The sequence below is a fragment of the Marmota monax genome, unplaced genomic scaffold (genome assembly GCF_021218885.2).
Source record: "Marmota monax isolate L192 unplaced genomic scaffold, Marmota_monax_Labrador192_F-V1.1 WCK01_AAM20220418_F8-fsc00041, whole genome shotgun sequence".
Classification (NCBI taxonomy): domain Eukaryota; kingdom Metazoa; phylum Chordata; class Mammalia; order Rodentia; family Sciuridae; genus Marmota; species Marmota monax.
Genome location: NW_026695238.1, coordinates 13211155 through 13282034, shown reverse-complemented (window position 1 = coordinate 13282034; position 70880 = coordinate 13211155). Strand labels below are relative to the sequence as shown.

At 46.4% G+C, this 70880-nt stretch overlaps 1 protein-coding gene and 1 long non-coding RNA gene across 7 annotated transcripts; one reads left to right on the top strand and one right to left on the bottom strand.

Annotated features, from left to right (window-relative positions):
• Positions 1–32129: 32129 nt before the first annotated feature.
• LOC124089683 (uncharacterized) lies at positions 32130–33462 on the bottom strand. The gene is made up of 2 exons (XR_006850831.2): positions 32595–33462; positions 32130–32484 (listed from the first exon to the last, which is right to left on the bottom strand). It is a non-coding gene; the product is annotated as an uncharacterized LOC124089683 (long non-coding RNA).
• An 11110-nt stretch (positions 33463–44572) lies between these two features.
• Positions 44573–70461, top strand: LOC124089616 (nuclear autoantigen Sp-100). Of its 6 annotated transcripts, none has more exons than XM_046439782.2 (10): positions 44580–44730; positions 58548–58653; positions 58762–58918; positions 59803–59971; positions 60769–60852; positions 62243–62311; positions 62580–62735; positions 63378–63461; positions 66781–66885; positions 67492–70461. In XM_046439782.2, exons 3-10 carry the CDS (start codon positions 58763–58765, stop codon positions 67752–67754), a joined length of 1086 nt encoding a protein of 361 aa, XP_046295738.1. In that variant the 5' UTR covers positions 44580–44730; positions 58548–58653; position 58762; the 3' UTR covers positions 67755–70461. The 6 variants fall into 6 exon arrangements, with proteins under 6 accessions (XP_046295737.1, XP_046295738.1, XP_046295736.1 ...); XM_046439783.2 differs by having other exon boundaries at positions 44582–44715; XM_046439779.2 differs by lacking the exons at positions 44580–44730; positions 58548–58653 and adding an exon at positions 51406–51508 and having other exon boundaries at positions 67492–67794; positions 67882–70461.
• Positions 70462–70880: the final 419 nt, after the last annotated feature.

Here is a 70880-nt window from a genome sequence, read left to right as displayed (position 1 = left end):
CCAATACCCACAGCCCACTCCTGCCTTCCTACGAGGACTCTGACTTGGCCCCATGCAGCAGTGTGCCCAGCTCCAGGTGGGGACTTCCTCTCCCACGACAGACGTATTCCTGGTTCTCTCAGTTCTCTTGCTTCCAGGAAGGGCCAAGTGTGTGGATTCTCTTGAGTCCTAGGAGGACTCTGCTGGGGTGGGGAGGAGTGTTTCCTAGAAAGACTTTTGCTTTTCTGTTACGGGGGGAACTGAACAGCTGGCATCACCTCTCTTCCTTCTTTTTTCCTTGACTGCAGATGTGATGACTAGAGAGCGGCAGCCATTTCTCAACCATGAGGACGTGGATAGCAGGAAAAAACTTTTAAAAGGTAGAAAACAACCAAGCCAAACAAGACAAAAAAGCTATAGAATTATCACCAGTGTCTGTCTACTTCCGGGCTTCTTATGTTTACCTCATTTCAAACCCTGTAGCCATAATTCTGTTGCTTGCAGCTCACATTTGTTTGAGCTTCTAAGTCCTAGGCACCCTTACCTTTGCTCCACTTCAGAACCAGACCACATCCAAAGGTTGGACCTCATCATCGTCTAGAGCTGCTCCATTCCTGAACTACTGACAACAAAGAGCCCATTTCTGATCCAATCTCTGATTCTCCCTTATTGTCGTAAGAGGTGACTGCAAGAGGGTGGTATTCTTTTGGAATTGGAAGGCTATTCTGGACTCTGTCCCCTCTTAACCTTTATCTATATACACGCTCAGGTCTCCCCCGTGAAACACCTTCCTTTGATGCTGAACAGTCCTCTTATTCTCTCTCTTTCCTTTCCTTTTGCCCTGACATTATTAAGAGAGCCATCTTCACTGGGTAATTCCATCCCTCACCAGTCAATCACTCCCCACCACATGGCACTTGGTCTTTCCCTTCTGGGCCACTGTAACTATTTTCCAAAGTCTCCAGTGACTTCCAGATTATCAAGCTCACTGGATACATTTCATAGCTTATCTTCCTGGGCCTCTCCGTTGCATGTGACTTGGCTGCCGCACTCTCATTCTATTTCCTTGGCTTCCAAGACAGCCTCTCACCTGGCACTTCCTACCTTTCAGCAAGTTCTTACGAGACATTTTGATGGAGGCCCAGGGTCTTGCTCCATGGGCCTCTGTGCTCAGCCCATTGCTCTTCTCTCTCTCTCTCTCTCTCTCTCTCTCTCTCTCTCTCTCTCTCTCTCTCTCTTCTCTCTCTCTCTCATACACACTCTGCCTGTCATTTCCTATCCGCGTTAGAATTTCTATCGCCTCTATTCTGCCAACCCTTTAATATCTATCTTTGGTCCTGCTATTGCATCTAAGGTTTATCCCTGTTCTGTAACCTACGAACTGCATCTCTAGCTGCCCCATGAACACAGCCATGGGGCAGACAACCACGTCCAAGCTCCTCAGGATGACACGTTCGCCTCCGGTCTCCGTCTTGCTCCTGTCTGGTCACCCCAGATCCACAGGATGTGCTTTGGGGCCTCATGACTCTAAGTTCTGACCCACTCGGCCTGAACCCGCCTCTGCTCCTTTCCTCTCCGCCTCCTCCTGACTCAGGCTTGGTTCCCACAGGGCGTCACCTCTGCCAGGAAGCTTTCCCTGCCTGGGGTCCTCAGGCGAGCCACGTGCCCTCTTCTGGACGTCCTTGAGGATAGGAACCATGTGTGGGCGTCTCTGTCCCTTGTGCAGTAGGTGGAGCAGAAGACTCTTGGAGTCAGGATGCATCTGCTTGTGTGGAGCCAGTTTGGGGAAAGTTTTCTGTTGTTCACAACTAGAAGCATCCTAACTGATGCATTTAATAAAGGTGTTTAAGCCAAATTGAGCCTCCATCATCTAAGAGATTTGGGGATTTCTGGCTTTCTGGGTTTCCATTCCTCCATGTTGAAATCCCCATCCACCCCCTTCTTTTGCACCTTTTTTTTTTATTCACCTAAACAGATGAATGTTGGCCAAGTGGTTTTGATTCTGTAGGTGTTTTTAGAATCATCTGGGTGCTTTTGAAAGTGCAGGTGTCCCTGGTCCAAGCCTCTGGGACCAGGCCCAGCACTCGGCGTTTTCACGAGAGCTGCAGAGACTCTAGGGACACTCGGGTCTGAGAACCATTTGTGGAAGGAAGTAAGGATGAAGCCCACGCATCTCTGACTTGCTGTGCCCTGGGGGCTCCCCTGACCTCATATCAAATCATAGCATACCGTGATCATAACACTGGGAGTGTCTGCGTCTGCGGTTCAAGCGGGATAACATGAAGGCCCTTTACAAGGCACCAACTCAGCTCTGCATGACTTCTGTTGCTATCAGTCTAGGGTGAGCCCTGTTGATACTGGGCTATTTTTGTCTACTCATGTACTGACCAAGAGCTTCCAGCTCTTTCTATATGATAGGTGCTCAATAAATATTTGTTGATTGAATTCCTCCTTCTCATGCATTCCCAGCACTTAAAACAATGTCAGGCCCACGGTAGGAATGGAAAAGTGTCTGTGGAATGGCTGCCTCTCAGGCCAATGCATCGGCTGTAATCCCCCTAACACTTGTGACTAAGGACTGATACTTTGCTCGGTACATCATGGGCTAAACTGTTTCTCTTGCCATTTAGATTCTAGGTTACTTTGAGGTTGTATTTGCAGGACAAATGGTAGCCTTAGTGTATCTGCTGGGAGGAAATAATGTGTTTCCTCAGAACTTGTCGTTATAGCAGAAGAAAATGGTTGTTAAGAGCGACTTTCAGCTTATCTGCATTCTCTCTCTGGCTCTTCTCACATGCTTACTCTGATAAAGCAAGGGCTAGAGGGCTATGTGACAAAGAACTGGGGTCCTCGGTCCAACAGCCGGGTCAACAACCGTGTGACAGACGTGGGTGTGGCTCCTTTTCAGCTGTCTTCAGATGACTCTCAGCCCCAGCAGATACCTTGGTTCCAGTTCTTGTGAAAGACCCTGGAGCCACAGACCAGCTAAGCTCGGTGTGGTCTTCTGACCCACAGAGATTGTGAGATAAAAACCGTGTGTTGCTTCAAGTTGCTAAATTTTGGGGTGATTTGTCGTTATGGTTTGAATATGTGGTGTCCCACAAAAGTTCATGTGGGAGACGATGCAAGAACATCCAGAAGTGAAAAGAGAAGATCATGAAATACACCTGACTGGTGTATTAATCCACTGATGTGGATTAACTGGCAGGTAATTGAAGGCAGGTAGGGTGTGTTTGGAGCCAGCCGGACACTGGGGGCATGCCTTTGGGGTATGTATTTTGTCCCTGGGGAACAGAGCTCTCTGCTTCCTGAGTGCCATGTCCTGAGCTGCTGTTCTCCTCCATGCCTTCTCCATGAGGTGCTGCCTTACCTCAGGCCCAGAACCATGGAGTTGGCTGCCTATGGACTGAGCCCTCCGAAACGATGACCCCAAATAAGCTTTTCCTCCTCGTATGTGGTTCTTGTCAGTTTTTTTTTTTTTTTTGTCACAGCTGCAAAAAGCTGACCAAAACATTTGTTATACAACAGAAGGTAACCAATTCAAAAGGTCACCAACCTGCTGTGGGCAGATACTAGTATTTTACAGAGACAGGAGACCCGGAGTGATTTTGGCCTGAGGAGGTCCCCCTGGGAGATACGCTTCAAGTGGCAACTTTTACAGCAAGGAAAGTTATGGCTGCATCCATTTGGAACATGGTGGCTTTTATTTTTGGCTGCAGGAAAAAGGCAGGGGAAGTTTCTGTGCACGGATGAGAAAAAGGGAAGTGAAAGTTGACAGGGCCTGGACTGAGCCTCCTTAGATGGAGTGTTCTCAGGCATAAGCTGAAGGGACCATTTTTTTTGAGGGGGGGGGATTTTGTGGGATAAAGTCTACTTTGCAACATTTTGGGGGATTTGGTGGCTTTGGTGTGTGCTAGGAGACAGCACTGTTCTAGGTGAGGGTCTATGTATATGGGTCTCTCTCTCTGTCTCTGTCTCTGGGCCTCAGCATCACAGCCCCTCTGTGCACCAGCTGCTCTCTCTCCTTGACTGGCAGGGAGATTTGTTCTGCAGTGGTGATGACATCCACTCCCTGTCACCATCCAACTGCACTCCTGGGACTCCATGCCCAGGAAGAAGTGGCTGGCCCAGCTTGGGTCAGGGTGTACCCCAGACAGATGGGGAGTGGGTGTAAGGGAGGGATCTTCTGGGACACTAAGTTGCCTGACTGAACTATGATTCCTATCTCTAATATAATGATCAAAAAATGAAACTTGAAAACACTTTCAGGAAGCAGCACTACGCTGACCCCTCCTGCCCGAGCCCAGAACTGGCCTTCTTGGGTGGACTGTGGCTCCTAGGTGACTGTCTGGGCTGAGATGTCTTTTGGCACACCTGTCACCAAGGCTGCAGTGCAATTCATGTGCTTGTTGGAGATCAGGACTCTATGCATGGACTCTTTGTCTGCGGTGGACTTCTGCAGGACTCAAGGCCCTACGGATGATAGTGGCTTGTCCCTCAGAGTCAGTTTTAAGAAGCCTGAGCTGCTTGGGCAGTTGTGGTGGGAGTCTGTTGAAGTTCTGGTTTAGCTTTCTTGGCCCCCGCTCCTTGGTGATAGGCTGGGTGCTCTGGAGAAGGGTGGGTGCAGACACCCAAGGGACTCCTGAACTCTAACAGGGCAAGTGGTCATGCATGTGGAGCTCTGTAATGAGGACTGCTCGGTAGGCCACTTTGTTAAGTCTGGAGGCCCAAAGAGAGACACAGTTGCACACCTGTCCCCTAGGAGCACACCCCCAAACGGTCTCCCCATCATCCGTCAGGTCTCACCCCCTTGGCTGCCTTGCTTGTCTTCTCAGACATTTGAGTGTGAAATTCCAAGTCTTTTATTTCATTTATCATTGGTCTCCCTCCTACACGCTTTAGGATGTAAATTCCATAAAAATAGGGCTTTTTTTCTTTTCTTGGTCTCTCTTGTTCACAGCTGCATCTGTGGGCAGGTGCATCGTGGGCATTAAAGTATTTGTTGAATGAAAGAATGAAATACAAGGAGCCAGGTCTGTACAAGGCACTGGAGAAGTTCAGCCCTTGTTGGAGGGTAGAGATGGCTTCCTAAAGCCAGAGTCTTCAGCCCCATCCCTGAGGATCAGCCAGGTGAATCCAGGTGGGCCGGGGAAAGAGCACACCAGGTGGGTGCTTAGAAGGAGCATCCTGCTGGTCCTGGCTGCTGCCCTCAGCGCAGCAAGGCCTCAGGGTGTGGTGCAGTTTCAGTGGGCAGGGGCAGCCGTAACTGGGCAGACACAGCCCCTGGCCTGTTTGGGGGCGTAGTGTAGGACTCAGCCATGGAGGGAGGCCATGGTATACAGTGTCCTCTTCCTTCCACTGGACAGTCAAGCCACTCTTCAGTCAATCACACTGGATGGCAGAACCTAGGTGGCATTTGGGGACTCAGTCTGGAATAGGAGAGAGGCTTAGGATCTTGGTTAGCAGCAGGCCAATCAGGGACAGGACCCATGACAAGCGCTGTAGATGGAACAGCATTGCAAATTCTAGGGGACAACGAGTGGGTGGAGACTTAACTTCAGCTGCTTCTTTGGCTGCCTTGGCTCCTGTGTCCCCACAGGAAGCCGCGTGGGGAAGGGCTGCTTGTTCTCTGTTGGGAGGGTGCCCTGGCTGCTCTGTGTTGGCACAGTCTGCAGAGGTGCCTGCCCTGCCTTCCTGAGGTGTGAATGCTGCAGTCCCTGAAGGCCAGTCCCTGGGGACCTGGGTCCGTCCACAGGCATTCTGAGCCTCAGTGTTGAACCTCGACCCTGAGTGCCACCACTACCTTTCCCCAGAGTCCCTCCTGCCACCAGTCCTCACCTGGAACAGTCCCCGTTCCTCAGCGAAGGTCTTATGATGCTGGAAGGGCCAGGGTCTAGGTTGCTTTTGTTTTCAGAGGTTTCTAGGTCCCTCTGCCAAAGTGCCACCTTTCCCCCAGGACCAGCAGAGTAAGGGTAAGGGAGGTGACATTGAACTCTGCTGCTACTGGGCCCTCAGAATCCACTCTGTGGCCCTGACGATGTGCAGTGGGGGACCTCACACCCCTGAGCTCAGCCATGGGAAGTGTCCTTCTTAACCTAGATGTGGTGACAGGGGCTGCAAGCCAGGCACGCAGAGAAGTCTCTAGGCAGCCTTGCCCTGAGGCTGGAGTAGGGGTGGGGCAGGGTGGGGTGAGGGCAGGAGGGTCCCCTGCCCCCTTGCTCTGGTTTAGGTCCTATCTGCCACACACACCCTCTGACCTGCGCGGGCTGCCTTGCTTTCCCTCCGCTCTCTCTGTCTGGCTTCTTGCTGTTTCCTGGGCTGGAGAGGCCAGCTCTGCTCTTGTTTGGACGTGGGACGGAGAGAGGCTGACCTAGGGGGCTGGGTAAAGTGATCTAGTCTATGACCTGCCTGCAAGCCTCTTTATTCCTCCAGAGGAGCTGAATAGCACCCGGGTTTTGTCCCCCTTAATTCAACATCTGTAACAGATCCCTAAAATTTCCCCAGGCTCGTGGTGCAGAGATGAAGGTGGAAGTTCAAGTTCTCATTAGTATTTTTCACACTTTTCTACTCATCCGTTCCTCATGTACAATCACAAAGATCTTGCAAAAAGGAAAAAGACTTTCCTTTGGTTGTTTGAGGAAAAGAACCGAGATCCCCTTTTTGCTTCCTTCTTTTGTATTTTCTGGGTAGAGAACGTTCAGATGAAGTGATGGGTTGAGGGCAGCCTTCGCTTTCTTTCCCGGTCTCAAGTTCCAGCATTCCCTTGCCATTCCTGGCCTCCCCTGTAACCCACGCAGCTGTCCCACATATTATGGAAGAATGTGGGGTATCTCACTCTGTCACCTGCTGTGGAAAAAATGTCCCCCCAGGAGACACTGCGGGGATGTCAGGATACCACCACCTGAGCAGCCAAGGGCTCTCTCCGTCACTGTCAGCGCAGTTGCTCCCGGGTTGGCTGCAGAAAGGTCAACGGATGCAAATGGTGGCATCCCCAGACTCTGCCATCTGGGTGTTTGCACAGTGGGACGGACGAAAGAGAAATAAATTACATTTCTTCAGACCTGCTGGGGCTCACTGAGTATTTATGGGGCACCTGTTGGGTGAAATCCAAGGAGAGGGCTAGAGGAGAAAATAGAATCCCTTGCTCTGTGGGACTCTCTGCAGGAGGACACAAAGGTCCTAGAGGGAACAGCAGAACCCTAGCAATGCTGACACCACCCGATGGGTGCAGAGGGACCTTCATCATCTTCTCCCTGACCCTCACCACCCCAGTTGGCATGGGAACCTGCACAGGCCTCCTTTGCCCCACAGACCACGTGGGGCACCCAAGAGGGTTCAAACCTGGGTCTTGGCTTCTGGACATCCAGTTCAAGCCTCTGCTATTCCCTACTTGTGTGACTGCAGGTGATCTCTCTGAGCCTCAGTTTCCTCTTCTGAGTCAGGGGTCACACGAGTACTCACATCCTGGGGATCTGTGATTATTAAGTGAGATTGTGTTTGAAAAGTGCTTAGCTTAGTACCCAACATGCGAAGGTTGGGGATTCTGAGAAGATCTGGATCTTCAACAGGCTGGAGCCAAGCATCTCATTCTGCTGTGCGCTCTGTGGTTAGGAGAATGAGAGACACCTATGGGGGACCCAGAGGACAACACAGGAGCTAAGTTATGACACTGGCTACTCTGGTCTGGAAATGGCTTAGTGTGGCCTCCAAAGGGTCACATGCTGGAAAGCTGGGTCCCCAGTGTGGCAATGATGATGTGGGATATGGTGGAATCTTCAAGAGGTGTAGCCTGGTGGGAGATGGTCACTGGAAGTTGCAAGGTGTTAATGTAGTTCTCCTGGATTCCCATGGGATCCTGGTTAGTTCCCATAGAATCCTGGTTAGTTCCCAAGGAACCCTGGTTAGTTCCAGTGAGAGTGACTTGTCTCAAAAAGGGTAAGTCTGGCTCTCAAATCCCTCTTGCTTCATTTCTTGCCACTGACTTCTGATTACTCTCGGCCTCTAGCAAGTGCTCCCACCTTGATGCCGTCCACCATGTTGTGATGTAGCCTGAAGGCCCTCATAATAGCCAGGCAGAAGCTGCTGCTCTGCTCTTAGACCTTCAAAACTGTGAGTTAAATAAACCTCTTTTCCTTATAAAGTACCTAGTCTCAGATATTTCATTTTAGCATCAGAAAATAGATTAATACACTGGCCCCAAATAAATGAGGGATTTATAAAAGAAGGAAAGCCAGGAGGATGGGCCAAGGAGATCTTCTCAGAGGAGCTAGAGCTGGGGCCTGATAGGACCAGAGGGATTATCTTATGGGTAGCTACAGTCATTCTGAGTTAGGGCAGATCCAGGCTGAGCCAGGCAGTCCCAAGCAGGCCCAGATGGCGGGCTTTGTAGACAGACTTTCTACTGCCCCAAAGGCAAAGTTTGCATTTGGATTTATTAAGTGCCTACTGTGTGATAATCCTGCATTTATAGAATAGCCCCAGGTATACAAAGCATCACTGTGGAGAGTGTGAATGTGCGACTTGCAGATTCGCCGTTAATATGCACCCTCAGGAGATGTCTGGCCGAGCTAAAAGCTCACTTGTTTTTCTGTGATGAGAACCCAATTTAGAAGTTTTTCAGAACAAATCTAGGTTTGGTTTGGTATGGTTTTCCTCTGCAATCCCTGACCCTCCCATATTTTTCTAGTCATGTAAAACTTCTTTATTTAGGAAAAAAAAAAAACAAAACCCATTACTTACAAGTTTTTAAAAAATATTTAGATACCCATTAAACTTGGTTTTGTGGGTTATGTAGGAGAATGGATGATTCTCGGATTTGCAGCTGAACTATTTGGGGTTGATAAGTCATGATTTCTACAGCTCACTCTTAAGATATCCGTGGAGCTAGATAGAAAACAAAGCAAACTACTAACCGTTGCTGAATACAATTGCGAGTGTTGTTCTCTTCTTTCCATTTTTATATGTTAAATAAAAAGGTGGGGAAAACTGATTGAGCTGTGGGGGGCTGGTCTTTCTGGCCTCAGCTTGGGGCACTTCCCCTCTATGCCTGGACCTGATGCTCTTCCCCCTCCACATTGAGGGGAACCTGAGCCTTCCGGCTGCCCACTAAGGGCCCCCAGTTTCTGCTGTCTGCTTTGGGGTGCCCACTACCTCTCACTGACTTCATCCTCAGCTCTCTGGACTTCGGGGGTTGCACTCCACGCTGTCCTAGCTGGCAGAGCGACCGAGGGGCAGCCCTGGAGGAGGCCGGAGGGGTGAAGGGCCTCTTACACTCAAGACTTCTGGATGAGGGTTCTCGTGGGGGTCTCTTGCAATAGCCTCGAGAGTTTCTGAGGGCAAGCACCTGTCAGTCCCTTGGACAGAGGGCTGGGGGCATGGGACAGCGGACCAGGTCCCTCTCTGCAGGCTGGGGGTCCAGGGAGGCAGGAGGTCTGGTGGAGGAATACGGTTGTCCTGGGCTTGTTGAGAGAATCCGCGTTAGTTCTGCTGAGCTGCTTCCTGGTGGCGTTTCAAGGGTGGCTTCAGCTCTGAGCTCTTTTGACCTTACAGTATTTGCTAACTTTAGACTTCACCTCCACGTAGCACCCAGGGCCCGTAATACAGTGCGTCTCCATTCATTCATCCCACCCATACTCCCTTAGTGCTTATTTTGGGCCTAGCGCTGTGCCAGGGGTGGGGACACAGGGCTTCTCCGTGGCTTCCGACCTCAGTTGCCCCCTGGGCCGGGGAAGGAGAACTCTGTTTGTGAGGTGGTGGTCAGGGCAGGTTTCCTGGGAGGGCTGGGCTGGGCAGGGTAAAGAGATTCAAATTGAACAGAGGGAGGTACGTTTTGGGGGGTCGAGGCAGGGGACCCCCTGAGTGAAGACACTGATGAGTGGATCCACGTGCATTTTCCGGGATGAAGGAGATTAGAGAGCCTCGGACAGGCTGTGAAAAACCTAAAATTAGCCCGACCAGCTGGCCTGGGCTGCATGAGCCTCTCCCTCACTCCTTTTGCCTCCTCGGGTTTCAGAAAGCACGCGTGTGTGCAGGAACGTGCTCTGCCCAGGTCACGGCAGGCAGGACAGGGCACTCAGGGCCAGGCCAGGACGGGTGCAGCTCCCAGCAGGGACCTGGTTTCCCCGCCCTGCAGTGCCTGGCCGGAGGGAAGCAGGAGCCCCTGCTCTTGCCCTCTCCTTCGGGACCCATCTTCAGGACACCATCTCCTCTTGGGCTTCCTCTTTCCCCTTCAGCTCTGCAGGGCATGGCTTCCTGGGAGGGAGGCTGCAGGCCCCAGCAGAGTGGGAGCAAGGCCAGCTGGTGGGCAGAGGCCGCTTCCAGGTGCAGGGTGGGGGGAGCAACGGGAAAGACTGTCTTCCCCCATCTTGCCCTGGGCCAGCCCCTTTCCTACCCTGCCGGAAATTCCCTTTGTTAGTCACAGCAGCAAAACCTCAGAGTGGGTGCTGTCCTGGAGACTTTCAGGTTGCTGAGAAACAGGGTGTGGTGGTGACACCTATGATCTGGAAGCTGGGGTAGGAGGATCGAAAGTTGGAGGACAGCCTCAGCAACTGGGTGACAACTTGTCTCAAATTACAAAATAAAAAGGGCAAGAGATGCAGCTTGGGGGCAGAGCACCCCTGGTTCAATCCCCGGTTCTCTCCCTTCTCAAAAAATGTTGCCTAAGAAGCTAGTCTTAGCTTAGAAAGTGCCAGAGCTGGTCTGTGCGGGGAAGGAGCAGGGGTAGGCACACTGTGCAGTTGGAGGAGGGGGTGAAAGAGAGCTGTCCCAGCCGGTGGTGCTGGCAGTCAGGGGGCCAGGTACAGGCTTCAGTGTCTGTCCCCATACTGGACATCACAGTTTGCTCTTTCTCCAAGAATGCTGCGCGGTTTGTCCCTCCCAAACTCATGTGCAGGGTTGGTCCCCAATCTTCGGGTGTTGAGAGGCTGTGGGCCTTTAAGGGGTGATCAGCTCATCAGGAGGAGGAAGGCCTTCCTCCCTCTCCCTGGTGGGATGGGATTAGTGCAGGTGGATACATAGGCTGTGGCGTCTTGCCTCTTCCACGTGTGCCCACTTGCTCTTCTGCTTTCCACCATGAGCTGAAGTAGCACAAGTCCTACCCCAGAAAGCAAGCAGATGCCGCCAGTGCCATGTTTTTGGACACCCCATCCTCCAGAATCATGAACCCAAATAAACCTCTTCTTTCTATAAATACCTGAGTCTCAGGTATTCTGTTATAGCAGCAGAAAGCAGATTAAGTCAAATACCCTGCCTGGTACTCTCCGCCTTCTCATCATCCTCCTTCCAGGGTCCTTTCTCCTGGGTCACCAACTCTAAGACAATTTGTAAACGTCACCCCTGGCCATGAAGCCTCCCTGTCTGCAGCAGGGGCCCAGGAAGTCGACCTGAAAAGCTGTGAGTGAAGCCGGGCCTTGTAATGAGCTGTCACGGCCACTATCTGCAGAGTCCTACCCTCCGCCCTGCCCCGTGGAAGGCATCCCGTAGGCACGGCAGCAAAATTCACTGAACTGTGAATACCCCTGCGTGTCCTCGCCCACTTCAACACAACGCCATGCTTTGTCTACCCGGTTCTTGTGAATGGAGTGGAACCCAGAATGACCTCTCTTGGGTCTATCTTCTGTTGATGACAGACTGGCTGTTCCCAGCCTAGACACATTCAGGTGGGGCCATACAGGATTTTTAAGTTTGTTGAATTCATTGCACATTTTAAAATTGGGAGATTTCACACAAAGTCAGAATTTCTGACTTCTCTCAAAACATTTGAAGTGGGGGCTCCATTGGGAGTGACGAGTCATCCTGTTTCCTGAGACCCTCCCCGTGTTGGCATGAGAGCCCCTTCTCCAGGAGACCCCAGGCAGGCTCCAGAGTCCTGCATGGCACAGTGGCCTGCAGCAGGTCGGGGCTGTCCCCCAGCTGGGCTCCCTGTCCAGGCTCATGGGCTCTATTGTGGGCTGCACTGTGTCCTCTTCTAAACTACTGGGCTGAGCTTCTGGTCCCCACTATCTCAGAAGGTGACCTTATTTGGAAATAGGGTCATTGCAGATGTAATCAGTTAAGATGAGGTCAGCCTGGAATAGGGAGGGCCCTGACTTAACTTCTGTCCTTGAAAAAAGGGGAACTGTGGGCAGAGACACAGCACGGGGAGAAGGCTGGTGACAGTGACGACAGGGACTGGAAGCCAAGGAAGAGCAAAGGTGGCCGGCCAACCTCTAGAAGCTGGGAGGGAGGCCGGGGTCCTGCCCAGCCCCCTCAGAGGCAGCAGGTCCTGCAGATGCCTTGATTCTGACGTGTCACCTCCAGAACTCCGACACAGTCCAGCGTGTGGTACTTTGTCATGGCACCTCAGGAAACTAGAACAGGGCCCCTCCCACGCCCTGGCTTGGCCTGGAGTATTTGCATTCTCACCTGCCCTCAGTTCCTTTGAGCCAGGTGTTGATAACCACACTCCCGCAGTCCTGGGAGAGGCGTGGAGATGGGTCTGGAAAACATGGACCCCACCCCAGGGAGACAGTGCCTTGACCCTGAGCTCCAAGGACTCCAGTGCCCCTCAGCACCCTGGAGGTGAGCAGAGACCCCAGAGGAGGTACAAGGCAGGGCACCTGGACTGTCAGAGACCCCCTAAGTTACCAGGGACACTGAGGAACCACCCCCAGTGAGCCTGGACAGCAAAAGAGCTGGGTGGACCTTGATGTACAAGAGCTTGGGGCCCTTCCAGGTGCTGAGGGCCTGTAAGCCCCCATGGTTCTGGTGGAGGAAGAGGGGCCCCAGCAAGGTGGAAAGGAGTGGACGTTAGGCCAGTCTGAGTTCAGGGTTCACGGCGATGATCAAAGTGTTATTTACCCCATTATCCAGCTGAGATGGAGGCACAGGGCCGCCAGGCTCCCAGGAGAAGTCTGAGCGACTCTCCCGTGGCCTGGGGCTCCAGGAGCAGCCTGTTTCAGCAAGGCCAACCCCTCCCCAGCGCAGCCCCAGGGCTCAGCTGGGGACCCCCTGGGGGCCCTTCTCAGGCAGTGCATCCGTGGGAAGGTTCCACTCTGGGTGTCTCTGGGCCTCCCAGGGTGTTCTAAGAGAGCACATGGCATGTCATTGTGTGCTAAGGATTAGTAAGACCGAGGTTGCTCTGCCCCGTCCGGTGGGCTCCTCGGGGTCAAGAGACCTTCTCATGCTTCATTTGTTCATTCATTCAGTCATTTATTCGGTACATGTGGATGGGTCCTTGAGGCAGAGTTCTAGGTCCTGAGGGTCTAACGGGGAACAAAGTGGACCTGTCCTTCCCCCAGGAGCTCAGAACCCTTGGGTCTGGTGATGACACGTACTGTGGGGAATGGAAAGCCAGCACTGTTGGGGTGTGACCGGGAGGAGAGCCACTGCTATGGACACAGGGAGGTAAGAGAAAGCCTCGGATAGATGCCAGCCAAGGTCTGCAGGGTGAGGAGTTGGCCCCGTGTCCTGGGGCAGGAGTTCCCTTCGCCGGTGGCTAGAAGGGTTCTGAGTTGGACAGGAGTCACATGGGGTCCTGTGAGTCATCACAAAAATTGGGAGACACTCCTTCAGCCAGGAAGGAGCTGGCCTCTTCGGGCTGCTGTGTTGAGGCTGAGCACACAAGGAGGGAGACCAGCTAGGTCGCTCTTCCAATGTCCAGGCGAAACACCTGGACCAGGGTGGCCATTGCGGAAGCAGGACGAGGAGTCAGACTCTGAAGGTTTGTCTGAGGAAGATGATGGGCTGGCTGGGAAGAGGGGTACTCTTAGGATTTTGGCCTGAGCATGGGGCAGGAGGAAGCTCCTGCTGGCTGAGAGGACAAGGTTCCCATTTGGGGATTCAAGAGTTTAGGTTTGGACGTGTTAAATTCAAGAGGCCTGTTAGACACCCAGTGGAAGATTCCAGGGGAGCAGGGTACACCGTGCCCGCTGCCAGGCCCGCCCTTGGGCTCCTCCCCACCGTGGTGACAGGGGAGGGCGGGCTTCTGGCTTTGGCCCACAGGCTCTGGACCCAGGTGCCCACCATGGCCCTGCCCTGCGGACCCCAGGTGGAGAGGGGCAGCGGGAGCTGGAAGGGGTCCTCCTGGGCACACAGCCCGGCCCCCCAGCTGCATGTCCTCCTTTGGAAGAGTGAGGGGCACCCTCCAGGAGCAGTGGTGGGGCTGTCTCCCATCCCCTGTCCCTCCACACCCTGCCTGACGTGGGCCCCCAGGAGGTGAGGCAGGACCTCACCCGAGCCCTGAGCAGAGGGGAAAGTTCTCGGCCACCGCCTGCCCCTCCCTGCAGGCTCCGCCCCACAGCCCCAGGTGCTGCCCTCTCAGCTCTTTTATGGTTTGCATCCTAAAGGTCACCAAAGGTCACGCGTTGAGGGCTTGGTCACCGGCCTCTGGGGCTGCTGGGAGGTGGCAGAATCTTTAGTAGGAGGGGCTCAGAGGAGGGAGCTGGGCTTGCGGGGTCAGCCTCAGAAGGCCACGTTAGGACCCCACCCCTCCTCCTCTCTCCTCTCCTGTCCCTTCACAGCCCAAAGCAGCCTGGCCGACCGACCAGGGACTGAAGCTTCCGAAACTGTGTGCCAAATAAAAATGGCCTCCTTTTAAGATGGTTTTCCTCAGGTCTGTTATCCAGTGCAGGAGAGCTGACTGACAGGGCTCTGGACTCGCCTGCCAGCCCTGGCCCTCGCTGCTGGTGGGGCATCCTGGGCCCACCTGGCCAGGGCTCTGAGGTACCATCTACCCTCCTGCCCTTGAGCTCTGTGGAGACCAGTGTGCTGGGCATCTGCCCAATGTCTAGCTTCCCTTCTTCCTCACCCATGGGACTGTGGCTTAAGTGGGGTCACAATGTGCTCAGTTAAAACACTTCCTGGGATCCTTTGTAGCTAGCACTGGCCATGCTGACCCAGCTCCGCCTGTGGGGTAAGAGGGGAAGTCAGTGGTAGATATTTAAAAACACGCTTACTTCACTGGCAGATCCTTTATCTTTGATCGTCATTGGCTTTCTCTTACCTCCTGCTATTTCCTGGAAGATAGTTTGGATGTCTGCTGGAGGTGCAGCAGCCATCTTCAACCATGAGGATAAAAGCCAGGGGCTAGGTGTGGTGGAGGAGGAAGAGGGGAGTCCAGATCCTGCTGACACCCCTCAGTGGCAACCCCAGTCCTTGACTGACAGCTCTGAATTTTGTTTTCTACATGAGACAAAAATTCCTTTTTGTTTGAACCCCTGCTCTTCTAACTAGAAGAAAACTAGAAGTTTTTAGTTATTTGGCAGCTGACAGTCCTACTACACAACCAATCCTGTGCCAAATCTGCCCTGTGCCAAATCTGACTGTGAGAGGCACAGGTGACGATGGCCACCTGCGAGCCCAAGGAAACAACCCTGTTGACATCTTGATCTCAGACCTCCAGCCTCCAGAATCACAAGAAAACAGATGTTTGTTGTTTGGGCACCCGGCTCGTGGTACTTGGTCATGGCAGCTCTAGCAGACGGATGCACCCACTTTGTCAGGCTCTGCTCAGACGGTTTGCATAGGCTGTCTCCTTTGTCCCTAACTGTGACTCAAAGACACAGGCACTCATGTCTTGCATGCAGAAACAGATCCAGGAAGTGATGATGTGGGGAACTGGGGGAGCCAGATCTTGGAGTACAAGTTCTCATGTGGCAGAGGAGGGCTGCTGGGGCTGCCTGACCTGTCAGGCCCCTTCTTTATCTGGAGCCAGTGGACAAGCAGGCCTGTCCTTCATCTTTCTCCCATTTCACCCCTAATTAGGCCTAGTCTGGACCCTCTGCATCCAGGGACAGCCCACTGTACCTGCATCTCTATGCAGAGTCCAAAGAACTAATCTCTAATTTCAGACGAGACCAATGGGGATGAGAAAAGGGCATACGATGGCCCTGGGCAGCCTTATTGTCCCTCAAAGCATTTAGGCCTCATGCACCAACTTGCCAGCCTGCTGGAGAGGCAGATTCTCTAAGATGGGAGGAGCCTGTTGGTTCTCCAGCTGCTGTTCCTAGGCAAGGCTGTGGTCTCAGCTATCTTTATTGAGGCTCTACTGTTGCCAGGCCTTGTCCTAAGAGTACTCCACAGTTCCTCATTTGATAATCCTCTTAGCAGCCCTGCAAGGTGGTCACGGGTATCATCACTATTTAACAAATGAGGAAACTGAGCCTCTGTGCACGCAAGTGTGGGGCCAGGGCTGCGTATCGCTCCAGGGCTGGCCCACTCAACCAGGAACAGACGTTGGCTGGACACGCTTCTCTGAGCTGCCTTAGGCTGTGACTGGCTGGCACATCCCCCAAACCCCTTGTGCTGGGCAGAGAATCAGGAAGGAAGTTTGGGGGTAAGAGGACGGAAACTGCCAACCAACGTGACAAAGATCTGCACCCCTGCACAGTGGTCTGTGATCTCTCCTGCCTGCACTTCCCCCGCACCGGCGGCCTCTGCCTGGAGCTGACAGTGCCTCCTTGGAGGTCAGAGATTTATTTTAGCTAGTTTCACAAGGGCACATGCATGGGGAGGTGCCCTGCGTCACCAGCCCTGTCATCACTTCAGAGGAGGGAAAAGGACTTTCCCTGGGGCTGGGATTGCCAAGCCCTTCCTAGAGGAACAGCCTAGAGACGAACCTGCCTGGGAGCACAGGCCTGGGAGCCGCCTGCTGGGAATCGTCTCCCTGCAGACAGAGGGCAGGGTCCCAGCCTAAACTGTGGGTGACTGTGCAGGGCTGTGGCCTTTTTGCTCTGGGAAAGGCAAACTCTGCTTCTGGAGCCTGCCTGGGCTTCTTCCTCCTCTGCTGGCTTCACACACCAGGGAGCTCTGTGCTCCGAACCTGAATCTGGCCCTTCTCCATGGCCCTCCTCAGGCCAGTGGGCCGCTGAGTCTGCAGCCAAGTGTGCTGGGGCGGGGGGGGGTGTCGCCCTCCGTGTTTGATGTGCCCTCTATGTTGGGGGCAGGGGATGGAGTACAGGTGCCCAGTTGCATGGCCCAGGTCTGGTAGGGGCCTGCTCCCCACCTCTGTCCCTGGGCAGCACACTGGAACTGTCTGACAGCATGAGGGCAATGGTGTGTCAACGGCTGGAACCCAAAGTCTCCTCCTTGACAGGAGTCCCCAGGGCAGGATGAAGCCACTTAAGGCCATGCCTGATTCCCCAGCACTGAGGTGCCTCCAACCCACACAGCCCTGCAAAGGCTGCTGACTGCACCTCTGGGACGCTGAGGCCCTGGGGGCTGGGCTTGGCACGGGCTGACGGAAGCCGGGCACCACACAGGGGACGTTCTTGTGCAGCCCAGCGGGGCTTTGATGCCGCAACCACACCCTTTCCTTCTGTTGGGGTTGTTTCTAGGCTCTTGTTTAGAAACCCTAGCAAACTGACTTCCGTTCCAGTTCCCCATGATCTGCACCCTGCCCAAGTGCTGCCCTCACTTATCAGAGGCCAGGGTCCTCTTCTCATTTTCTGGATGGCTCCATAGTTCTAGAAGTTAGAACCAGCTATGTTCTGGAAAGCTGATCTCTGTGTCCACCAGGCAGACCTGCGTGCTCTGAGCCGCAGCCTGGGGCCTCTGGCTGCTCACAGCTGGCAGAATGAGAGGAGTCGGGCCCCGAATGGACTCACTAGGACCGAGCTGCTGCTCAGGTGCCGCTGAGGAGCCGGCCAGAGGGCGACGTGGGGCAGGGTGGGGTCCAGGTGGGAGCACTGGCACGTCATGTGTCGTCCTGGCAGAGACCTGGGGAACCAAGGAGCAGGTGGGCCAGGAGTCCAGTGATGGCAGCAGAGGCCAAGGCTGCCAGGGACAAGCCAAGGCAGGCAGAGGAGTGCTCCACAGGAACGGAAGCCCCAGCCCTGTCCCAGGGGATGTGGTCACTGGGCCTGTGGCCGAGGGTCCTGGCCATGGCTGAGAGGGTCTGGCTCGTGAAGAAGGAAAGGCAGGCATTGCTTTTCCTTCTTCAAAACAGTTCCAGGGGTCCCCCAAGGCCTGGAAGGAAACAGGTGGCCTGTGTGCCGGTCAGGTGGGGCCAGGGACAAGAGAGTAGGACACTTTTTTTTTTAGAAAGAGGCTGAAGAGGTCATTGCTGACACAGGGACTCGAGGCTGTGAAGGGGCATGACCCTGGAGGGGCCGCTGGCTGGAGGAGGGAGCATGTCCAGGAAAGGGTCTTTTTTGGATTATCCAACCATCTGGACAACTCAGGGCTGTGCTGGGGACTTGCGGAAACTCAATGGCTACTGGGGGATCAGCTGCCCAGTTTAGGGAGCAGAGGCTGCCGTTCCTCCAGAGATGAGGGGTCCCCCAAGGAGAGCTCCACACTGCTGCAGGCTTGGTGTCTACTCTCCGTGAAGCAGTTCCTCTCAGCTGCCCAAGAGGACTGTGACGTGTGCAGGGAGACCTCGGAAAGAAAGGCAGGGCCAGGGCCAACCAGCACAACGCAGGAAGGCCCACACACCCCAGAATGGAGGGTCCAGGCGAGGAACTGTCACAGGGGTCTGGGGGTGTGGAGCCAGGCCCTGACCTGAGCCTTGAGGCCCCCTGGGCAGGGGAGGTTATGGGAGGGTAAGGGACAACTGGGGCAGAGTCACAGTACAGATGACAACAGCTAATAGTAATCCGAGGTTGGATTGTGCCTTCTTCCCTGTGAGCATAACATGAGATGCTCAGAAATGCTGGCACGAGGCCCAGCCCCAGCGACCTCCCCAAACGGCAGCTGCTGTTATCGCTCGGAGAGAGGATCCAGCACACTGGGAGTTTGGACTGCCAGCCTCTTTTGGGGCCGAGCCCAGTGCCCGTTGGCGCTCCTTTTGCCCTTCCCTGTGTCTTGTCGGGGCAGGACCTGGGTGGACCATCTTCCTCGCCTGTCCCCCAGTGATGGGACCCTGTGACCGTGTGGCTGCTGTACTCCTTGTGCAGTCTGTCTTTGATTCCCCTACACCCACCCCAGAGTGGACAGAGATGCCCTGTCCTTTCACATCTGCCATTTCTACAGGGGACAACTACTGACTTCTGTACTGTCCCGTGATACCAGCAGAAGGTCAGAGAGGACAGGCTCCCCGGGAAGCAGGGGGTCCGCAGAATCTCTGGAGAGTTCCAAAAGGGGTTCCCGGGTGTTCTTTCCACTGCTTTTGGACAACCCAGAGATTCTTTGGAGAATGTACCAGAACACAGAGGAGTAAACTCCACCCAGCCACAACCCTGGGAAGGCAAGAAGGCAAGGGCAGGGTTCAAGTGAACTCTTGTGCCTCAAAACCTGCTCCAGATCCAGAGACATGCCTGTCACCTGCCCAGTTATCAATCTCACCCCCTTTGTCACTCCTCACCCCAAGGTATCCACCTGACCGTGGTTCAGACTCCCCCAAATCTTCCCTCCCTTCCCTTCGCTCGCTGGCTCTCATCTTCTCCCACCTGCTCCTGCCTTAGCCTCTCCAGGCAGCCCCCTCCCAGGCCATTCTTGCAGAGCTTCTGCTAGAGAAGTTGTGGAAAGGCTGATCCCCCACCCTTTTAATGGCTTTCAGTTACCTTCTGGGTACAACTCAAATTCCTCAGTGGAGCCAACCGGCCCTCTTCCTCCCTGGGAGCCCTTCCCAGAAGTCCACCTCTCAGACCTGGGGGACAGGCCCATCAAAGTCTGCCTGAAGCCCTCCACCTCGGCACCTGCTCCTTCTGCCGGGAGTACCTTCCCCAAACCCTGTTCCTTTCCTTGACTCCTGCTCCTCTTGAGTTTTGTTTTCAGTGCTTACACCACTCTCTCATTTCTAGACCTTTACATTTTGAATAAAAGCATCTGTTGTATTTGCTATCTTACAGGGTCACTCATGATTCCTCAGGTCAGGGGTCCTCGCCTCTGGGTGCCTCCTTGACAGGCCCCCTCTGGGGGGGGACATGGAAACATGTTCCAGGACATCTTCCACAGGGGACCCTGTGCTCCTGGGTGGTGGGTTCTTCAACATTTTGTCCTCAGTACCCAGAATAGTTCCTGAATTATGTGAAGTGCTTAATATACAGATAGCAGGAAATTCTGTTTCACAGCTATGGATTCAAGTGTTCAAATACCAAAAGAGCTTAATTATTCCACAGCTCAGTCTCTCTGGGGCCCTTTCTGCCTCATGGCCTCGTACGTCAGTCGATCCCTTTAGCTCATCATACTTGATTTATTCCTTTTTCCTACTCTTCAGGTTTGCAGCAGAACCCACGCTGGGGTGCCTCTGAGGTGTGCAGCCACTGGCGGGAGGTCTTGGGTCCTTGCGCGGGGTGAGGGGTTGGGGGTGGGGTTCTTATGCCTTGCTGTCATCTGTCATCCGCTCTGTTCTTTGTCTGCAGTTGGCATCTGTCCCTGAGCCTTTGCTGAGATGCATTTTTGTCCCAAAAGATGGAAGGGGACACCACTGGGGCTGATGACTTCATTCACATAAAGAGCCTTTTTCTCCCAAATCCCAAGCCTCCAGATTCTACTTCAAGAAGCAGAACCCTAGAGAAGGAGGTGCCAGACAGGCAGTGGCATCCACCTCCCATTTTCTTCCCCCTGACGGGAGGAGCCGGAGGAGCTGGGAGATAACCTCCATAAGTCTTTGAATATGCGGGGACCTTTTGCTCATCCTGCCTCCCTGGTCCCTGGCCTTTGCATATTCAAAGTTAGGGGCCCCTCTGCAGAATGCCATGGGAGGCCTGTTTCTGGAGTTGGGGTTGGGGGGTGCAGGCACCAGCCAAGGCCTGTGGGGTGCTGGCAGAATGGACAAGGGACTTAGTAAGAACAGCCATGTCTATTTTGCCTTGTAGTGGGGTGGGCCCCGTTTATCTAATAATTATGAATAATTATTAATGGACACATAACAGTAATTTTACATATTTGTGGTGAGTAGTGTGGTATTTCAGCACGTGTCTACAATGTGCGATGCTCAGATCAGGACAATTAGCACATCTGCTACTTCAAACATTTCTCGTTTTTTTGTGTTGAGACCATTCAAATCTCTCTGTAGCTGTTTGAAATACACACCGGAGTTGGAGTGCTCGTTCACCCAGATCTGAGCTCCCTTCCATCCCCTTGCCCTTGGGGAGGCCCTGGGGAGTGCAGCGTTACTTTCCCAGGAGACTTTGGTCCTGGGGTGACCAGCAGCAAAACGATCAGTGGGGTTCTCTAAAGCTGGGGAATGGAGGAGGCACCTCCCCCACCCTCCTCTTGACACAGGTGATTTTGATGTATGTCAACCACCCGTAAAAGAAAAATTGTCCCCAAACTGGTCTGGGACAAAATTTTTCCTGTGTGATGTAAGTGACCAGCTCTTCTTTGGGAGTGGGGGCTTCAACATTAGCAATTTTCTGATAAACTTCAATGGTATTAAGGCTTATTCTTGGAAACCAGTGCCTGACCCACCCAGCTGTCTTGAAGGAGGGTTGATAGGATGTGCCTGTGTGTGTGCAGACACAGGAATAGCTCTTTGTCACCTTCCACATGAGGCTGTAATACGGACATGTGCCTGAAGCAGCAGTATAATAGATGGTATATAATAGGTGCAAGAGATTAAGTTGAGACTCACACAGAAAGGGACGTGTGGTGACCTCTCTGCTTGGGGGGGTTCTGGGGGAAACACCACATCTTGAGGGGTGGAGAGCTGGACACCATGAGCATGACTCTTGGTCTTTCTGTTTTACAGGTGAGAGTTGCCTGGCCTCCCCGCAGGCTGTGAAAATTAAATGAGGTAAGGATTAGACAGGGAGGAACCCACATGGGAAACCAGAGGGCAGCTTTGCAAGTTGGAGATTACTGTTGTCTTCATTTGATTCAGAGATGATCTGCCCCATGCCAGAGTCAAGGGGACTTCTGGGTTTGTGTCCCCAAGCTGCAAGATTCTTGTGTCCTTGTGTTTGTAGCAGCATTACTTTTAGTAGCTAAAATGTTGAAGCAACCCAGGTGCCCTTGGTGGAGGGATGAGCAAAAGGTGGCATATCTATACTTTGGAATATTATTCAGCCATAAAATGAAGGGAATTCTGATATGTCTAGGGGAGTTTCCCTCTTTCACTGAAGATTTGAAAATTTGAGTCTCTGGCATAAACTGACAGTAGACAGATGAATAAGAGAGAAATATATGAATTTTGTAAATATGCACAGGAGTCTTACAAAATATGAGACTCAAAGGAGGGTCAGAAAATTGAAAAACTTCAACTAAACATATAGTATTTTGGGCTCTAAACTGAAATAGGAGGCTGGAGCCATGGGTGCTGGCACACACATATAATTCCAGCTACTTGGGAGGCTGAGGTGGAAGGATTGCAAGTTCGAGGCCAGTCTGGGCAACCGAGCAAGACTCAAAAATTTTTAAAAAAGAGAATACTTGCCTAGCATGTGTGAAGTCCTGGGTTCCACCCCCAGCATTGAAAAAGAGAGAAGAAAAGAAAAATAGAAATATGGGCTTGGAGATGTGATGACTGGTTATTGGAGGAGGAGGCCTGCGAACAGAAATTGTCTTGTAGTGCAGATAAGATCTCAGGTAGCAGCCTCAGAAGAAGAGGTGACAGGCTGTGACAAAGTCTCTCTGGTGAGACCTTGACCTTTTGTCTCTTTTATGAGTCAGTCTCCTCCAGTCAATGAGTTATCTGGGGAAGGGAGTTAGACCTCAGATAGGTAAAGGAATTGGGGGTATCTGTTTTCCCGAGCCTCACGGGGTATGCCATGACATAGATGAACCTTAAGAACATCTTGCTAAGTGAAGTAAGCCAGTCGCGAAAAGACAAACACTATAAAAACTGCTGTCATTTCCATTGACGGGAGGTCTCATCAATAGTCAAAATCATAGAGAAAGTCGAATGGGGAGAGCAGAATGTGGTCACAGGGGCTGGGGAGCCATAGTTTAATGGGGTACAGTTTCTGTTCCACAAGATGAAAAGCTTCCTGGAGTCGGATGGTGGTGATGGTTTCCCAACAATATGAATGGATTTTAATACCACTAAACTGTTTACTCAACAATGATTAAGGTGGTAACTTTTATCATGTGTATTTTACCACAATCAAAAGTATATATTTTTTAAAGAAAGGAAAACTCAGAACGCAGGTTCCATGCTGATCTCCTCCAAGATGCACCTCATGTTCTGCATTCTCTGTTAACTGTGTCTGTCCCAGCTTTGGAGCCCCCTGAAGCACCCAGGCTTGCACTTGGCAATGTCTTCCTGGCTCTCCTCCACTCAGGCCAACGCTTCATTGACCAGCAAAGCCAAGGCTGCCATCACGGAGGGGGAGAAAGACCGTCCCTTTCCTGGCCCTTTGCCGGCTCTCCCCAGCCCTCCCCACCCCCAGCACAGGCAGGACGTCTGTCTCTCTGCTGATTATGAGATAGCTCATGGCTGTCAGGTCTGCTTGAATAAACTCTTTTGTCCCTGAGAATTTTCCCATGTCAAACATTTAGTCTGTTGTGTTATGGGTCAGTGAGCAAGGAGACAAGTCTGAATTCTTGAACAACCTTGTGATCGCGAGACATCTGTCTGCGAGGCAATCGAGCCACATCTGTTGCACTGTTCCCAACTTTTGAGACTCTTACTTAAAAAACAGATCATTATTTTATGTTTTAGATCTTAAAGAAATATATTTTCTTTTAAAAATGTAAATATTGCAGTAACACATACTTAGAAGATGGAAGTTCCTCATAAATCGCTTTACGCCCCACCACCAAGTACCTAAATATTGTTCATAGTTTCATGTGTATGGCTCAGATTTTTTGCTCTCTGCACCTACTAATGTAGATATTATCATCATCATTATGTTTATTCTCACATTACCAGTGACATTGTCTGGCAACTCCCTTTTTGACAATTCTTGTACGTCATTCAATATTAGGACCCTATACTTCAGATAGTTATAAAATATTCCATTGCATTTCTGAATAATCATTAGTTTAATGAGCTTTTTAGTGATAAGCATTGGGAATCCCATCTCTCCCCAGTTTTTCCTTTATTACTTCATTACTGACATAACTGCAGTGGGTATCCTCAGACATACATTTGTATCTTTGAAAGCATGTTTCCTGAGAGTAGAGGATGCATTTCTCGAGGCAGAAATGCTGGGTCAAAGGTATCCATATTTAAAATTTACTGGGCATTGCCAAATCCACAAACATAGTTTTGTTTCAGTTTGTGGATTTGTGGTTGAAAATGCCTCTCTGGGCACCGAGGGGAGGGGCCGGTACCAGCAACGAGAAGAAATGGTGATGGTTTGTTTTGGGCATGCCTGTGAGTGTCTCCGCAGCTACCTGCGAGACTACACGCGAGGACCAACCTGGGACAGGACAAAGGCACAGACTGTTGGTCTTGGAAGGACAGAAGGTATCAGCTGAATGAATTCCAGGGTAGCTGGGGCCCAAATGGTGTGGATTCTGAGGTGGTCTGTTTAGCACCCATTCGTATAAAACAGAGAGACCTCTTTGGGGAAACCTCTTCCCTGCTGACTCCATCCACAGGGGTCTAGTGGGAGCTGCTTTTCCTACTGTTTTCTACACTAGTCGGCATCAGTATGCATGATCTCTGGCTAATTCGAAACCTTCCCTAGAATTTTTTGAAAATCAGTTGCCCATGAGTGGAAAAATACAGTAGAAACCCACAGATCACCCCAAACACAGAAACCCCTTTCTTTCTCAAGTGCCAGCTTCTGCCTCTTGAGCCCTAGGCTCGAGTCCAGCTATAGATGTCTTACTCTCTGCTCTGGGAGGAGAGTGCTGGATACGGAGTGTGTGGACAGGAACCAATCGAATCCTTATATACTAGAAACAAACTAGTAGAAATAAACTTTTGAGGGATGCATCCTGTAGAACAGCCAGGGCTGGGACTAGCAGCAGGTGAGAGAGGCATTCACCCTCCTCCTCCTCCTTGCTTCACCCTAGGCCTGGCCTTGAGACATCATCAGAAAATGCCCGATAGTTCAGAATAAATAGAGTGCAAGGTGATCAAGATTTCTCTAGGGTAAACATTAAACATTACTGAGAGAATTTAAAGGAGACCACAGGGACCCTGCCTATACTTTGATATGAAGTGGAAGACTATGTATTGTTAAGATATCAATTCTTCCTAAATTTACCTATAGATTCAGTCTTAGCTGGTTGCTTTGTAATGAATTGTGATGATGATTCTGAAATGTATATGGAAATTCAAATGATTTAGAATAGGCCAAGGAAATCCTAATAAAGACAAAGTCAGAGAACCTATATGGCTGACTTATAATAAAGCTGTAATTAAGACAGTCTGGGGTGGGGCAAGAAGAGACAGATAACTGATGGAATAGGAAAGAAAGATAAAAAACTGTTTTCACATTTGTGGTCACCTGAACTTTTGGCAAGGACTTCATGGCAAGTCAGTGAGGAAAGGGTACCCCTCCCCGACATTAATCAATGCTGGATCAATTGAACATCCATGGGGGGAAAATTAATCTTGATCTCTACCTCACAGAATGCATGGGCAGTTGTGCAGAAGTGTGCTCAGACAGAAAGGGAGGATGACCTAATGGTAATAAACTGGGGGGAATTTAGCCAGGCTAGTTTGTTCACTCTTGGCTTCCAGGTATAGGGCAGGACACCTGTCACATAAAGGTTTTATGACCTACTTTCAGGAGAGGTAGGTCAGAGAATTTCCTTATGGCCATGCTTCAGAGAAGGAAGGCTACAGGAGATCAGATAGTGGTCTTCTTGCTTCTGGGTTTTCCTCAATTTCCTTTAGTTTAGAATACTCAGTACACCAAGGCACCGCGTTTTGGATAGCCTTTCCAGCACCCCATCAGAATTATATCTTGATTATAATTTTGGTGGTAATATGGCTGCATTAACTTGTTAAAAGCTTATCTACTTGGTGACCGTTCATCCAGGTATATATTTATGCTTTAGGATCTTTTTTGGCAGGGAGGGTCATTCGGGGATTGAACTCAGGGGCACTCAACCTCTGAGCCACATCCCCAGCCCTATTTTATTTAGAGACAGGGTCTCACTGAGTTGCTTATGCTCTTTTACTCCACAAATTATACTTCACAAAAAAATGCCTGGTGTGGAAGTGCACGCCTATAATCCCAGCTACTAGGGAGGCAGGAGGATCACAAGTTGGAGGTCAGCCTGGGCAACTTAGTGGGACCATGTCTCAAAACAAAAGAAAAAGGGTTGGGGGTATAGCTCAACGGTAGAGTGCTTGCCTGGCATGCGTGAGGCCCTGGGTTAATCCTCAGGACAGAAAACAGATAAATAAAACCCCCTAAAGTGTGAGAGCTAAGCATATGCCTGAATTTTAACTGTACCTAAACTACACTTTAATAAAAAATGGAAAGTGAGTAATCAAGGCCTCAGCACTGCTGTAAGCTAGGTACCTGGTGTAGATCAGACACACCTCCGACCTGGTGAACTGGGCATCGAGTGAGCACTGGCCCCTGTGTGCAGTTCGTCCCCTTCCTGGTATCATGGGAGGAAGAGGAAAGTTCAAGAGGCAGGAAGAAGTCAGAGGTGTGTGATGAATATCTGACTCTATTTAGCTTCAGCTTCAAAATGCGGTGAACATGCGGAAGGAAATAGGCACCTCCTGCCCCTGCCACCTCCTGTCCCCAAGTTTTAGGCAGGAAACTCAATTATGAGTACGACCAGAACTCCGGTGTGATTGACTTATTCACTGGACCAGCTGCAAGAAACATCCCGACGCCCTCGGTCCCTCTCCAATGCCCACTCAAACCCGCACTTTGAAATCATCTTCTCTCTTCCAGGCGATGTCTTGCTTTTGGTCTTCTCAGAGTCAGAGCGTGAGACATGATTTTGAATGCAAGTACTGAGGAAGTGAGATAGGAAAGGGACAGTTTCAGACCCAAGGTCACAGCCTTCTCCCCACTGAGGGGCCAAGGAGCTGTGGTACTTACAGGAGGCACCCCACAGGTACCCTACAGCCTCCTGCCTCTCCTTGGGTGAAGAGAAGTTCTGGGTACTTGAAAGCTCCAGCATGCTGCCTTGCTTCAGACTCGATCACCCTGTCCAGCCAGATGAACCCCTACAGGCAGGATAGTAGGTATTGGCCAGGCACAGCCTTCCTGCACAGGGGCCAGCCTAGGGACAGGGGCACTGCCGCGCCTGCTAGACTGGGTCAAAGTCTAGGGCAGGGCCAGAGTTTTCCCAGGCCCTTTGAGTGGTAAGAAAATAACTCCTTTTAATAATCAAACAGTCCCATCTGCTGTCACCTTCAATGTTTCATCCTACTAACACCCCCCACCTACTGTAGTTGGGCCTGCCTTGGTCTGGGGCCAGCGGGGAAGGAGTCTGACAGCTTTCCCTTCACACTCAACCTCTTCCCTCTTTGGCAGCTGGCTCTTTTGGTCTCTGCAGGACTGGAGTGGAAACAGGAGAAGAGGTGAGGGCAGGAAACACTGCTCTTGACCTGCGCCATTGTAGTCTGGCCCTCTGGATGGGGCAGATGCCAGCTGTGGAATCATTTTCTGGGGGAACATTTTTGGGGGCTCTTTGGGAATTCCACCCCTGCTGGGTGTCCTGCAATCAAACCATTCCCTTGAGGTGGTGGATGACTCCTTCTGCTGGCCAGCCGACTTCCAAGCAAGGCTTCTCCTGTGTTTGGATTCATTCCCCTTCTGTGCTTCCAGGCCCTTCTTCAGGACAGAGTCTCCCTCAAGTAGAGCTGCTCCTGCCCCTTGGGCCAGCCCACCTCTGGCCTCTGGGAGATGCACACCCTTCCTAGTCCCACCAGGCTCTGGAAGTGCAAGCCATTCCCAACAGGGTCATGACTTTTCATGTGGCTACCAGGCAGGGGGAGATCTGGCCACAGCTTCCAGGCCTAGGACTCTGGGTGTGGTTCCAGCCCTGTATCCTCCATGTCTAGGTCTCCAGGGGGTCTCTTAAACATCCCACTCTCCCTTGGCTGGCATTTGGTGTCCTATGAGGCCACTCTGTTATCCAGGAAGCTTTGGGTGACAAGGAACGCAAAATCCAAGTCAAGTGGTCTTAAACCCTGAAGGCTTTAACTGCAAGGTTGATCTCTCAGGGCAGATGGACCTAGTGGTTTAAGGATGTTCCAAGGCCCCGGGCCTCTGTGTGTCTCTGCTGTGTTGCCTGCCCTATTGGCTGCGTCTGAAAATGACTGTCGCCAGATGCAACCCAGGCTTTCTGCTTTCTACTTCACGTCTAGAGGATCATGTTCTTCTCTGTTGGTCTCTCTGTTTGCCATTCTAAGTGAGAGTCCTAAGAGTCACTCTGAATGGCCCAGTTTAAGGTACAATCCATCCCTGAGCCAATGACAATGATGCTGATTGGCTAAGGCAGTCAGAGTCCAACCTGGCCACGGGGGAAGGCACTTTCTGTATAGTGTGCAGGAGGGAGAAACACACACGGGAATCTGAGTACTGGGTGACAGAAATGGGTGATGTGTAGGAAACTATATTAGCTTCCCCGGGCTCCTGTAACCGCACCAACAACTGGTGAAGCTGCAGATATGTGTTGTACCACAGTTCCCGAAGCTGGAGCCTGAAACTACCATGTCAGCAGGGCTGTGCTCTCAGGATCCTTCCTTGTCTCGTCTGCTGGGGATCCTCGGCTTGCAGCTGTGTCACTACAGTCCCAGTGTCATGCTGCTTTCTCTCTGTCTACCTCTGGGTTCACAGCTCTTGTCTTCTATTATTAGGACACGAGTCACATTGGGTTAGCAGCCCACCTAGTATGACCTGCTCTTCAGTCATCTGCAATGATCCTATGTCCAAATGAGGTTTGTATTCTGAGGTCCTGGGGGCTAGGGATTCCCCATCTTTTTGGGGAACACAGTTCAACCCACAGCAGCAACAAACATCTTCTTAAAACTATTCTCACGGCTTACTTTGCAGAAAATTGTTTAATTTGATCATGAAACCTACATGTCACACTTGAATCAGAATTAAATTGTCTTATTTCTTACAAGCAGTTTCCCTCAAAAGAAAAATAAAAGGAATAGGAACCCCCTCTGAAGTTATTTAAAGGTATGTAATTGATCCTAAAGAAAAATTCCAGAGAATATTTGAATCTTGACAGCATGACTGACTACAGGCAAAGCCTAGCATTGTGGCACTCACTCAGGGACAAGACCAGCTGGTAAATCATCAAGCCAGGCGTAGTGGCACATGCCTGTAATCTCAGCAGCTCGGGAGGCTGAGGCAGGAGGATTGGGAGTTCAAAGCCAGCCTCAGCAATGGCGAGGCTTGCTAGGCAACTCAATGAGACCTGTCTCTAAATAAAATACAAAATAGGGCTGGGGATGTGGCTCCTTGGCCAAATGCCCCTGAGTTGAGTCTCCAGTACCCCCCCCCCAAAAAAAAAAAAGCATCAAGAACAATCAGCTGTAGACTGATAACTCCAAAAGTGTGAGCAAAACAAACCTTTTCTGTTTATAAGTTGATTATCTCAGGTATTTGATACAGTAGTGGAAAGTTGATTAACATAATTATACATTAGTTATAGCCATTTATCCACCTACCCATCCATCCATTATCATCATTTGTCTAGTCCTCTACCTATTAATCATCTATGTTAATGTCTAATCTATACATATTTAACTTTTTCATTACGTAAGCAATTCATATTCACTGTAGATCTGAGGTTGGAGGAGTGTGATCTTGTACCTTTGGAGACTTTGGTCGTGTCTATTATACCTGCTCACCTACTGACGCACAATTGGCTCTTTCCATAGGTTTGCTGTCAGTCATCGATGCGTGGACATTTCCACACCACCTCTCTGCATATGTGTATGAGTGTACCCCTAAGAATTGGCCTTGGGGAATCAAAGGCTATATACTTGCCTTTTGGTAGCTATTTCAAAATTACTCACTAAAGAGTCTGCCTCATTTATTTTTCCCTCGGCCTTTTCCCCCACAGCCTCACCAATCAAATATTTAACTTTTGCAAATCTGATTTAATAAAAATGGTATCTAGTTGTTTTGATCTGAATTGCTTTAATTATTGGTAAAGCTGTACATTTCTCATGTTTAATGTCTATTTTTATTAATTATTATTATTATTACTATTTATTATTATTATTTTATGGTGCTGGGGATTGAACCCAGGGCCTTGTGCATGCAAGGCAAGCACTCTACCAACTGAATTATATCTCCAGTCCCTATTTTTATTTTTTTTAAATCAACTGTTTATTTCCTTCACACATTTTCTTTCTATTGGATCATCTTAATGACTTCATCGGATTTAAGAAGAGTAGCCACACATCTCTAAATCCTTTCTCTTGGTTTTTTTTTTTCCCCTTGAGTTTTTATCTAGATGATTAAACTATCCCCCTCCCTTTTAAAATAATGGTATTTTATTTTTATATAAATAAATGTTTCTTTTATGGTGTTATATCATGCTATCAAGTTCTTCTTTAGGTCAATAACATAACTAAATTCACATTTTATTGTTTCACGGCTTAGTGTTTTCATTACATTAAAAATCTATCTTTTTTTTTTTTTGAGAGTAAAGACAAAAGTTATCTAGTCTCTCTGAGACCATATATCAAATTATTTATACTGTTCTGCTAATCCAAATTGAAACCTAAGTGTATGTATGTTGTTTACATATATACATATATGTATATATGTATATATACATTTTTTTTTTTTTGGTACCGGGGAATTGAACTCAGGGGCACTTAACCACTGAGCCGTATCCTCAGCCCATTTTTGTATTTAGAGACAGGGTCTCATTGAGTTGCTTAGTGCCTTGCTAAGATGCTGAGGTTGGCTTTGAACTCATGATCCTCCTGCCTCACCCTCCTGAGTGGCTGGGATTATAGCATGCACCACTGCGCCCAGCAATATATTTTTTTATTTCATATGTTTGGTGGTTATTTCTGGAATTTATGCTCTATTTTATGGTCTGGTCTATAAATGCACTAGTGATAAACTTTTAATTATTGATGCTTTATTACACGGTTTTATAAAAATAAGTCTAATCTCCCATTACTCTTGTTTTTAAAAATTTGTCTGGATAATTTATATATTCATTTAAAAATAATTAATTCAAATAACTCAAGCTATAAAATGTATAAAGAAAAATATAATGAACAATTAATAAAAATAAATATTACTAATGCTCTCTAGACCATACCTCCTACCTTATCTTCCAGTGGCAAATTTAGTATCAGAACAGTAGCTCTGAATCTAGTGTTCAGCATTCCCATGAATGTTTTTATACTTTTAACTTCTATCTGTATTTAACCCTAAAACTCTATGCAGTTTTACTGTGCATTTTTAAAATGTGCTTTTTATTCTTTGAAGAAAACATGTATATCTTAAACAAACCAACCAATCCACTCTCTGCCCACAGTGTGGTGGCTTATAATGTGTCAGTTGGCTGGACCACAGTGTCCAGATAACAGGCTAACATTATTCCAGATGTTTCTGTGGGGGTGGTTTTGGAAGACTGACATTTGAAATGGTGGATTTTGAGTAAAAGAGATTTCCATCCATAATTTGGGTGGGTCTCATCCAATCATTTTAAGTCCTTAATAGAACAAAACAAAACAAAACAAAACAAAAAACCCCAACCTTCCTCGAGCAGGAAGGAATTGTGCCAGCAGGGACCTCTGGACTTCATCTGCACCATCAGCTCTTCCCTGGGTCCCCAGCCTCTTGACCCACCCTGCAGATTTGGGACTTACCATAATCATATGAGGAATTCCTTGAAATAAATCTGTCTCTGGGTATGCACATTCTGTGGGTTCTAACCAATAATACTAGGTCTCTAACCTCTGCCATACCAAGAGCCGGAGGAAAGTTTAAAGAATATTTCCTTTCATATGATCAAAATCTAAGGAAAGGCTCTCCTTCACCAAGGAAGCAGAAAGGCCTCTTGGTCAAGCCTCCAAGAGTACCTAGGAGTAGAGAGCACTTTTCCGTTGACCAAATGGTGCTTTGGCACAGGGTCTCCATCTGTAGTTGGCAATGAAAGACTCTTCTAGAAGGTACATCATCACACAGAGGTGTGGCTTTTGCCACACTGTCAATGACACTTTCCATGATCACAGTCAGCTTTATATCCCCACAGTTTCATAACTATCCCCCTCCCTTTTAAAATAATGGTATTTTATTTTTATATAAATAAATGTTCTGAGAAATCTCAGAATTTAGTGCATTGTTGTAAAAATTAATAACTTGCCCCTTTTTATAAGTGTGTAATTAGAGAGATGTGTTCTTTCCCATTTCTGCCATCACAGATAACCACTATTTAACAGCTCAAAAAATACAGTTTATTACCCCACAATTCTGTTGGTCAGAAGTTCCAGCTGGGCTCCTGAGTCCTTTGCTTAGGGTCTCACAAGGCCAGAATGAAGATGTCATCAGTCTGGGTTTTTGGGAGACGCGGGGAAGAACCTGCTTCTGGTTCTCCCTGTGGTTGTAGGATGGAGGTTCCTGCTCCCTCACTGACTGACAGCCGGAGGTGTTCTCCACTTCCAGAAGCTGTCTGTGATCCTTGGTTTGTAGCCCCTCCATCTTCAAAGCCAACAATGGTGTGTTTTGCTCGCTACAGGGATCCAGGTTGATGTGATTACGGTCATCTTGGTATCGAGCTTTTCAGACCCTTTAGGATAAGTTAAGTACTGTCAAGGTAGAGCATGTCGTTGGACAGTTTCTTAACTGCATTTTGACATGTAAACAGAGAAAGCCCAGGTACATTCTGTCAAGGCCTACCTTTGTGAACCCTTTCCTCCTGCTTTGGGGTTGCGGATCTTCCTGCCTTGCTGTGGCCCAAGATGTGCTTCTGTCTCTAAGTCCCTAACAAATGGCACCTTGTACAATCCTAGATTTGTCAGCCTTTCTTCAGTCTGTTGACACCTTCCTTCTGTCTTTGATGGCTGGTTCTTGTACCCTGTACACCAGAATTTGTTAAAACACTCATACTGAAAATCTCTCTGCCTTTCTTTTCTGTTTTTAGGATTTGTGCAATTATATTGGGCACATCTGGATAATCCAGGATGATTTGTTTTACGTTCAGCTGATTAGTAGCCTCACTGATATCGGCAAAGTCCCTTTTGCCATGTAAGTTGACATCACTGCAGGCATAGTACCAGAGAGAAGGTCACAGGGCTCCTCTCTGAGGCCATCTGCCTACCCCAAGGACCACAGAGGTAAGTTTTCCCCAAACCAAAGGACCAGCCTGGTCAAGGATGTTCAGATTTCCCCTTCAGGGAGACCGAAAACTGCTTCTAGCTCTCAGCAGACCATTTTCCCATCTTGGAGAGCTCAAAGACTGCACACTTGGTGTTTCCTTTGTCTGCAGCAACTTCTTCAAGAAGCTTCTTCCTGGTTAGAACCCTGGACAGGCTCAGTGTGATCACGTCAGAGAACTTCCCTCCCCCATCCTTCCCGCGGGGCCCTTGCTTTCCCCCTGTGCCCTGATTCCTAGGCTCATGCTAATGACATGGCTTCAATTGGCAAAGTGTATGAGATACTTAACACACTTGGCACGAAGAGTTTCTGTCTGGCATTCTCTTTATAGTCAATATATTTTAAACCCAAAATGTGTGTGTGTGTGTGTGTGTGTGTATGAGAGAGAGAGAGAGAGAGAGAGAGAGAGAGAGAGAGAGAGAGAGAGAGAGAGAAAAGAAGAAGAAGAAGAAGAAGAAGAAGAAGAAGAAGAAGAAGAAGAAGAAAAAGAAGTTGATAATGATGATGGAGGAGGAGGAGGAGGAGGAGGAGGAGGAGGAGGAGGAGGAGGAGGAGGAGGAGGAGGTCATAGCAGTAATGTTTTCAAAGGCTCAGCTGCTGTGTCAGCTGAGGGACATGGTTTGGAGCCTCTCTGTGGTGAGCAGGGCTGTGGAGAATAGCAATAGTGTTGGTTGAGGGCCTTGGGCACCCCAGAGAAGATAGAGAAACAAAGAGATGGCAGTGGTGTCCTGTAGAGGGACTACAGGGCTTTTAGCTGCAGAAAGTCCCTTGGGAGAGAGAGAAAGAGACTGAGATTAAAAAGGGGTGAGGGGGATCCCGGATGGAGTGACCCACCCTGGAGAAGAAGTACAGGGAAGGGGAGAAGAGGGGAAAACAGCATTATGAAGACCTAAAGAAAATACAGAGAGAGAAAGAGGAAACGAGAAATGTGAATTGAGAGAGGAAGTGGAAGGCGGCTATAGGGCAAAGGAGAATTTACTCCCTGTAAATATAACACAGAACATGAAACTCCTCTGCTTAAAACTGTCCTGTGGATTCCTAAAATGACCCAAGGCCCGTGGCCACCTGTTGATGTGCTCCCTCTGAGGCCATACCAACTCCTTTCCTTTGCTGCCCTCTGACCACGTGGGTCTCCATCTTGGGGCCTTTGCATGGAAGTGCTCCATGTCCCCACAGCTTGTCAGCTTATTTCTCTCTGGGCTCTGCTCAAATGTCACCATGACAAGGAGGACAGCTCTGTCCACTCTCTAAGACAGCCACCCCTATTTTCCCTCACTACACGTATCCCTATCTGACATGCTAATTGTTTTTACTTGTTTATGTTTTCTCTCTTCCCACTTGAGTGTTTGTTTATTGCTATATCTCAGTGGTTAGCAAGTGACTGTCACCTGGTAGAAGCTCCCTTAATACTTGTTAGAAAAATTAATGGACAACATTTTATGTAAGGTCTTGTTCACTTAATTTAACACATGAGACTTTGATGGCTGGGATGATTATGATAAAAATAATAAATAATAACAACCAACTAACTCTCACGTGGCACTTTAAAATAACGATTGAGATTCATGCTGTCAGATGGCAGTAACTTGCCCAGGGCACCCAGGAGCACATGAGCCTTATTCCCAGACCATAGACACCCATGTCCTTCATGCATCCACGTAGGGCAGATGCCCAAAGAACAGTGGCAAAAGCAACAAAAGCACTATTTTATTGTTAGCTGAACTTGAAACCTGGTCTCCAGTCAGAACCCTGAGAGGAGGCTGGGCCATGTGTAGAAATCCTTGCTCATCAATTTCAGGCTTTAAATTAAAGCATAATGTGACAGTGTTCTCCCCGTCCCTTCCCCACCCCTGTGCTCCATACTGCTTCCAACCACCACCCCGCACCCAAGGGTAGCATCACGTCTAAGTATTCTTTGGGTGCATTGGATGAAACGCTGGTGGAGAATGTAGTTTGGTCCGGTCTGAGGGAGCAGGACATGGGGAAAGAATAGACAGAATTCTCTGGACTATAAATGATAGAAAGTAGATCCAAAGCTTGGGAGAAATACCTGGACCACTCCCCACCTGAAAAGGCTATAGAGCAGGTTGGCTGTGGCTGACGGGGGCTCTGAGAAGGCTTTCCTGTCTTCTTTCTCAGGTTCTTTGTCTCCCTCTTACCTCGTTTGTCTCCTCCTTGAGAACTGGCCTCATTTTCTTCTGCTTTCGAAAGGGATGACCACTAGGGGCCATTTAAAAAGAAGCTTGGTGATTCCAATTGAGGAGACTCCGGCTTTGGAGCTGGCTCTAGTGGGACACTCTTGAGGAGGACTGACTGTCCAGCTCTGGTCAAGTACCCACCCTGTAGAAGACAGGGTGTGACCCATGATTTATAGCCCCACAGAACTATGGGAAGAGAAAACCCTAGTGGGAAGACAAGGGCTGAATTATGTCTGCCATATTGGCTGGCTCCTTCTCTCTCTCTCTCTCTCTCTCTCTCACACACACACACACACACACACACACACGCGCCCACAATCTGTGAGTTTCTGAATGAAGTGGTGTGCTTCTGAGGAAAACAAGGGGAGGGACCAGACACATTTTGTGTCCATCTCCCAGTTTCAACACTGTTAATGGGATATCTCTAGTTTGCAGGCACAGCTCCAGTCACTGGGGAGACAGCAAAGAATAAAGCAGGGACCGCTCCTCCTGGGGACAGAACCAGGCAAACAGAGAAGTGGGTGGGGATTTAAGACGCCACCTGGGCAAGGATGAGGTGGGTCTTACCCTGCTGAGACGTTGCAACAGCAACGCACCCGAGGGAAAAAGTAACCCAGACAGAGACTTGGAAATGGTATGACTGTCCAAAATGGTAGTGGGTGACTTTAGTGAGGAGCGGCAAGGAGGTCTAACTTGAAGGGAGTCGGGGAAGAGGAACTTAGCAAACTCAGCAGGCTCCTGAGAGACGCCAGGAAGCTCAGGTGGCATAAAGTCATGGAGAAAGCAGAGGGGGAAGGAGGCAGCCAGAGAAAGAGAAGGAAAGGAAGAAGCGGGGGACGTGGCTTTGACAGAGTAAAGGAACAAGGAAGCGACAACATAAAGAGAAAAGTGTGAAATGACATGACCCTCAAAGGAAATGGCTGTGAACGGTACCTAAGTCACTTCCAAATCTTTTGGTGATGTCTGTAGCCTCCAACCATCAGAGGGGGTCTGTCCTGGAATACCTGTTGCTCCTAACTGGATGGAGGAGAGCAATGGATGGATTGTTTGATAAGAGTTTGTTTAGTTTTGAGCAAAAGAGCATGTTTAGAAATTGCCAAGCTGTCTTCCAAAGTGGCAGTGCCATTTTGAATTCCCCAGAGCATCAAGTGGGAGTTCCTGTTTCTCTACATCCTGGTCAGCATTTGGTGGCCATTGTGATAGGTGTGCAGTGGCATCTCACTGTTGTTTTAGTTTGCATTTCCCTGATGTCTTGGGATGTGAAGCATCTTTTCACAAGTTTATTTGCCACCTGTATGTCTTCTTTGGTGGGGTGTCTATTAAGATCTTTGCCCCATCTTGTAATCGGACAGTTTTCTTATTGTTCTTTGAGTTTTAAGGGTTCTTCAATTATTTTAGACAAGTCCTTTATCAGATATCTTTTGAAAATATTGTCTCCCAGTCTGTGGCTTCTCTGTTTTTATTATTTATTTTTTGCCAGTGTCTTTCACAGAACAGAAAAAATTTAATTTTAGTCAAGTTCAACTTATTCCTTTTTCCATGGATCATACCCTTGATGCTGTATCTGAAAAGCCATTGCCAACCACTATGGCATTTTGACTTCCTCTTGTTATCTTCCAGGAGTTTTATGGTTTTGCATTTGATCCATTTTGAGTTAAATTTTTTTTGACATATAAAGTTTGTGTCTAGATTTGTTTTTTTGTATATAAATGTCCAGTTGTTCCCAGTGCCATTTGTTAAAAAGACTGTCTTTGGTCCTTTCCATGCTATTAGAGGATTTTAAGTGAAGGAGCTACAATTTACGAACCATATTTTAAAGGATCATTTTGGCTTCAGGTGAAGATGTTAAATAAGCAACAGATGTCCAAATAAACTCAGGTGAGCCATCTGGCAGGGTGACATGAGTTTGAAAACCATCAGCACAGAGATGTCATTTAGAGCTGCGGGTTCTGAGACCTCTGAGGAATAAGTACAGTTAGGAAAGGACGGGTCCTGGGCACTTCACCACTTAGAAGTCAGGGAGATGGGAAAGGATAAGCAAAAGAGACAGTCGGTGAGATAGAGGAAATCAGGAGAGGACAAGATTCTGGAAGCCAGGTATAAAATGCATGTAGGAAAGACTGGGTGGTTTTTTTTTTTTTAAATGCCACCAGCAGTGTCTCTCAGATTAAGGATGAAAGTCAACTCTTGGTTTCAGCAACACAGATGACCTTGACAAGATCTTGACCTTGACAAGAGCAGTATTGGTGAGGGTAGGAGCAAGACAGGAGAGGTGGCTGTGGAGAAAGTGAATTGGGCATTTGGCTTTGAAGGCAAGGGGCAGTGGCTGGCTGGGGCAAAGGGGCTCGGGGAGGTGTTTTTAGAATGGGAACTTGACACAAAGAGAATGAAAACTGTATCGAAGTCTCTGTTCTATAGAGACTCTGTTCTATATATCCCAGTTTGTTTGCGAGATTGGCTCTTGGAAATATTTTTTATTTTCTTTATGTGGTGTCGGGGATCGGACCCAGGGCCCGTGTGTGCGAGGCAAGCGCTCTGCCACCAGGCTGCACCCCGGCCCACTCTTGCAAATTTATGACACAGTTCAAGTGTCACTTCCTTTAAAGACCTTGCCAACCCCTGCAGCTGATCAAGTCACCTGTTTAATTTTTTCACAGCCTATTCACCATCTGAAAATAGCTTGTTAATCAATCATTTTTTTGATCTTCCTCTCCTAGAACAGGTGCTCTCTTAGGGTAATAACCTTGCTGTTCTGCTCACTGCTGTCTTCCCACTACCACACAGTGGCAGGCGGATGGTATGTTGGTAAATCAACTCTCTGGGGAAAAAGAAACAAAAACAACCAACACTGATTTGTAACATTTGCTGATTACTATGGTGCAACTGTTTCACCACAGTTGATTTTGAACTCTCGACATGACATCCCTAAATGTGGAGTTGGGGAGAGAAGTGTACATTAGCTTTTCAAGATTCTCTGTGAGCCAGCTACAGCACACTTGGCACATTGCAGGGCTGGATAATTAGTCATTTAGTGAAAGAATGAATAATCATTAGCTTGAGCCATTATTCCATTAAAGGTAGGTCTCTGGGGATTATTGGAAGACTTTCATTCCTTATTGCATTCTTTTTTAAAATTTTTTTTTAGTTGTAGATGAACACAATATCTTTATTTTTATTTCTTCATTTTTATGTCGTGCTGAGGATCAACCCCAGGGCCTCATGTGTGCAAGGCAAGCGCTCTACCACTGAGCCCCAGCCCCAGCCTGTCCTAATGAGTTCTTATTTACCCTTTGTCTACACTCCTTTTCCTCCCCTGGGCACTCTGCATGTCTCTTTCTTGTTGGAAACTGCAAAAAACCAAACTTTGCCTGAAGGTTTGAGGCCTAGTGTGGGTTCCCCTAGGCCCTGATCCTGGGACCTGCTCCTGTGTCCCTGCACAGAGCTCGGGCAGGGCTTTTGGCCAGGCCTCTTTCTTTTCTCCTGGGTCATAGCTGCTTCATTAGAAGCAGGTGTTTTCTTCGAATTCGTCTTTCTTCAGGCCCACCAAACCAAGCTTGGGTAACTGTCTTTCCATACAAACACACACCTCTTTCCTCAGTGTCCTCTAGCGTCTCCGTGCACCTGGAGATCCGTCATTGTCATTTGCATGATGGGCAGGGTTAAATTTGTTTGCAGGTTGCTTCTCCGATTCCCCTCTCCTCACTTCTCCCTGCAACCTTACATAGTTTAGAAGGCTAAAGTCTTCATCTAGTTATTTTTTCTTTCTTATAAAAAAGTCTTAAAAGAAGGAAGAATGCAAGTGATTGAGAAAGACAATGGCAACAGCAGTCTCTAGGCGTCACATTGAGGTGGATTCTACTAAGCGTCTGATGCACTTCTGGTCAATGTGGCTGTCTTAGACACCACCCAGAAGATTCTCTAAGACAAGACAGTGAAAGGCAGTAAATGAATTAGTGGGTATGGAAAGAACTAAGATGGACTTCCAATTCCTCTTCTTGAGTCAAAACTCACCCAAGCAGCTTTCTACAGTTGTCATTTCTCTGGTCCTACCTGGATTTCTCTTTGGTCCTGATGTGGTTTATCTGACTGTGTTCCCTGTGTCCTGCAGAGACTGTGCCCTGCCATGTTTGGCACTGTGTAGCTGGGACTTACAGTCCCTAGGTGATTTGGCTTGGATGTTCCCCAGGGGTCCATTGTGAGTGAAGGCTTGGTGCTACTGGGAGTTGCTGAAATGGTTTAATGGGGCCCACAGGTAGCTCCTTAAGTCATTGGGTGTGAGGAAGTTCTCGTGTAACCCTTTGAATTTGTGCAAGAGCATTGTAATGAGAGGAGCAAACATAGTCCTCTAGTCCTCTCTGGTCTCCTTTTTGAAATGTGACTGTTACTATATATGCTTCTGCCATGATGTGCCACCAACTACCACCCTCACCAGAGGCCAAACCAATGGTGCTGCCCTAGCTTGGACTTTGAATCTCCATACTGTGAGCCAAATGAATCTCCTTTATTTTGTAATTAGCCTGTGTCAGGAATTTCATTATAGTGATGAAAGATGACTAGGACCCCGTACCTGCAGCCATTCCATGTTAATTCAAAATCCTTTTCAATGTGGTGGAGAAGGTTCTGCTCCAGTGCTTTCTGCAAAAAGACCTGTTGCCAGTTATTTATAAATATGGAAATGATTCTTTTTCTGTTTGCATGGTTCTCTGCTTCTCTTTAGGATTCTCTGCTAGCTGCCTTTGCATTTTCCCGTCCTGTTGTTTACTCCGACTGTGGTGAAAAGGGATTTGGAAGTGTGCTCCTTTCTTGTGATGATTCATTACACAAAACTAAAAAAGCCATTAAACTTCCTGGGTCATTCTTTTAAGCTTCTTCTGTAAGGTTAAGTTTCATGTTTTATCACTTTACTCTAGAGTAAGATATTAAAGTCCCTTGACAACTTTATGAACTAATTAAGCACTCCAACTGCTCACTTCTTCAAACAACAATAGAAATAATGACAAAAAAGTTATAAACTATTGGGCACTCACCACAGGCGTTCTGTCCTTCTTATTTTGGAAAAATTTTAAACCTGTATCTCAGAACCTATTATCATTCTCATATGAGGAAATAAACTCATAAAGTAATATACCCCAGGTCACTTTAAGTAAATAACAGGTCTAGAAATGAAACCCATGGCTGCCTGACTCCAAAACCTTTTCTTCCAACTTTTCACTAATATTTTGGGATTTGTCTCTTGTAGGACCTGTTGTAACTAAATAATTTCTTGGCTGCAGCAATAGTGACAAAAGTCACATTCAACTTAAGTCAAGGGCTAGAGCTGCCCCAAGGATGGAGGATTTACACATTAGTATCCTTTTTGCCATAGCAACTTCTTTTCATCTATCAACATCCATCGAGGTTGCTTTTTAAGCATTTTTAAGAACTTTTAAACATTTTTTTAAAGAATGTTTTACAGAAGTCCAAGAGCTATCCAGCCTCATGAAAGGTGTTATTTCTCTGTGTTAGATAGTCCATGAGATCTAACATCAGTGAAATGGACTTGGGGTCTATATCAGTGACGATGAAGATGATGACATGATTTTTTTTTCTTTTGTAGTCTGGGCTTATTTCTTGATTCCATGACCAAAGTGTCAGCACTTTGTACTTTTAAAAGATGTTTCTATTTCTTTGTTGGGAGCAGCAATATCTGTATTGTAATTAAAAGTCCTTTCCCTCAAACCTGACTGTAATTCTACATGTTTCTTCTTTGGGAGTTTGATGGAATCACAGATTCTTGGGCCCCACCCCGGGGCCCAGCAGTCTGTTTTCAGAAGCCCTCCATGTGGCTGAGGGGCACTCTCAGGCTTGAAAGGGCTGGTGTGGACACTCCCGCTGCCCTTCTTGCCACACCCATCTCCTGTGCAATGCCGCCTACTCCTAAGGCTTCAGCCTACCCACCAAATCTAAGGTGCAGCCCAGACTGGCTTTCTGAGCTCTGAACTTAATAATGCTTATCTAAATTACATCTCTGCTTAGCTATGTTGTAGAGACCTCAAGCTCAGCACTGTAATAAATATTTATGTTCTAACTTGACTGTCATTTTTTTCCCCATTGAACTAGGGTTGTTTACCCTGCCATTCCTGCCAATATACTTTGCCAAAATTTCTTATTTAAACTGCCTTCTTTGCCTCATCAGCAACTTGATGAGGGCAGGGACAAGTCTGTCTGGAGATGGCTGTCTTTGGAAAGCAGCTAATATTTGTTGAGTGAATCAATGACTTCTGTATTCTCTAATCAGGGTTTGACAAACCTGGCCCACTGCCTGTTTTGTAAATAAAGTTTTATTGGGATACAGCCACACCCATTGGCTTAGGTGCTAAGGTTGCTTTATGCTACAATGGCAGAGTCAAGTTGTTGCCACAGAAACTTTATGGCCTACAACAGTCTAAACTATTTACTATCTAATCTCATATAGAAAAAGTTTGCTTGAGGGTCATGCTGGTGTGTCTGTAGAAGGGCCAACCCAGGCACTTTTCTGTGCTACAATTATGTTGTACTCTCTAGGATGTCGGCCTGGCTAACTGGGTCTTCAGATGGCCCATCACTAGCATAAACACACCTGAGCAAGCACCTGTGTTATGGGGAAAACAAGCTGTGGGCTCGGAATTGATAAACGAGTTTGGCATGACATCAATCACAATTCCAGAAAGGAGAAGAATGGAGACCATCCTGCCCTGGTGTTTTTCTTTTTTTGGTACTAGGGGTCACACCCAGGGCACTTTACCACTAAGCTGAGTCCTCAGCCTTTTCTTATTTTTTATTTTGAGACAGTGTCTCACTAAGCTGCTTTAAGGGTCTTGCTAAATTGCTGAGGCTGGCCTTGAACTTGCAATTCTCCTTCCCCACCCTCCCAAGTTGCTGGGATTACAGGTGTGTACCACTGCACCTGTCTCCTAGTTTCTTAACATATCAAATTTATACATTGTCAGAAAAATTGAGAGAATACCTAATAATCTTACCAGGTATTCCTTCAGTGCATGCTTTCTATTTTATTGACTCATCCCTCCCAGGGTATTTTCTAAGTCTAAGAGGTACAGGTTAGCTTGCAGAAAACTGATGATAATATAAAGATTCTTGTTTGAAAACTTTGTAAATGATTCTTGACTTTAACAATGCAAGTGAATTGAAATAGAAAAAAATGATTAGTGTGACAGATGCCATTGATTATTGTCTGGAAGTAAAAATGACTTCAGACAGTTTATTGTATAGTAGGGGATTAGTCAGTTTTGCTTATATTAGAAAATTCTCTTCAGCCTTCCTTAACTTGAATGACAATGCAAATATCAGTTATTCAATTTCTCCTTCCAGCCAGTTGTAGTATCTTCCTGGTTTCCTCATTAATGAATTGAATAAAAACATGGAAATAAATTCATTTGATATTTTCCTGAAGGTTGTTTCTTTTTTTCTTTTTTGGCAGTGCTCTGTGAGCTACATCCCCAGCTACATTTTTTGAAGAGTTTAGCAGGAATACAACTCATTCACCTTCGTGAATTGCTTTGGGGCAGCTGGGCAGAAAGGGTCTCAGAACACACAGGTTGGGAAGACAGACCTTGTGATGTTTCACAGGGGATGGAAGTAGAACATTGTGGTCCATAGCTAATATTCTTCAAAAAGGCCAAATGTAGCACTGATAACAAACTTTGAGAAGATCACAGTAAACATTTTTCCAGTAAAATATGTGGAATTTGTAAAAGTCCTGGTGTTCATGCTGGGGAGAAAAATGCTAAGATTTTTTTTGTTGTTGTTACTTGGGATTTCAATTTTGGGGGATGGTGGCACGAAGTTCTCTTGTTTACGCGGGCCGCTGTCCTCTTCACGAGGCAGGAGAAACCAGAGCAACTCCAGGCACTGCTGGGCTCCATCCAGATGCTTGGCTGGACCCGGCCATGCTCTAGTTAGACATTATTTCCTGGGGCCAGAGCCTTACGCCCTGTTAGTTATGGCCATCAGTCTGAGAAGACACCCCTTGTTCTGTATGTGGGACCCCTCATGAGTGCACAAAGTCTTTGCATCTGATGCAAACTGCACATTTCATAGAAAAACCTTCGCAGCACTGGTTGCCTCCAGGGCAAGGTCAGACACTCTTCATTGATTTGTTGGGATGCTGTAGGCGGGGGAGGCGTTCCGTCCCCTGACAACATTCACTTAAAAAACCCACTTCTCCATTTAGGAGATGACTGTCCACTTACCCCATAACTTCAGGCTTTCCCTCTAGTCAATCCCCCACTGAGATGCCCTGGGAAAAGACACTGGCACAGTGAGAACCCTCTGGGTAAGCTGTGGGCCAACAGCTGTGGGCTCCTCATGGAAGTCGGCCAAGGGGCCCCAAGTGTCCCCTCAGTGTTCTGCAGGTTCAGCCTCTCCTGGATCCTGCCCTGTGGTGGTGCAGCTGAGGTGCTCTGTGGGGGAGGCTCACTTCAGGGCATTGCAGTCTATGGGGAGAATCCAAGTGGGCAGGGATACATCGGCCTTGGGGATTCCTAAATGTAAGGAAGGTCTCAGAGACCTAAGGAAATGGAAAGCTCATTTTTCCATTAAAAATATGGGCTTCCTCAGAGTCTGAACTCTCTCTGTCTAGACTATATACCCAAGTGTGGGCACACGAACTGCCCAATATGGGGCTCATCGCATACACCTATTCCTTATGCTATTTCACCCTTATTTAGGAGGAAATAATGGCACTTATAACCTTGATTTTGCAGTGTTTGGTTAGAGGTTGGAGAAAGGAATTCTGTTTTCCCAGGATGGGCAACAGGATGCATTACAAGAGGAGGTATTACTAGACACAGGTGGAGTGTCCCAAATCTGAAAATCCAAAACCCAAAATGCTCCAAAATTTGGGACTTTTGAGAAGTTGAAATGAGGCCTCAAATTTAAAGTTTCGCTCTAACCTCAAGCCACTGTCCCATCAAAGTAGACACTGAAAATACTGTGTAAAATTAACTTCAGGCCAGGTGTACAAGCTAAACATAAAACATAAATGAATTTAATGTTTAGGCTTGGGTTCCTTCCCCAAGCTATCTCATTATGCACACACAAATATTCTAAAATCTTGAAAAAAAAATCAAAACGGAAACACTTCCGGTTCCAAATATTTCAGGTAAGGCCTATTCAACCTTACTTCTAAAGGGGACTGTGCCATAACAAGTTCCTGCCACCAGAGGGTACTGTACACTTTCTGGCGATTCGGAGAAAGAAAAGGGGTACTGAAATTCTGTGGGGAGAGAACCATATGGTACGATGCAAATTTCAACTAAGGTTTCACTTACTAACATTAGAACAACAATAATAAAAAATTCCACCACGACCACGTTCTTACTTTCATTCTGCTCTGCGTGCTCCAGCTGATCAGAACTGTCGCCCTGCGGAAGGCTGGGTCGGGATCCAGGAGGATCCCCGGACATCAGGTTTTTCCTTGGAAGGTGCTGGGAGGGTGTGGGGGCAGCAGCGGGTGGAGGGAGTACCTTGCAGGGTGGAGGGGAGGGCAGACTCCCTCTACCCTCTGAGGGTTGCATTACTGAGTCTATGAAATAAACGGACAGCTGGCAGGTGAACACCAGCTTTAAAAGGGGCATAAATTTGGCTGGGTGCAGTGGTGCACGCCTGTAATGTGACTCGCGAGGATGAGATAAGAGGATCACAAGTTCGAGGCCAGCCTCCGCAATTTAGCGAGGCCCTAGGTCAAAAATAAAAAGGGGTGGGTAGCTCAGTGGTAAAGCGCCTCTGGGTTCAACAACGAAGTGTGCAAATTTATTACCTGCGTGGGGGCGAATAGGAAAGAAAGAGACCATCTCATATCAGTGAGAGGAGAGGGAAAAGATGTATGGGGTCCTTAGAAGAAATGACGGTTTGTGACAAAGCTCATCTGAATGTGTGTTGACTTCTAGTCTCACCTGGGTGCGAGTTAATCTGATTACCTAGTTGGACGAAACTCCCTGATGCAAGTGAACTCCTTTTGGAGGCTCTGTCTTTAGGCGGAAGGGGGCCGGGCGGAGCCAGCCCCTCCTGCAGTCGCTGTTTTGCTGGGGTCTTCGGCTCCAAGGGATCAGTGGACCAAAGAGGCCGATTTGGGGGCTGCATTTCCTGAGCTCGGAGGGTTCGGGGTGGGGGCAGTTTACCAGCTGCGGGGAAGAGCCTGCTGCAGGTTCGGTGCGACGCGTGGCTTCAGCGGCGAATCTCGGCCCCAGGCTGGACGGGGAGGAGGCTGCAGCGAGGACCCGGGCTCCGGGGCTGGACCTCGAGCGAGCGCGGGTGGGAGCCGGGGCAGCCCCGGAGGCTCCCCGCCCTTGGGTTGCACAAGCGCCGGAGTCCCGCGCTCGGATTGCACCAGCCGGATCCACCGTCGTCCCGGAAAGGGACTCGCGGCCCGGAATCCCTTCCCCAGTGGAAGAGCGAGGAGCATGGCCAGCGATTTCCTGGTCATCCTCAGTCCTTTCCTTGTTTAGTTTTCGGTTAAATCGTTAAGTCTCAGACCCAAGTGTCACTGCACACAAGGGCCCGGGTGTGGCCGAATGGAGGGAGGCGAGGGGCCCTGGGAGGCTGGCTGGAGGTCTGGCCCCAGCATCTGGGCCACCACTTCTTCTAGACCGAGTGAGAAGCTCAGTTGTGCCTCCGAGAAGTTTCTGGTGTTTGCGACTCGTTGGCTGCGAGCTCTCGCTCTCACTAAGCCCAGACTTTGTCCCTGCCCCACTGACTTTTGTGTTGGGTTGTGCCCAGTCTTTCGTTCTGTATTGGCTCTCCAGAGAGCGCCACGTGATTACCTAGTTGGAATAATTGATCTGAAGCCACAAGTTCAAATAATGAGTGCCCTCCCATTATTATTATCATTATTAATTGTGATAAAACAGACACAATATCATTTTTCCATCAATATGATATTTTACCCTTATATTATCATCAGTGACATAAAATACTTTCCCTATGTGGTATGACCATAATATTTCTAAAACTATTTTCATCATTCCCAATATAAATTCTCTACCCAATGAAGAAACAACAGCGCTGTGGTCCTCTGGAAACCTCTGCCTGTCTTTCGGTTTCTGTGAGTCTGCTGTTCACAGTAACTCATGTCGGTGGAATTACACTTTTGTCTTATATCTGGCTTATTTCATTTAGGCTAATGTTTTCAAAATCTATCCATGTCATAGTACATGTCAAAATGTTATTCCCTTTTACAGCTGAATAGTGTGCCATTGTATTTGCCACTGAGTGCTACTATAAATATGGGTATGTGATATACATTTGAGACACTGTTTTCACTTCTTGTGGATATACACCAAGGAGTAGAATTGCCAGGTCATATTGTGGAGGGCTCGTATGCTCAAAACTGAGAAACATTGCTGAAGGAAATTAAAGAAGGTCTAAAAATGAAAAGATAACACATATTCATGGATAGGAGAATTAAAATTGTTAGGATGTCAATACTATCCAAAGTGATGAACAGATGCAACATAATCCCTATCAAAATTTCACAGAAATGGAAAAGCTGATCCTCAGATTCATATGGAATTACAAAGGTTCCTGAATAGCCAAAACAATCTTGACAAAGAATGAAATTGGAGTCTCACACTCTCCGATTTTGAATTTTACTTTAAATCTACAGTAATTAAAACACTATGGTACTAACATAAAGACTAACATATGGACCAAAGACATGGAATAGAGAGCCAGAAGTAAACTCTTTTGGGGGTAGAGTATGGGAAATTAAACTCAGGGGCACTCAACCATTGTGCCACATCTCCAGCCCTATTTTGTATTTTATTGGAGACAGGGTCTCACTGAATTGCTTAGGGCCTTGCTGTTGCTGAGGCTGAATTTGAACTCTTGATCCTCCTGCCTCAGCCTCCCAAGCTGCTGGGATTATAAGTGTGTGTCCGCCATGCTGGCTCAGAACTAAATTCTTATATATATAATTGATCAATTTTATTTTTTTTTTATTGATCAATTTTCAACAGGGATACTGAGACCATTTAATGGGAGATAGAAGAGTCTTTTCAACAAATGGTGCTGGTAAAACTGGATAGTTACATTAAAAAAAAAATAAAATTGGATCCTTACCATAAAAACTAACTCGAATACCTAAGCTTAAGAGCCAAAATACAGAACTCATAGAAGAGGACATTGGGGAAAGTCTTGGAAATGATACCAAAAGCACAGACAACGAAAGAAAAAGTAGCTAAATTAGACTTCATAAAAATTAAGGATTTTTGTGCATCTAAAATTAAGTTGACATGTGTTATTTTGTTTCCATTTTAAAAAATTTTAGCCATACAGATTTGAAATGGTATCTCATTAAATTTTGATTTTGATTTCCCTAATAACTAATAGTGTTGAGCCTTATTATATACTTACTGATCATTTGCATACTTTCCTTGCAGAAGTGTCTATTCATATCCTTTGCCCATTTTATCGCATTGATATTATAATTATTTTTTGAGTTATAGGAGTTTTTAATATTTCTGTATATTAAGCTCTTATCAGATATATGATTTTTAAACATTTTCTTTTTACTCTCTTAACTTTTCCCTTGCTAAAGAGTTGCATGAGTCTCTTATGTACTTTGGGGCTTAGTGCTGTAGGAGTTATGTGGCTTCCAAATATTTTCTTCATTCCTCAAGTTGCTTTTTTCCTCTTGGTGAGCATTTCTTTTGCTGTGCAGAAGCTTCTTAGTTTGATGGATCCCATTGTCAATTTTTTTTTTCTCATTGCTTGTGCTTTTGATCTCATATCTGAAAAATCACATGAATAGTATGGAACATTTCTCCTATGTTTTCTTCTAGAAGATTTGTAGTTACACTCAGAAAAATATGGAATTATAATCCCATCTATGTATGATATATCAAAATGCATAAATGCATTCTACTGTCATGTATAACTAATTAAAACAAATAAAAACATTAAAAAAACCTTTAAACCCCTTTGACCTGATTTCTGGGTATAGTGCAAGGGGTGTAAGTTAAGGGTCCAGTTTCATTTCTTGCATGTGAATACCCAGTTTTCCCCACACCCTTTATTGAAGACTCTGCCCTTTCCTCACTGTGTATTCTTGGTGCCTTTATTGAAACTCAGTTGAATGTATGTGTGGGGTTTCATTTCTGTGACTTTCTATTGTGTTCCATTGGTCTATGTTTGTATTTTATACAAGTGTCATACTCTTTGATTACTGTAGCTTTGTAATATAATTTGAAATCAGGAGGTGTGATGCCTCCAGTGTTGTTCTTCCTTCTCCAGATTGCTTTAGCTGTTTGGGGTCTTTTGTGGCTTCATATAAATTTTAGGATTTTTTTTTTTGTTCTGTGAAAAATATCATTGAAATTTTGATAAGGATAGCACTGAACCTTAGATTACTTTGGATAGTAAGGGCATTTTTAACACTATTAATTCTTCCAATTCATGTACACAGGTTATTATTATTATTTCCACTTATTTGTGTCTTCTACAATGTCTTCCTTTAATGTATTATAGTTTTCATTGTACAGATATTTTACCTTGTTGGCTAAATTTTTTCCTATCTTATTCTTTTTGATTCTATTGGAAATGGGAGTATTTTCTTACTTTTTCAGATAGTTTATTGTTTAGTATATAGAAATGTAACTGTTTTTTGTATGTTGATTTTGCATCCTAGGATTTTACTGAAAGCATTCATTAATTCTAAGTTTCTTGGTGGGGTCTTTAGGAATTTCTATACAGATCATGTCATCTGTAAAGAGATAATTTAATCTTTCAAAACCTAGTTCTTAAACTGATTACCTTTTTTTCCCATTTCTTTTTATGTCTTCGAAAGACTTTCTGTTCCCATACTGAATTCTGAGATTTTTTTTTTTTTTTTACAGTATCGGGGATTGAATCCAAGGGCATTTTACCACGAAGCTATATCCCCAGCCCTTTTTCTTTTTGTGAAACAGGGTCTTGTTAAGTTGCCCAGGTTGGCCTTGAACTTGTGATCCTCCTGCCTCAGCCTCCCAAGTACCAGGGATTATAGTCCTGTGTCACTGGGCCTGGCCTGAAGATTTTTAGCTACAAGTTAACAAATACTTTGATTCAAAGTGGCCTCAATAATGAAATATGTATTACCTTTCGTAAAGGAAAGTCTAACAGGAAGGCAGAGGTTTCAGGGTTGGATGGTCCGTGGCCCAGTGAGGTCTTCAGGCGCTTGGGTACTTTCTGTCTTTCTGCTCAACTTCATCCTAAAGCTGTGGGTTCCCCTCATGGTCATGAGATGGCTTCTAGGAGCAACTGGTGGCAGTTGACTTGTTTGGAGCCACAGGAAGAAGTGTGACTCAGTCCACACAGAAACTCCAGGAAAACCTGTTGTAGCAACTCATCAGTCCACACTGGCTTAGTGACCACCCACGAGCCAGAGGCTGGAAAGGCAGAGGGCTTACCATGACTGGCCTGGACGGGCCTGGGCAGAGGGGATTTGGAGTCGCTCAGAATGCCTTCTCTCTTTGAGCTGAGTGCTCTTCACATAGGCCTTTTAATCAATTTCCTTAGCACTTAGGTTTGTGTTTACTCTCCTGAACCTTAACCAAGAGTCTGATTTGTCTATTATAGAGTAAGGATCCTTGTGGCTTTTTAGCTAGTCACGGATACATCCATGACACGGTTGGATCTGGAACAACAACCGGTTCCCTGCAAGTTAATACCATAGTTAGCCTCTTCCAAGGCGGGAATGTGGCCTCATAAGAGGAGGGAAGATGGGAGTTGAAATAAGCTTTACCCTCAACACACCCACCATGGTCCTCGAGCCTTACTGGAGTTCCAAAGAAAGGAAAGACCAGTAGAAGTTGAGATAGTGGGGTTTGGAATGCCATGCACCCCAGCTCTCAGAGCCTGAAGGTCAAAGGCAGAGACTTTTTCTCAGGGAGGGGCCTTTGGACACTGCCTTGGACTCAGGAGGGGTGCTTGCAAGAGTTTGGCAATACTTGGGGCTGACCGCCAAACTAGTCCTTAGGCGGGACCCCTGGACTGCTTTTGTCATAAGAATCCCTGGCATTTCTTTAGCTCTCCAAAGTCCGAGAACCAATCCTCAGGGGTCCCTGCTGCCCTGTTTGGAGCTCAGGAGAGCAGCAAAATCAAGATGCAAAAACAAGCTGTGGTGGAAAATCCCTTCCACTGACCAGTGCCTAAGAAACCTGCAACCAACCCCCATCAGTTACGGTTCCCCATCCGGAAGGGGCTGACCCCTGTATTTGACCTGCAGCTGCCGTTTCAGGGTGAGGTGCTGACAAGCTGGATCTGGGCCTAAGTGAATCTGTCGTCCCTCAGGCTGTGAGTGGCACTAATCATGGGGCCTTCACTCCTGCAGGGGTCCTGGCCTTGTGGATCCCCTCCTCTGTGTCTCAGCTGGGCAACCAGGTTCCTATGTCGTGGCTGTAGCTAGAACTCTGTCTAGACCATCCCTAACTTTAGGTGACAGGTCCCAGCACACCCACCAGGGCTGGAGGGGGAAAAGTCTGCTAGGGGATAAGAAAGCTTGGAGTTGTACCCAGAATTCTATTGGCACTGGCCTAAGCCTGGCTGTCATCTGAGGGAAGGCAGAACAGACAAGCTAGCTGTCACTGCTCTAGTGGCCTGGGAGGGGGCTGAAGCTGCTCTTGGGAGTCAGGAACTGCAGTGAGCTCAGTGTTGTCATGGGTGATGTTAGGAAGGAAGGCCTCGGGAGCCAAATCTAATCTGATCATGAACAACTCTTCTCTCTTAAAGTTCTTGAGTGAATTGGAAGAATATGAAAAGGGACTTTCAGAGAGGAGAACTCAGTTCTGGTGTATGATTAGCAGCCTGTGTAGGATGCTGCGATGCAGAACCTTCTGTTACTGGACTAGAATCAGGTGGTCTAGGATCAAAAGGGCTTCTTCTGAACCACGTGAGTCCTACTCCTGCCACCAGTCATCTGAGGAACTCTGACGTCTTTTGCTCTTGGAGTCAGAGGAGTCATTTGAACCCACGTGGGCTGTTGTCTGCTCAGAAGTGGCCCAGACCAAGGCTGGGGTTGGAACTGGGTCTGGCCACTGGGGTGGAGGAAGGAGAAGAAGAGGAAGGGGATTGGGGAGGAAGGGAAAGAAGAAGAGCAGAAGGAGAGGCGGGTGGGGAAGGAGGAGGAGGGAGTGGCAGAAGCGGTGAGGTTGCTCAGGGCCAGGTCTCCCTGAGGTCCACTTGTCCTGTGATGGCTGGGAGCAATGACAGCAGAGCCCAACAGAGGTAGGTCTGCTAAGGGGACAGACCCTGCCTCAGCTTGAACTTTATGACACAGAAATGAGAAGGAGGGGGGAGGAGGGGAGGGAGATGTATCTGCAGCACCTGTAGACGCAGTCTGCCACCCCCTGGTACAAGTGTCCTTATTGGTGTTCTCACTGATGGCCTGGAATCTGTTCCACTCAAATTTATGTGAAGGAAAAAACCAGCCAAGGCCGGGGAGGACAGAAGGGCAGAAGTCTCTTCCCCCACATGTTCCTCTTTGTGGATGGGGAGCCCTTGTCTCTGGGATACCGGTAGCAGTTTGAAGAAACTGGATTCAGTGGAACATCATTTGGAAAACACTGCTGCAGAGCATGCCTGACGCCGGCCCGGCCTCACCTGCTCCCCCTCATCTCAGACTCTGGGTCCACACAGCCTGTCTCCCCCTTGCCTCGCCGTCTCTGCCCCGTGATCCTGCCCAGATCTCCTGCACCTGGTTTTATTTCATGTCTCCACTCTCATTTGCTCCAATTGATCTTTAACTCTATTCTGTCATATTTTCAGTATTTAAAAGAGTCACATTAAATCCTCAAGAGAATGTGTGACCGAATCATCGTGCGCAGGTGTAAATGTAGTTGGATATTTGTGAGTCCACCTGGCCCCTTGGGGTGTAGAGGATCTTGGTTCTCATCCCATTGGTCTATGGTCTGTGGTCCCTTTGTGACCATCTCTACTCTCTGCCTAGCTACATTTCCTGTGTTTATATTACCGCAGGTGAGAGTTTTAGAAAAACCACATAACCAGGGGCTCCAGTTTCATCAGTATTTTTCTCATAAGCCCCACCCACTGTACCTTTAGGTGCCCACACACTTCTCAACCCCAAAGCCGAGGCCATGTGTTTCATATTTTTGTTACGACAGAATCCTCCTTCAAAATCCGTTCTAGTGATACTACTGTGGGGGAAAAAAAACCCCACGCCAAAATGTAGTGTTTTAAAACCACAAAACTGTTCGTTTTGCTCTGTGTCTGTGATCTGGGCAGAGCTCAGCCGAGAGGTTGTTTCTGCCCTGTGTTTCTCCTGGTGGCTGGGTTGGGCTGAACTCTGTCTTGAGCCCTGGGCCTGCAAGCTTAGCACAACATCACTTCTGTCATATCCTGTGGGTCAAGCAGACACAGAGTCCAGATTCCAGGAAAGGGAACATAAACCTCACCACCGTATTTAGGGGTCAAAGAATCCTGGGGGGCATGTAAAAGCCCCATCCCACCTTTAATAGGCTCACTGTCTTTACCAAATTGGCCCTGCCTTTGGCCTTTCCCCCTTCTCTCATGATCTCCAGAATCTCTAAGGAGATTCTTCCCACTGTATAATGTAGAACATTTTAGATCCTCCGGCCTTGTCTCCAAAGTCAAGGTCACAATGTTCCCGGCCAACCCGCAGGCTTGAGAGAAGCTTGGGAGTTTCTGGCTTTCCCTTCCCTCCCTTGTGGTTTCTGCAAGGGGATTGACAAAATGGAGACTTAGCTCCTTCCAATATCAACTATGCCACTCCCCCTAGAAATGACTTTGGTCCATTTTGTCCAAATAAACTTTAGGCCCTCTTCCTTTTACATAAACACAGGGTCCCGTGTTTTCTGTAGACCCTTGCCACTGGCCTTCTCCTCCTCTTCACTGGACACTGAATTCCCCGCCCCTCCCCAGGCCTCGTGACTCTGACCCTGTATGTCCTCTTCAATCCCCAGCTTCCATGTTCCCACAAGACTTGAAAAACTTGGAGATTGAAAAAGAAGGCCAAAAAATACTTGTGACCTATTTTTTAGCATCATAGATTCTTTTACTTCCCTTTTCTATTTCTTGGGAGAGTCAACATGGGCTTCCTGTTCTGAGCCCTGGTAACCCTGTTGTGGGCTCCAGTCTGGGCCTAGAACACACAGCTGTTTCCCCCAGTGGTGAGTCATTGCCCGTCAGGCTCAGCAGCCTAGAGGTGGTGGGATAGAAAGCCAGTAGGTGGAGGTAGCAAGCTAACAGAGAAGTCTGTGTGCCCCTCTGTCATCTTTGTCCATGTGGGCTTTCATACTTACTCATATCCGGTTTAATTCCGAAACTTTGGGCTGGGTTACAAAACCAATTATGTATTGTAATAGGAAAAAACTGAGTTAGGAGATATCAGGTAAACGGCGGTGAATGAGAACTGCTGGAAAGATGTCACAGACTCTGACTTGTCAACTTTCATATGTCACCTAGATGTGGTAGAACCATTGGAAACCTTAGTTCCCTTTCTCTTGGTGTACACCTGGGAGGATAATTGCTGGGCCCTAGGGTAGTTTTAGTAGACATTGCTAGTTTCCAAAATGGGGATGCTAAATTCTATTCTATCAGCAATGAGAGTTTCCATTACTGTAATTCTCTCAACATTTGATATCGTTAGGTTTTTTAAAAAATCCTAATCGTTTTGGTGGAAGTACAACAGTATCTCATTGAAGTTTTATTTTGCGTTTTCCTAATGTGTCATGATTTATAGGACATTTTCTTATGCTTGTTGTTCATGTAGATATATTGTTTTATGAAATACTTGCTGTTTTGCATGTATTTTAAAAATTGGGGATCATTTGTATATGCATGTTTCAGGACTTCAATTCTTCAGTATAAATACCAAGGAGTGGTACAGGTGGGTCATATGGTGGTTCCATGCCTAGTCTTTTGAGGAACCTCCATATTGATTTCCTTAATGGTTGTACTAATTTACAATCCCACCAACCATTTAAAGTGTTCTTTCTCTCCAGCATTTACTATTGTTTGTATTCTTTTTTAAATATAATTTTTATTCTAATTTGTTATATTTGAAAGCAGAATACATTGCAATTCATATTAAACATATAGAGCACAATTTTTCATATCTTTGGTTGTATACAAAGTATATTCACACCATTTTGTCTTTTGTTTGTATTCTTGATGACTGTCATTCTGACCGGTGTGAGATGGAATCCCAGTGTAGTTTTGATTTGCACTTCCCTAATTGCTAATGATGTTGAACATTTTTTTCATACATTTGTTGGCTATTTGTAGCTCTTTTGAGAAGTGTCTATTTAATTCATTTGCCTACTTATTGAGTTTTTATGTTGTTTTTTGAGTATATATATATATATATATATATATATATATATATATATATATTCATTCTAGATACTAATCCTCTGTCAAAAATGTAGCTGGTAAAAATTTTTCTCCCATTCTGTAGGTTCTCTCTTCACGTTCCTAATTGTTTCCTTTGCTGTTCAGGAGCTTTTAAATTTGATACCATCCCGTTTAAACTTTTGGTGTTGCCTACTGAGCTTTAGGTGTCCTCTTGAGAAAGTGGTTGCCTGTGCCTATATGCTGGAGTGTGGACCTTATGTTCTCTTCTAGGAGTTGTGTAGTTTCTGGTCTAATTTCTAGGTCTTTGATCCATTTTGAGTTGATTTTTGTGCAGGGTGAGAGACAAGGGTCTAGTTTCATTCTCCTACATATGGAAAGCCAGTTTCCTTAGCACCATGTGTGCAAAAGACTGTCTTTGCTCCAGTGTATGTTTTTGTCACCTTTGGCAAGAATCAGATGACTGTAGATGTGGGGGTTTGTCTCGGTCTTGTATTGCTTACCATTGGCCTCTGTGTCTGTTTTCATGCCAGTTCCATGAAGTTTTTGTTACTATAACTTTGTAAAATTTGAAGTCAGGTATTGTGATGCCTTTAGCATTGGCTTTTTGGCTTAGGATTGCTTTGGCTATTCTGAGTCTTTTATTTTTCCAAATGAATTTTAGGACTTTTTTTTTTCTACTTCTGTGAAGAAAGTCATTGGTATTTTGATGGGGATTGCATCGAGTCTCCATATTGCTTTTGGTAGTTTGACCATTTTAACCATATTAATTCTGCCTATTCATGAGCATGGAAGGCCTTTTCATCTTGTGTCTTCTTCAATTTCTTTCTTTGGTGTTCTCTAGTTTTCACTGTAGATGTTTTTCACCCCATTGGTTAGATTTATTCCTAGATATTTTTTTTGAGGCTATTGTGAATGGGATTGTTTTCTTGATTTTTGTCTCAGCAGATCCATTGTTGGTGTGTAGGAAAGGTATTGATCTTATTATGTTGATTTTGTGATCTTCTACCTTGCTGAGTTTGTTTATTAGCTCTAGCAGTCTTTGGTGGAGTTTGTTTTGGATTTTCTAAGTATAGGATTTGCAGACAGTGATAATTTCACTTCTTCATTTCCTAACTTTATTCCTTTTATTTCTTTCTCTTGCCTAATTGACCTGGTTAGAATTTCTAACACCATGTTGAATAGCAGTGGTGAGAGTGGACATCCTTGTCTTGTTCCAGATTTTAAAGAAAATGCTTTCAGTTTTTCCCCATTTACTATGAGGTTGGCTTTGGGTTTTTTGAAGATAGCCTTCATGTTGTTGAGGTAGGTTCCTTTTATCCCTATTTTATTCTTCTTTTTTTTTAAAAATCATGAATGGGTCCTGAATTTTGTCAAAGGTTTTTTCTGCATCCACTGAAATAACTAAGTAATTTTTGTCTTACTTCTATTTATGTGATGAATTACATTTATTGTTTTGTATATGTTAAACCATCCTTGCATCTCTGGGATAAAACCAACTTGACCATTATATACAATCTTCTTAATATGTTGTTGATGCAATTTGTTAAGATTTTATTAAGAATTTTTGCATCTAAGTTCATCAGGGATCGTCTTTAGTTTTCTTTCCTTGATGTGTTTTTATCTGTTTTTGGTATGAGTGTGACACTGGCTTCATAGAATGAACTTGGAAGTGTTTCATCCTTTTCTATTCCATGGGATAATTTGAGGAGCAATGACATTAGTTATTCTTTTAAAAGTCTGGTAGAATTCAGCTGAAAATCCATCCATCTGGTCCTGGGATTTCTGTGTTGGAAGGTTATTACCGCTGATATCTCATTACTAGGTATTGGTCTGTTTAGATTATCTATGTCATTGTGGTTCAATTTTGGTAGGTTGCATGTGTCTAGATATGTATCCATTTCTTCTAGCTTTTCCAAATCACTGAAGTATAAGTTTTCAAAATAGTCCCTCATGATCCCATGGATTCTGTGATGTCTGTGGTGATTTCTCCATTTTTACCTCTAATTTTAGTAATTTGGCTCTTCTCTCTCTTTCTTTTGGTTAGTTTGGCTAACAGCTTATCAGTCTTGTATATCTTTTCAAAGAACTAACCCTTCATTTCATTGATCCCTGTTATTGCTTATTTATTCTAAATTTCATTGATTTTGGTTCTGATCTTCATTATTTCCTTCCTTCTACTGGTTTTGGAATTGGTTTTTAGAAGTTTCTCTCACCAAATGTTTTGTGACTTTCAGTATTGGGTTTTTACACATCTTTTGTTAGATTTATTTTTATTCTTGATGGTTCTGTAAGTGATATTGTTTTTCTATTTTTTTCCATTTTCTAATTTGCTAGTATCTAGAAACATAATTAATGTTGGTCTCAAATCCAGTTACCTCACTAAAATTACTAATTAATTCTTATAGTTTATTTAGAAACTCTTTAAAAATTTCTGTAAATAATGGTAGTTATTAGGTTTATTTTTAAAAGTTTCTTTTTATTTTTTTAAGTTGTCAATGGACTTTATTTTATTTATTTATATACAATGCTGAGAATCAAATCCAGTGCCTCACACATGCTAGGCAAGTACTGTGCCACTGAGCCACAACCCCAGACCTAAAAATTTCTTTTCCTCACCTATTACATGGGCTAAGATTTACAGCAAATGTTAAATGAAAGAGGTGACAGTAGACATCTTTGTCTTGTTCTCCAATTGAATGGGAAGGATTTACCATTTCATATTTAAGTATAATATGTGCCATTAGGTTTTTTGTTTGTTTGTATGTTTGTATACTTAAGATTCATAAAGTTATTTTCCATAATTTTTCTGGGGGTTAAAAAATCTTGAACAGATATTGAATTTCAATTGTTGTAATTGCTTTTTCTGGATCAATTGAAGTTATCATGTTTTCCTCCTTTCTTCCTGTCAATGTGGTGACATACATTTTCTGATTTTTAAACGCTAAAAAGTTCTTGTTTTCCTGGAATAAGTCACACTTAGTCATGACATATTATCTCTTTTACCTGTTGCTGGATTTGAGTTGCTAATGTTTTGTTGGCATTTTTTCATCTATGTCAATGAGAGATATCTACCTATATTTTTTTATATATATATTTTGTAATGTCTTCGTCAGTTTTTTGCATCGGGATTATGCTGTGGTTTTATATAGCAAGTGTGTTTTGTTTTCTTTAGTCATTGAAAGACTTTGAGTAAGTTTGATAATATTCTTCCTTAATTGTATGTTTTGAACAACTTGTGAGTGAAGTCATCTAGATTGATTTTTTCTTGGCTGGGAGAATCATCTTGAAATGTTTTTACTTTTGATGTTTTTATTAGAGCATTATATTATACATAATATTGAGGTTCATTTTGACATAATCACACAAGCATGGGGTATAATTTGCTCCACTTCACTCTCCAGTACTTTCCCTTCCCTCTGTTCTCTTCTCTACTAAACCTATCTTCCTTCTATTTATTTATAGTATTTTTAAAATTAGTGATTTATAGATATACAGAAATGTGAGATTCAGTGTGGTATATTCATACTGTACACAGCATAATTTGGTCAATTTCATTCCATTGTTCCTCTCTTCCTGTCCTTCCTCCCTCTTTCTCAATCCCCTTCCTCTGCTCCACTGACGTCTTTTCTGTTTACATAGGATGCCCCTATTTTGGTCTAGCTTCCACATATTAGAGAAAACATTTGACCCTTGGCTTTCTGAGTCTGGCTTATTTCACTTAGCATGATTTTTCCAATTCCCTTTACTTATCAGAAAATACCATAATTTCATTCATCTTTATGTCGGAGTAAAACTTCATTTTATGTATCTATTCATCTGTTGATGGGCACATGGGCTGGTTCCATAACTTGTTATCGTGAGTTATGCTGCCATAAACATTGATGTGCCTGTGTCACTATATTATGCTGATTTTAGTTCTTTTGGTGATCAGATGGTGGTTCCATTCCAAGTTTTTTGAGGAATCTCCATAGTGCTCTCCAGAATTTGCAGTTCCATCAAGAATGTTTAAGTGTACATTTCCCCACACATTCTTGCCGGTATTTATTATTATTTATATTCTTGAGGATTGCCATTCTGACTGGAGTGAGATGAAATCGCAGTTGAAATCTTGATTTTTTTTTCTACCATTGTATTTTTTTCCTCAGGATGTTTGCAATGGTCAAGAATAAGGAGATATTTTGTGATATATTTTTCAACCACTTCAAGAAAAATAAAGTGGAGATAGCAACTGCAATAACAAAGCTGTTTCCTTTCCTAGAGGGCCTCAGAGACCGATCCTTTATCACCGAACAAATCTATGCTGTAAGTGAGTTCATTACATCGCCCCACAGTAACCCAGTCCCACATTAATTCATGTTTGGCTTCGTGGATTCAAAGCTTAGTATGTCACTCACTGGCTGAGACGCCTTTTATGCTTTGTGTAGGAAGACCCCTTTATCTCCATCACCTGACGAGGCAGAAGATGACAGAACAGGAAGAGGTCATTACAGACACCTCTGTTTCTAACCAAAGCTCTTTTCTGAGGCATAGGTGGGGATGGGGATGGATGGTAATGGTGATATGACTCAATGAAACTCATAAGCAAGATTAAAATAATTAAGAGACTGGAGCTGTATTTTACTGTATTGTTCACATGTGTTCGATAAAATACTGAGGGAATTTGTGCCATTATAAAACAGAATCATGCCTTGCTATTGTCTCCTGCAAGGCGTTTTAATTTTGTTAGGTGATTCTGCAGCCTTGGGGTTCAATAAGCTTGATCAGTGGGCCCACCTGGAGACATGGAGGGGGAAGCCATCTCTTCCACGTGGGACTGTGCCCTTCCCTTTGTGTTCTTCACAGCAAGGGCAGAGCCACCTCCCCACTCCTTAGAGCACTTCCAGGACTTCTCATACCCAAGATGGGGTGTTAGTGGAGGATGGGGAGGGTACAGTGATTGCCATGTTGTCAACAGAATTACTACAAATCCATTCTTGGAACGTCCTAGGCTGGATGAGAATTTGAAAGTCAAGAGACAGGGCTTACTTGTTCTTTTAAACAGGTGATCAAATATTCAAGAAGTTCTAAAATATTACATGAAAAATTATAGTTTAGTTGCACTGAGAAAATAGAGCTTCTATGTGATGACTTCCTCTGTTTGACTTCAAAGCTATGATTTATAAACTTTCCACTGATTTTTTTGAAAGGATTCTCAAGAAGCCTTTAGAAACTTGGTTCCTGTAGCCAGAGTGGTGTACCATGTTCTTGGCCACCTTGAGAAGGTGTTTGATTGGTCACTTCTACAAACCCTGTTCAGCAAAGTGAACCTGAAAGAGTACCCTGGCTTAATACAGATTTATAAAACCTTTGAAAATGGTAACGAATTCTCTCCTCTCCCTTTGGTGTCCAGCTCTACTTTTCATTCATTCACTTATCAAGCATTCATGAAAGGCTGGCTGTGTCCCAGGGCCTGCACTGGGCAGTGTGAACCTAACTAGTCTGGTGTCCTGGCCTCCCCTCATTGACCACATTCCAGGCTCCTGGTTAAGGCATCCCGGGACAATTCCCAGTGTAGGGGGTTCACTCCTGCTTTAGCTGCCAGAGTCCTGCCTTTGCTGCTGGGACCTGAGTCTCCCCTGTATTTCCTTCCCACATCCTCTGTTAGGTCTCTTTGGGATCTTTTCATTCTTCTTACCCAATGAAGCCCAAACTTTCTCCTTCTCTAACTCCATCTTTAAAGCCATTGACCTTTTTCTTTCATCCATATAGATCTCTCTAGGACCTTAGGCTTCTTCAGAAATCCCTGTTTCTTCCCTAAGGTTTAGACAATTCATAGGAATGTTCTGTCTGTAGAATTTTAATTGAGATAACCTTTCACTCCTTCCTGACCATCTTGTTGGGCTATTAATTATTTATGACTTTCCACTACTTCACCATCCTTAAAAACTGAGAGGTTCATCACCTACAGGATTTCAGAGGTTTTGTTTCTTCCCTTGGCTGTCCAAGAGGAAGGGATAAATTATTTTGAGTCTTGAGCCATAGAAATTGAGAGTTACCAAGGGTTAGGAACTCCCCACTGAAAAATAAGAATTCCCAGGTGCTCCCTCTGTGTAATTGTGAGGCGATATTCCCAATCTCTTGCCTGAAAACTCTATTTTTTCCCCTTTGTTCAGTGTTCCAAGAAAAATATGTTTCCCTAAGAAGTGACCCGGAAGGAAGACAACAAACATCCATCACTCAGCCAAGCCGTGAGCAAGGTACTTAGGACCGAGTACAAACTTGGTTTTCAGGTTGACTAAGAGGAAAAGGAGACCAGGGACTAAGCTGTGTGAGGAAGGATGGATGCTGGGGGGGAATCCAGGGGAGGTGGTGAAGGTAGATGAGTATTGATTTAGGTTGAATTCCAAAATGGCCTGACTCCATGAGGTGGCAGAGAGACTTTCTGTCCAATAGTCTGTGGGTGGGGTGGACGGGGAATCTGATGAATGATGAGTTCAAGAGTACCTCCGCGGGAAGCTTCAAAGGGCTCAGAGTAGGGGCCTATCAAGAACAGTGTCCAAGAGGAGCCCTCGTGATGGCAGGAGAGACTGGCATAAATGTGGCACCTGGGCTGGGGGGCGCAGCTCAGCGGCAGCGTGCCTGCCTAGCGCGTGCAGGGCCCTGGTTCAACCCCCAGCACCCCGTAGATCAACAGTGAAACAAATGAACAAGTCAGTAATGAGGTGGTTGTTGTTCAAAAGCAGGAATGCTTCAGGAGAAAAGCTGACCCAAAGAGAGACCCAGAGGGAGGGGCAGAGGTTTGGGGAGAGGAGAGGGTGCTTGAAGACAGAGAAGCGGGAAGGAGGGGAGAAGTGAAAGGGAGGGGTAAAGGACGCGCACAGGAAGGGGTAGAGAAGCGCGCCCTGACTGAGCCCACCTCGGCTTTTGTGGATTCTGTGCTCAGGCCGCTGCTGGAGGTGTTATCACTTACTGTCCTCTGGTCAGATGAGGAAGTTGAAATCTGGAGGGACCATGGACGGTATTTACCTGGGGTCAAAGGAGCAAGGGAGAACCCAGGCATTCTGAACCCAGAACCTGCGTTCTTAGCCCCATGCTGCTGCCTGGGTTGTCTAATGAAAAAGGCAGAAACATGAAACCAAAGTACGGGAAGAGGTGCAGACAGAAAGATAAAGGAAACAGAGGATGCCTGGAGAGGGAGGAGTGAGGCAGACCAGTCGCTGATCCCCACTGGAGGCCACCAAGGAGGAGGCAGACCAGTCGCTGATCCTCCCTGGAGGTCACCAAGGAGGAGCCACAGGCTGTGCCAGGAGGCTGTGGTGTGGGAGGGCGGGAACCAGGCCGCCAGGGCTTCTAGGAACTCAGGTAGGGCCATGGGGCAGGCCAGCTGGGGACAAAAGCAGGCCATCTCCAGGTGCCAGAGTGCCTCACAGAGGACCCTAGTGAGGGGGCCCAGTGAGACCCTCAGACAGGGCTGCAGCTGACCCAGACCCCACTCTCGAGACTGAAGTCAGGAGGGAACTTCCAGCTCCAGATGAGTCTGGATTGACACTTTGAGGGGTCTCTACCATCTGCGTTGTAAAGACAAAAGAGAGAATGGCAAAACCCATCCTTCAGTTTCTGAGATCAACTTCTAATTTCTTCCCCTAGGAACAGTTGAGAACACGTTTCTGCGAAGACTGACCTGGCCACAGCACTCAGATCCCTCGTCTTACAATGGTCTGTTGCTGTTGCCTCTTGTGGGACCCTTTGCTGTCTTACTCCATTCTGGAATGTTCTGTGAGGCTGCTTCCTTGTGTGACTGATTGCCCAGAACTTTCAACGTTTGCATCTGTAGCTTCTCCAAGTTCAGGATGTAAACAGGAGGGTCTTGAGCCTCTGAGTTACCCAGGAAGGATTCTGGGCCTAAATAGTTGGTTAACTTATCAATGTATTAAAAATTTTGATTTTGATTCATAATGTCACGATGTCATATTTATGAAACCAGAATGTCATCTAGGAGCCATCCTGTTTGGAACTAGAACTAGAACCTCAGAACCTGTCTGGGATGTAAAGTCAAAGCGTATAAAGACAGAACAGCCTATCTGCAGCCCAGAGAAGGCTCTTGGAACTCAACAAGAAAATTATGACTGTGCCCAAGCAGGTAAGGCTGCTGATGTTCTGGCACTTACATGGTGACCAGTGGTGGGCACTATACTATAGTCAGGAGTAGGGGCCGAGTCACACGATCAGTGTGAACCCCAAATGACAGCAGGAGAATGGACCAGTGTCCGGTGCAAGGAGCCAATGACATAACAAAAAAGAATACCTTACAGTTCCTGAGGGGAGGACAGAAAAAATCCCAGAGACAGAGAAAATAGGATTGGAGACTGGAATAGAGAATGGGAGAGTTTGGAGGAAGGGAGTAGGCAACAGAGCACAGAGAGTGAGGAGTGAGCTGGGACTGTCTCTGGAGGTGAGGGAGAAGGGAAATGCGATGGCAGGAGAAGTCAGGGCGAGAGAAGCTGGTGGAGCCCAGGAAGCGAGAGGCTTTCCTTTGGTAGAAGCCGCAATGTCTGGATCCTGGTTCCTGGTGGCAAATTGAGAAGGAGAGAGAGAGAGAACGAATCTAACAAGGTGGAACGCGGCAGCTCAGAGCAGGACTTGGCCAGAGCCTGGCTGGGCTCCTTGGCGAGGAGTATGTCCTCTGTGGTGTCCGAGTGTCCAACCTCAGAGCTCCGGAGGGTCCCACCGTGGTTATTTCTCAGCCATGGTGCTGGTCGCTCCTTTCCTTTGATCTCTTCAGTTGCTGGTGAATTCAGTGCTCTCCCAATGAAGAGAGAGGAAGGGTCGGAAGAGAAGCCCAGCCCGCTGCAGCGAGGTGGACAAGGTAACTGGGCCTGAATCCCACATCTAAACAAACTGTTACCTGATTAGATCACCGTGTGGAGGAAGAAAAGTCTTTCACCCCGACTCCCTGCGCCCCTCTTGGCTGAGAGCCACTGCTGCTGCCCCTAGATGCAGCCAAGCAGCCACACTAAGCTCGTGGGACAAGGCATGGTGAGGGCTGGGCATCACTGCTGCTGCCTCTGCAGCCTCCATACTTGGTAGGGCTGTCATTGTTGCAGTGACAGCCACCCTGGTTCTTTGGCAGCTGAGGCAGCGCTGCTTTAAATAGAGCTGCTCACTGGGTTGCCCTCAAGACATTTGCTGGGGATTTTCCACCACCTCCTGCAGTGGTGGTGGTTAGCACCTCCCCCACCTCATGACAGCTGACTGCAGAAGACTCAGCACCCGTGTGCAAACCCCAGTGCTGAGAGCTCAGAGTGGCACGATGGTGCAGAAATTCTGCGTTTAGCAGCTAACTGTGCGCCTGCGGGAGCCCACCCCTTTTGCCTATATAAGCTTGGTTTTTCTCATCTTTTGAGTGTCAGTCCGGGAAAGCTCCATCCCAGGTACTACCTCCTTTGTGCTGCAGCAAAAGCCCCAGTTAAGTTCATTCAGATGCTTTGATTTTGCCTATTCATGATTTCTATCTCAGACTGCATCCTCATCGGCCAAGCTGGTCACACTAGGAGCTGTTAACACTGAAGGCTGGTGAGGGGGATCGCCAGCTCTCGGAGTTGTTAACACTAAGAGCTGAGAGCTGATCCATCTGCAATTTCTATCAGCTTCCATCTTCCTTAGCCAAGTGGCCCCAATTACATGTTGCCAGCCCAGACCTGTCCTCTCAGCTCACTCACCTAATAACCTGAAATCTCCCCATGAACCATCTTGCTTGGATGCCTTCCAGAAATCTCAGGTTCAGTGCTACCAAAAGGGAGCTCATCATCTTGCGTGAAACTAGGTCCCCCTCCACCTGATCCTCCTCCTTCTCCTTTGCCAGGGTTTTCTCTTTGGTAATGTGGACAAGTGTCCAGTTTTTCAAGCAAAATCTCAGGAATTCTCCTAAGTCCTTCTGTCCTCCAGCTTCAGGTCCCATCAGTCACTCAGTCCTGAGAGCATGACCTGGCAATAACATGGCCATTTTTTCTTTCTGTTGCCAGGACTGAGGGGAGGACAGCTCACTCCTCACTCTCTGTGCTCTGTTGCCTACTCCCTTCCTCCAAACTCTCCCATTCTCTATTCCAGTCTCCAATCCTATTTTCTCTGTCTCTGTGATACAAATCAGATTGCTGATAACTCTCTCTTGAACTTCAGCTGAGGTGCTTACAGAAGTATGGATGTGTTCACGCCACTTTTCTACCTGAACCCCAGTGTCTTTAACAAAGCTTGGGATTCATGGAATGTCCTTCACTAGGCTCCCAAGGCTCAGGCCACACAATCCTTCCTGTTTCCCCAGCCTCTATTCTTTCACTCCAAGAAGTCCTGCTGAGCCCCGTGATACTCCAGTTGCTTTTGCCCTCACTCTGTCTTCTATTTGGATCTGTTTTCTTGGCTTCTTCCCTAATTTGGCGGTCTCCTGCCTACGTGATACTTCCTTCAGAAAGCCTCTTCCTGGTCTCACCCAGGACTGCAGGTTTGCAGAGTGCTTCTCACCTCCTATGAGGCAGCACTCACTGTGCCAAAGTGGTGAGCATGTGCCATCTGTGGTGGACTGTGTGATCACGAGGCAGGGACCACATCTGACCTCTTCCTGCTGTGTCCTCTGAACCTAGCACGGGATCTGGCACATAATAAAACCTCAATTACTATTTATCAGGAAATGAAAGTATTCATATTTCAGTACCCTGAAAATTGGACACATATTTTGGTAAACATGATACTATGATGTATTCATATTGAAAGCTTTACAAAAATAGTTTTAAGGATTGTATTTATACTTAGAGTTGTCCCTCAGTATCAGTTATTCCTCCCCATGGATACCAAAATCAGGGATGCTTGAGTCCCTTATATAAAATATCATAGTATTTGCCTATACAAATGCTCTGGTATACTTTAAATTACCTCCAGACAACTCATAATACCTAATACACTATAAGTGCAATGTAGTTGGTTTACTCTATTGTCTAGGAGATAATGATGAGAAAAATAAGCTTATACATGTTGAGTATAGATATATTTTCCCAAGTATTTTTGACCTGTGTTTGATTGAATCTGTGGATGCAGAACCCCCAAATTGGAGGGTCCACAGTATATGTAACAAGCTACCTTTGTGAAAATTATCATAAGAATTAAGAACTTAAGATCTTTTTTTATTATTTGCTCTTTTTAGTTATATATGATAGTAGAACATTTTGACATATTAAACTTACATGGAGTATAACTTCCATAAGGTGGTTGTACGTGATGTGGAGTTACCATGGTTGTATATTCAATATGAACTTAGAAGAGTCATGTCTGATTCATTCTACTGTCTTTCCTATTCCCATCCCCCTGCCCTTCCCCTCTTCCCCCCATTTATTGTTACTTGTATTCTTGATGATTGCCATTCTGACTGGAGTGAGATGAAATCTCAGTGTAGTATTAATTTGCATTTCTCTAATTGCTAGAGACGTTGAATATTTTTTCATATATTGATCTTATTTCTTCTTCTGTGAAGTGTCTATTGAGTTCCTTTGCCCATTTGTTGATTGGGTTACTTGGTTTTTGTGTGTGTGTGTGTGTTTGTTAACTTTTTTGAGTTCTTAAATATATCCTGGGGATTAATGCTCTGTCTGAGGCGCAGGTGGTGAATGTTTTCTCCCATTGTGTAGGCTCTCTCTTCACATTCTTGATGGTTTCCTTTGCTGTGAAGAAGCTTTTCAGTTTGAATCCATTCCATGTATTGATTCTTGATTTTACTTCTTGTGCTTTAGGAGTCTTGTTGAGGAATTTGAGAACTTAAGATCTTAATCAAGTTGAGAATTAAGTTAGTTATATTAAAACATCAAGTTTGGCCAAGATAATTATCAGTAAGTAGATGAGTATAGCAGGTAAAGGTGAAAGAGGGGAAAAAAAACAAACATGCAGAGTTCAGGGTGAAAAGGGAAGCACTTGAGAAGGTGGGACAGAAAGCAAGGTGCAGATGGAGTGGAGATGAGGCCAGGAGGTGAAGTCGGCAGTAGAGTCATCCCCTGGCGTCAAGTGCAGGGAGAGGGCAGGATACCATGCGGCTTTGGATTTATACATTGCATTTATAGTGTATTAGGTATTATGAGTTGTCTGGAGATAAGCGGCTTTTTAAGGGGGACAGATACAAATTCTTTAAGAATCACTCTTTGTTGTAGGGGCAAGGCGATGCAGATACGAGGATCTGGTGCCCACTTCCCTTGTGAGTCCGGAGGACCAGCAGAAGGCAAGGACCATGCAGAGCCAAGTGGACGAAATCATAGGTAAGACTGACAGGTCACCTGGGACCCTGTGAGTGACCCCAAAGGTGACTGCCTGGGCATGTCGTTGGAGGCCAGTCGGTGGCCTGGAGAGCACAGAATGAATGCAGAGAGACCTGGACTCTGGCGCTCAGTCCAGAGAACTTTGACTCAACAAGGCAAGTTTGTGGGGAATGAGAATGTACCCAGAGACCTTCGAGGGGCGGGGAATAGCAAAGAGGACATATATCGGCAAGGATGCCAGGTGTGTGCGGAGTAGAGGTGTGAGGATAAAGAAGGGCAGAAACAGGAGGCACCTGACAGGGAACACAGAGGCGGAGAAGACAAGGAAGTGGGAGCTGGCAGAGGCCAGGAAGTGGGTAGAGACAGCTGGAAAGGAAGAGGAGAGTGAGGGAGAGGGAAATGGAGATCAAGACAATCAAGGCTGGCCAGTGGCCATCTTGGCGTGCAATGGCAGAAACCAGAAAGATCACAGGAGCCGAGCCATTCCTGCCTAACAGTCACCCAAGCTTCTGAGTCTTCTCCAGTGTCCCTGTGTTATGTATGGGTGTCCAGCTGTGCTGGCTTCTGAGTCACACTGACGTCCCTCACAGATTTGTTTCTCTGCAGTTATCAGCAGTGAGGACTCGCAATCCAGTGACGAGGAAGAGCCCCAGGTGTCTCCTGCTCAGCACCAAGGTGCAGGATTCAGGCGGGTGAGGAGGGCGCGGACCTCTGCCACGGACTCCAGGATCTTAGAGCTCCTGCTTGCTGGTGCACATGGCTCGGAGGGCACTACCAGCCAGGGCCCTGCTAACCCTGGGCGCCCATTCTTCACACTTGCCTCGGCTGGCCCTTTGGGAAACATGGGAAGGCAGGGCGGTACTCCCTGACTGCTGCCTTCACGTCTGAATGTCCGTGTAGAGACAGGATGTATGTTTCTGTTTTACACCTTTTTCCTTCACGTGGTTGTACATATGATAGTATAACAAAAATTACATAATTTGTCTTTGTCTCCAGTTCTTGATCCAGAGTGGTAAAACCTCTGGAATTTCCAGTGAGAAGAGCATCTTTTAAAAATCAAGCATATGATTACAGGGTTAGATCTTTCAGCCCCACTTCTCGACCTCTGGGGAGAAGAGAGGAATGGAAGATTGAGTGCATCAACAATGGCCAATAATAAAATGTCATGTCTGCACAATGACAGCTCAGAAAAGCCCCTGAACAATGGGGTTCAGGGGCTTCCTAGTTGGTGAAGTCACCGATGTGCTGGGAGCTGAAGAGAGCACACACCTCTCCTTCCCCTGCGCCCCCCCCCCCACTGTCTGCTATACACATACCTTGCTCTACCATTTGGCTGTTTCAGAGTTGTATTCTTTATAATAAAGCCACAATCACCTAAAACTCTTTTTTGAGTTAATGTAAGTCATTCTGATTCTCTAACCTGAAAAGGGGAGGGTCCTGGGAACTCCCAAATATGTAGGCTGCTAGACAAAAATGTGGGTGACCTGATCACAGGGCTTCTTATACTAGACTCTTTCCAGCCATGGGCCTCTGTTGTCACTGATAACAACTGGGTCATGATTCTGAGTCAATCTTGTCTTTTCCATTCATACTTTATTTTTATTTATTTTTGTTAGGAATGTGAGAATTTTTGTTTATTTATTTATTCTAATTAGGTATATACAACAGCAGAATGCATTTTGGTTCATTGTATACAATTGCAGCTCAACTTTTCATTTCTCTGGTTGTACCTGATGATGGCATCACACCATATGTGCAGTCACACATGTACCTAGGGTAATGAAGATCATCTCATTCCACCATCTTTCCCGCCCCCATATGCCCTCCCATCCCTCCCTCTCCTTTGCCCAATCACAGTTCCTTCATTTTACCATGCCCCCCCACCTCCCATTATGGATCAGCATCCACATATCAGAGAGAACATTTGGCCTTTGGGTTTTTGGGATTGACTTACTTCACTTAGCATGATATTTTCCACCTCCATCCATTTACCTGCAAATTCCATAATTATATTCTCTTTTAATGCTGAGTAATATTCCATTATGTATATACCACAATTTATTTATCCATTCATCTATTGAAGGGCATATAGGTTGGTTCCACAGTTTAGCCATTGTGAATTGAGCTGTTATAAACATTGATGTGGCTGCATTACTATAATATGCTGATTTTAAGTCCTTTGTGTATAGACTGAGGAGTGGGATAGCTAGGTCATATGGTGGTTCCACTCCAAGTTTTCTAAGGAATCTCCATACTGCTTCCCAGGTTGTCTGCACCAATTTGCAGTCCCACCAGCAATGTATGGAGTATGCCTTTTTCCCCACATTTTCTCCAACACTTATTGTTGTTTGTATTCTTGATAACTGTCATTCTGACTGGTGTGAGATGAAATCTTACAGTAGTTTTGATTTGCATTTCTCTAATTGCTAGAGATGTTGAATATACAGATTCAATGTGATTCCAATTAAAATCCCAATGTCATTCCTTATAGAAATAAAAAAAGCAATCATGAAATTTATTTGGAAAAATAAGAGATCCAGAATAGCCAAAGCAATCCTTAGTAAGAAGACTGAAGCAGGAGGCATCACAATACTAGATCTTAAACTATAATACAAAGCTATAGTAACAAAATGGCATGGTATTGGCACCAAAATAGACATGTAGACCAATGACACAGAATAGAAGACACAGAGACAAACCAACATAAATATAATTATCTCATCCTAGACAAAGGGGCCAAAAACATACATTAGAGAAAAGATAGCCTCTTCAACAAATGTTGCTGGGAAAACTGAAAAGTCGTATGTAGTAAAATGAAACTAAAACCCTATCTCTCACCATGCACAAAACTCAACTCAAAGTGGATCAAGGACCTAGGAATTAGACCAGAGACCCTGCGCCTAATAGAGGAAAAAGTAGGCCCAAATATTCATCATGTTGGATTAGGCCCTGACCTCCTTAAGAAGATTCCTAAAGTGAAAGAAATAAAATCAAGAATCAGCAAATGGGATGGATTCAAACTAAAAATCTTCTCAGCAAAAGGAACAATCAATGAGCTGAAGAGAGAGCCTACATTTTGGGAGCAAATTTTTGCCACGTGCATGTCAGATAGACCCCTAATCTCCAGGATATATTAAGAACTCAAAAAAACCTAACACCAAAAAAAGAACAACCCAATCAATAAATCAGCCAAGGAACTGAACAGACACTTCTCAGAAGAAGATATACAATCAATCAACAAATATATGAAAAAATGTTCAACATACTTTATTTTTGATCAGGAAGAGTGAGCCAGAGGTAGAGAATCTCATCTCTTTGTGGCTGGTGTCTGAACTGGGGGCCGTCTTGTGAGACTGAACTTTAAACTTGTGGGGCCCATGCTAACCCAGGGTAGTTAACCTCAGAATTGAATCAAGTTGTTGGGTGCTCAGTTTGGGTCAGGAAATTGGAGAATTGACTGGTATTGGAATGATGTATCTGTTATTGAAAAGGACATCACTCATTTGGTGCTAGAAAGAAATCACATACCTGTTCATACTGATACCATCTGCAAATAATAAAAAATTAAGTGACTTTTGTGATTTGTTTTCAATGCCACAAACATCAACAGATATAACCCCTGTTATTTAACCTCTTCCCTTGAAGTCCCTGTTTGAAAGGCTCTTCATATGCTCTCAAAATGTGAAAGTCAGAGTCCTGCTGAATGATTCGCTATTGTCACACATGAGCTCCATCTTCCCAGCCTGTGATGTGCTTCCTGCCTGGCTGTTATCTACCTGTGAAGCCACTGCTACATATCTCAGGTTTCTGTGTGGCATACTCTCCCAGCACAACGTTTTTTAGTAAATCATAGGATAACTCCTGTAAGAAATAGGCTCCCAAATGTTTATTGGCTCAAACAGTAAAGGTTCTATTCTTGCTCACACAATCAGTGTAAGGTTGTGTTGCCCTTTAAAGAAAAGGCGGGCAATGAAACACCATGTCTCTGAATGTCC

Bases quoted from the DNA above. Each gene is read 5' to 3' on its own strand.
- LOC124089616 (XM_046439779.2), top strand. From the start codon at position 51,474: ATGGCTGGGAGCAATGACAGCAGAGCCCAACAGAG. The intron at 58,919-59,802 runs GTAAGTGAGTTC...TTTTTTTGAAAG, and splicing joins TCACCGAACAAATCTATGCT to GATTCTCAAGAAGCCTTTAG. The intron at 62,312-62,579 runs GTCTGTTGCTGT...TTATGAAACCAG, and splicing joins AGATCCCTCGTCTTACAATG to AATGTCATCTAGGAGCCATC.